The sequence below is a fragment of the Ambystoma mexicanum genome, chromosome 5q (genome assembly GCF_040938575.1).
Source record: "Ambystoma mexicanum isolate Mex_15411 chromosome 5q, UKY_AmexF1_1, whole genome shotgun sequence".
NCBI lineage: Eukaryota > Metazoa > Chordata > Amphibia > Caudata > Ambystomatidae > Ambystoma > Ambystoma mexicanum.
This window is the reverse complement of record NC_090933.1, coordinates 563591733-563663821: the sequence shown is the minus strand read 5'-3', so window position 1 is coordinate 563663821 and position 72089 is coordinate 563591733.

Genomic DNA, 72089 nt, shown 5'->3' with positions numbered 1-72089 from the left:
CTTCCGGAACCGGAGATGGTTCTCCTCAAGTTTTAGAGTGCCAGGGAGGCTGTTCCAGAGGGAGGCCCAAGCCGAAGACAGAGATCGACCCCCAGTTTGTTTCTTTGAAAAACGACTGACCCTGAGGGAGTTAGAGGTAGAGGAGTGAAGAGCTAGAGAGGGGAGGTATTTGCGGATGGACAGCTGAAGATATTTTGGACCCAGGCCCCAGAAAGCCTTGTGGATAATGCAGAGGGTTTTGAATGCAATCCTTGCATTCACTGGGAGCCAATGGAGAGATTTGAGGGCTGGAGAGATAAGATCCCAGGGCTTGAGGCCAAGGACATGTCTTGCAGCCCTTTTCTGGATTAGTTGCAGAGGGCAGAGAGTAGAGGCAGGTAGATTTAGAAAGAGGCTGTTACAATAGTTCAACCTAGAGAGAACCAGAGCTTGGGAGACAGTGAGTTTCTGGGGGAAGGAGAGGAAAGGCAGAGTACCTCTCAGGAGGTGCAGTAGGAAGTTTGACCTTTTAGAGACCTCAGAGATGTGGGCAGAGAAGGAAAGTGTGGAGTCAAAGATGATCCCGAGGTTCTTAGCCTTGCAGGTGGGGGTAGGAGGAGGGCCCAGGGAGGCCGGCCTGAGAGTGAGGGGAAAGGATGGTGAAGGTGTGCCGAGGATGAGGATCTCTGTCTTGCTGGCATTCAGACAAAGATCATTGGCGACCACCAGTCTCGAATGGCAGGCAATCAGAGATGAGAGTGGGAGAGGAGGTGGGCAAGGGCAGCCTGAAAATGAGTTGAGTGTCATCAGCATAGCACTGGAAATTCGAGCAGAAAATGGCAATACAGTGAGCAAGAGTTGCCAGGTATTGGTTGAAAAGCCGGGGCGAGAGGTTAGACCCCTGGGGGACACTGCATGTAGAGAAGAAGATAGATGATAGAAAGGACCCAAGTTGGACCTGGGAGGAAAGAGGTCAGCAGGGCCACAGCCTGATCAGTGATACCATGTATGCAGTACCCTTTGGGACCACTACACACAACTATGAATATAGGTGTAAGCAAAACCAACCTTTGGTATAAGTCTGTATTACACAGTTTATGGTAGCGTAGCTCATCAGCCAGGCTTATCTCAAGAGGGAATGTGAGCTGGAAGGATGTTACACAGAGGTCTTCAATCACATGTATTCAAATAAACTCTTACACTCAAGGTTTCTTGGTTAAACACTTAATAATGTATTCAACAGTCAGTTATAAAACATTCGCTAGAAGGAAGCAGTTAAATATCATACATCAATACACTTCAATACTATACTCGTTAAGTTTCTGAGGCATTCAAACTACTTTGAAGGAGGAGCAAAAAGGAATAGGTTCAGAACATAAAATAATTACAATTTCTTACACAGTGCAGATGCTTTAAGTTTACCAGAAGAGTCAATTCAATTCAATAGCATGGGCCAAAGTCAATGGGCTAAAGTCTTGGATAGGTAAAAACGGTTCTGGCAAGTAAACGGTAAAGTCTCTATAGAAGTTCTTAGAAGTAGTTTGTAAGCAGAAGAATTATATGTTGGGTGACAAGCTGATTAGGCCTGCTAGTTGCGAAAGTTTGAAGCACTTTCTCTGCAAGAGTTAAGTACTCTCAGTCTCGTTTCACAGTACCCTTCAAATGAAGAAAAAGATGCAGATGAAGACTTCTGTTTCGGGCAGTTCCTCAGTCGTGGGGACAAGAGGGAGGACGTCAGAGGACTCCTGCACTGCACGGGGACTGATCAAAAATCTGGTACTTGGCAAATCTTCAATTTCGGTAGCTGTAGTAAAGCACACAAACTGGTGTCCCTCTCCCTGGTTATTTGGTTTCCTGCAGCACTCTGAGGAAAATACAACCAGCTCCGAGAATGGTATCCAGCTGGCTTAGGCTTACGGGTCGAGTTGCTTGGTCCCACCAACTCAAAGGGAGAAGTCGTCCTTGCAGGGCTTCTCTGTTGAGATGAACTTAGCGATTTAGACGTGCAGAAGGGCTTCACCGGGCAAACCAATGATCCAGGAGTTGCAGCAGCCGTCCTTTTCAAGCTCATCTTCAGTTGTTTCTTTCCAGTGGTCGACTCTGCCTTCCAAGCCAAGAGACTCGCCTTTTGTCCAGTGTCCTCCCATTCATTCCACCCTAACTGCCACTCACCCAGCATGGTGGCTGTCGTTGCCGGCCAGTCAGCCAGCCAATCACACCAGAATGCATTTGGGTCTCCTAGGAGACTAAGCACAGGGAGTTTTAGGCACCTCCCTCGCTTGCTGCCCACCCCAGACACTCAGGCGCCAGAGGTGGTCTTCACTCCTGAAGCCCGCCAAAGGCGAATGAACAAAGGAACCAAACCTGGTTTGGTGTGCAGAGCAAAACTCTAGAAGGACCTTTCCACAAAGAAATGGCGAAAAAAGACCAGGACCTGTTTTTACAGAGGGGGCTCAGTGTTCGCGGTCGGGAAAAATCGTGGTAGTTCGTTGTAAAACCACTGCCACCATCCATTTCGATAGGAAAGGGTAGCATTTAACTGCTACATGAGTATCTAGACACAGAGGATACTAGGTAACCCCTCCAGCACTCTATTGTGAGATAGGGTGTGCTGGGTCTAGGAATTTAAAAATACTAGTAAAGGCAATTTCACTTTACTTACTCTGGGAAGCAGTAGTTTATCTCACAGAAGGTATTTAAACCTTGGGAAAGCCTGAAAAGGTTTCCGTGTGTTACTGCACTGAGGGTGCTATGTGACACACATGAAAAGATGATGCCTATGGAGTTGTCTAAAACTCCATAACCAAAGAAAATACAGACAGAAAACAAACAGAATTAAAATTTCAAAGTTCCAAAGTTTAGCAAAAGAGCTGGAGGGCTCTAAGGTTGGAGGAATTTGCACATTTATGAGACTTCTTCCTAACATGCTACTGTTGAAAAGGAATGTTTCAGTATAGTTTGGAGCCTTAGGTGTTTAAGGCCCTACCTTACGGGGTCTACCTTCAAGGTCCAAACTGACCATATACAGATGAAGGGTGAAAACCCTAAACTGCTCAGGTGGTCCATTAGCCTGCAATGTCTAGACTTCACTATTGAGCATAGACCAGGGAAGAGTCATGATAATGCAGATGGCTTTTGCAGAAGGTATGTTGACCGTCTGGATGAGGGTGTCGAACTCTAACCTCAGTTTGAAGGGTGGGGGGCGACTGTGATGCTCGAAATGCATTGGAGGGACAGAGCCTCAATGTTCTTGTCCTGTACTCCCTTATGTGTGTTCTGTGATGTTTATTGTACAGGAGTCCAGTTGGGACTCCTGGCAGTGCAGGTCCTCCGCTTTTTGGTCATGTGAACAGAAACCCCCGGGATACCATGGTTGGGGGTACACCCCTGTGCCCCTAGTGCATGTTTTTGGGGCCCTGTGTGTGGCCCACAGAGAAGGTTATGGGCTGGTGGCAGCCCCATGCTGAGTTTTGCTCTGAGTATTCTCCATTTTGGGATAGCCAGGCCCTGCTATAGGAATAAATGGATTGCTGACTTCTATTACCTGTTACCTTGGTTTCCCCAAAGTCCTGGGAAGTCCTGACTCTGTCCCTTCCCCTGACTGGCTTTTGGGTGGAAGTACCAAATATAGGGGTGTACCAAACTTCGGCTTCAAGTCTCTATTCTACCGAACTTCGGCTAAAATACAGCTATCCGGCTTCGGCAGAATAGTTTCAGCTTAGCGACTCGAAGCCGAAGTCCACTTTCTATGATTAGCTGCCTTCTCCCTGTTAGGGAGATGATAGCCAATCATAGAAAGTATTACAGTGTTCAGGCTGCAGAAGCCAAATAACTGTTTGCTTATTGGCTTCTGCAGCATGATCACAGAGGAAACAGCCTCAGCACGCGTTGAAATAGGAAGTGAGGGAAGGGAACAGTTCTTCCCTTCCCTCGCTACCTATGCCAATGGAGTGCACCATCAGATGCCAGCAGCACCCAGAGAGACCTCCATCTCCCCCAGGTAAGTGCAGAAATGTAATAAGCCCCCCCCTGCCCCTCCATCACAGTGAGGCCAATGGGGTGCCCTGCACCCCCGCAGCCTCACCGCAATCTCATTCATATTGGTCGGGCCACCTGTGCAAAGCCGGTGGCCCGACATCCTTGCCCGTTATCAGGGGCCGCTCCTCTGTGCCGGAGCGGTACCCAGACTCACGAGGCCGCCGGGGCACTTTGTCCACCCTGGCGGCCTCGACATTTGCTCAGGCCCACCCCGCCCCTTCAGCCAGGGGTGGACTTGCGTATAGGGAACTCTGGAGATTTCCTGGTAGGCCTCTGCACCATGGTCCTCTTTTGTGTGGTATTTCTCAATTTTCCCATGGGAAAAGGGTTGGGCTAGCTGAAAATGTGTAATATGGGGCCACTTTGAAAATGATTTCAAGGGCCTCTTTTGGTTCCCAGTCCACCCCTACCTTCAGCACGGTGAGGCTGCTGGGGTGCCCTGCACCCCTGTGGCCTCACCAAAATGTTAATAATGTCGGTCAGGCCACCGGTGCAAAGCTGTTGGCCAAACATCCTTGCCAGAAATCGGGGGCAGCTCTAAATTTGCTGATGCCCAAAACCCCTTCAGCACCCTTGAACCGTGATCATTTGTTTCTTGTAGCCACCAAACCTACCCTAGCCCCTCTCCCACTTTCCCTACCCCACCACCCCCATTCACCCACCAGGGCTAGGGAGGGTAGTGGTACTTCGGATGTTGGAGGTAGGGTGGGTGGGGGTATGTGTGGTGGTGGAGAGTGTGGGAGTAGGGTGGGTGGGGGTAGGTGGGTGCGGGTATAGAGTGTGGGAATAGGGTGGGGTTAGGTGGGTGCGGGTATAGAGTGTGGGGTAGGTGGGTAGGGGCTTAGAGTGTCAGGCTTTTTATACTTTTGGTTCAGGCATTTGCCCTAATGCCCACTCCCAAAAAGTGCCCCACTGATGTTGCAAATGGCTATTCATTCATGTTCTGACACTGTTTGACTAGTACTACCCAAGGGGTTTTTGAGTGAGAAAATGTGATGAGTAGAAACATGTTGCATTTTATTAATTCCGCCACACTTGTCAAAATGATTAGCTGCATAACGACGTAACTCATCAAACAGGTCCACCACATTGCCCCATTTTCTGACACTGGTCCATGCTAGCTTTTGGTTGTTTTGGTTCCAGACTTGGATTTGGGGCCACCTGCTTGGCCTCAATAATATTTAAGCAGCCAGGGCATGTTAGGAGGAGGTCCATGCCAGAAGGGGATTCATTTGCAAGGTGGGGTGTGACATGGACAGCATTGGCCTCTGGTCAGTGCTTGGGGTCTGGCATTGGAGTATAAGGGTGCACTCAGCCGCTCGCACATAAGTAAGATAATCCTTTTCTTTACTTTAGTTATACCACAGCCCAGAAAAGACACAGCACCAACCAAGGAAGCTCATCCCCGAGACCGACTTGCCATTCTACCACCTTGATGCAGTTCACTGCCTAGTGCCTACAATCCTGGTGAGTACTATGGGGGTTTTACTATTCAGGGGAAGCTTGAGGTGGAAGGTTACCACTCGGTGCATATGCCTGATTAAATGAAAGACTGCTATATTATGCTCGCCACAGTCAGTGGATGTACATAATGGCTCCTTCAACTCCTGGCAATTTCTAGCGCGGTTTTTGTCATTGTTCATATTTCCTTTTTTACATATTTTGACATGCCCTTTTAAAAAGATTTTTGAAGGAAACCCGAATACTGCTTCAGAGCCATCATTCGGTACTGCCCTGCCAAAACTTACTCTTAAGTTTGACTTTTGCTTTACATTTTTTTTGTCACCAGTGCGAGCTTCTGATTTACATAAAGGCCCACAAGCAACAGCTAGGAGATGTGCCCAGCAGAAACCCTATCCCTCACCCAGAGCAGCAGAACCCCCGTCATTGTCGGCATGAGTAGCACCAAGGAGAAAACCAGCCCTTTGTGGGATTACTTTACCATTAAAATGGATGATAACTCCAAGGCAGTGTGTCTGTGTGACTTGCGGTTTTGTCTCATGGTTCTGCAAACTTGAGACAGTGCAGCACATCAGCACTGACCAACCGTCTGCGGTCCAAACATCACAATGACTTTGTTCAATATGAAAGGAAAAAAGAGGCAGTTGTTGGGAGAATCAACAGCAATGCGACTCCAGCGAAGTGCAAGAGGGCATTGTCACAGCTGTCCATTCACGATTGTCTGGACAAAAAACAAGTGTGGCCTCTGGACAGCCCTTCCTCACATGCTGTGCATCACAGTATTGGTGAAATGATAGCGCTAGACTTGCAACCATTTTCTGTTGTTGAGGATGTAGGTTTTGTGCGTTTACTCCATAAGTTGGAGCCTAGGTACAAAGTACCATCATGTAAGTATTTTTCGACACGCATCATCCCTGACCTGTATGAGAAAGTGAGCCAGTTTATTGCTTCAGAGGTGCAGAGGGCTGAGAAAATTGCATTTACTGTAGACCTTTGGACCTCTGATAACACTGAAATCTTTTATGAGCTTAACAGGACATTGGCTGGCCAGCAACATGAAAAGGCATGGAGTTTTGTTGTAGTGCGAGGCTTTTGGCGGAAGCCATACTGGTGCCAAAATAGGATTAGCATTCCAAGAAATGCTTGAAAGGTGGCAAATTAGCCATTCCAAAGTGCAAGTCATTCTTCATGATAATGCAGCTAACATGTGCAAGACCTTCGGAGAAGCAGATATAGTTAGTGTGGGGTGTTTTGCACACACCCAAAAGCTTTGCATCCATGATGGCCTTTTTGTGTAAAGATCTGTGTCGGACATGATGGCACATGCAAGAAAACCTTTTGGCCACTTCAAACATTCTAGTTCCTCCACGTCCCGCCTGCACGCACTGGAAAAAGATCTTGAGTTCCCTGAATTGCAGTTGATTCAAGACGTGTCAACATTGTGGAACTCATTCTTTTTGATGCTGGGGCGACTGGTAGGGCAGAGGCAGCCAGTAAGTTTGTACTGGGCGGGGGACGATAAAGTGTCAAATCTTTCTGCCTGCCAGTGGCTTTTGGCAGAAAATGTTTTATCTTTGTTGGCACCCTTTTCAGAGCTGACAAAGGAGATTTGCTCCCATGCATCAAGCATCTCCTTGGTGGTTCCTACTGTGAAAGCTTTAAGGTCCTAACTGAGCTCTGGTGAGGTTAGGGACACTGGTGTGAAGCTAGTGAAAGCAGAGTTATTGAAGGCTGTAGGGGCAAGGTTCAAAGACATTGAGGCTATACCTATCTATTGTGAGGCGACAGGTATCGATCTGTGGTTCAAATTAACATTTTTCAGTAATGATGTTGTGGCCAACAATGTGAAATGTTCAATGCACTCTACTGCCTTATCCCTCTTTGAGCAGACCTCCCCTCCTGAGGGGCAACATGCAGACCCTGACCTGCAAGAGGACGAGCTGTGAAAGCAAAAAGAAGATATCGAGGTTATGATATGATTTATGATAGTTTATTTATATAGCGCCTATACACAATGTGTTTCAAAGCGCTTCAAGGCAAGGGAGGGAACAAGGGAAAATACAATGACATTCTTATAGGCCATGAACAGTAAGGATGTGAAATTAACTATCGTACACGGCTTGACAACATTTCAGATAGTGCAAGAGCTAAGGCATAGATAAGGAAGGGAGGGGGAGAGTGGGAAGGAAATGGAAACAGACAGTCGACTACCGTACTAGGCCTGATGACATTTCTGGTAGAGCTGTAGAAAAACAAAAGGTGAGGGAGAGGTGTGCAGAGAGGTAGGGGAGGAACAAAACAAGCGACTATCATTTTGAGTACCCCAAAAGGAAATACACCAAACGCGGGTTCAAAATATACACAGATCTTTATTCTACAACTGAACAGTTTCAAAGGACAAAGCAACAGATAGCTATCAGGCCCTCAGTACAACACAGAGAATACCAGCCCTGTTCGGTGTGTTCAGTGAGTGGGGCTGTACATCAGAATAGTCGCACCTTTTATACAATCCAAGACATGATGTCCAACCCACTTGTAAGTTAATGAATCTAGGATCTATGGTTTGTTCTGAGTTCATTCCTAATTTATGCATCTATACATTTAGGGGTTATCCTTAATACATTTTCCAACAAGTTACAATAGCAACAGTGTCTCTTTGGATTTGATATTGAGCATTCGTACACATTTATACAATATAGTTAAACAAGTGTTGACATTAGATGCTTGGACAGTATTGTGCACGATATATTTTCATGGATTAGCTTTGTTGGTACAGGTAATCCTCTATACATAGGTCAACGAAGGACAAGGTCTCAGTACATGACCCTAACATTTGGCCTGCGGGCAGTTTACACATTAACTTGCACACAGAGGTCAAGACGGCCATGTTACATTCAAAACGACACTGTCCACCATCTTAGAACACAGGGTGACTTTAGAGCAAGAATCTAAAATGGCGGATGAACCTAAAATGGCGGCTAACACAGATCTAAGGTCAGGACCTTGCAACGCGGATTTCCTCGCAGAGTGACTTGGCCTAGGCCAATATATATATGTGTATATATATATATATATATATATATATATATACACGATCTAGAGGGTATTATATGATTTCCCGTTTGACAGAGCTACCACCCAAGAAGAGTATTCCACCATGTGGCATATGGGCATTCTGGGACAGTGATGTTCAGCAGTCCACGGCTGGTGTGAGTCAATCAATACTTTCCCTGGACACTGAGCTCACTATCTTTTTGAGTGGAGTGGTGGGACATGAACAGTGTTCGGTTTCCAGGGTTGGCAAAAGTTGGGCGTGTATACTTGGCACCTCCTCCTACCAGTGTGGACAGAGAGAGAGTGTTCAGTACAGCTGGAGATATTTATTCTGAACACAGAAGTAGCCTCTTAGCCGAAAAAATGTTGAACAGCTTGTTTTCATAAAATATAACCTTCCCCTTACAGGTTACTCTTAGTAGGAGTGAGGGCTTTTCCCAGATCTGTTTTGTACTTATTTTTGTCTTTGTCATACGCTTAAAGAGATGTGTCCAATTAATAAAAATAAATACCCCTGCAATAGAATGCCTCCTTAGTTTATTCATTGAAATGCTGTTTATTATGTCCTAGAACAGGTTTCCCTAAAAAAACAACTATTCGGCTCACTATTCAGCTCCGGCCGAATAGTTAGACCAACTATTCGGTATTCCGCCGATTAGTAAATTAAGTATTCAGTACACTTCTAACCATATATGGTATTGTGGGGACATCCAGGCCAGACTGGCTGGAGCCTTCCCAGTGACTGTATGTTGTGGGTACACCCTTGGGGTGGGACCTGTGTGACTAGAGTGTGTGACCAATATGCATTCTATGTTATGGGTGTCTGGTTTCTGTGTGGATGACACAATGAATGAGACAGCCCTGCCTGAAACTGACATGAATGCAGTGTGGTGTGCTGAAAGGCTGGGTGCTAGCCCCAATCCTCATTCCTTGTTATTGGTGTCTGTCTGGACGAAAATAGCCTAAATGCCCTTGAGCCTGATTGGCTGTCTGCCTGCATGAATGCCAATTTTTCTGATTGGATGACTGTGCTTGGCTTAGCAGAGTGAATGAGGGACATATGTGTATGTCTGGGGACCTTTCACTTCCCAATTTGTTCAGAAGCTGAAGTTGAAACTTAAAGCTGCTTATCCTTGAAGCCCAGCTGGAAGAAGAAGAATTGTTGCTGCTTTCCTTCAACCCTGCATGAAAGCTGTCGAGCCTGTCGAGGACTGATCCAAGAGAGGACCTGGTTAGGAGACCTCTTCCCCTCTCTACGAGGGAATATCATGCAGAAGCTGATCTTCTTCGTGGCACCCTGGAAACCAGTCATGAGAGTCTGCTGACCGGTGACAGGGTCCGCTGAGAAATCTTGAAGTAAAGCACCCAGACATCGAAGTCCATCGCCGTCAACCGGGGTTCGGAAGATATCTGTAACTGCTGGAAGCCAGTCGAGTTGTGTTGCCCAGAAGCGGGGACGGCTTGACGCCTTGCTGCTCGATGACCAGAGCCACAAAACTCCACCTTTTGCCTAAGAACATTTTGAAAAAAAGGCTCCCTTTCCATCACCGTTGACCGCTTTGTCCCGCTGAAGAAAGTCAAGGTCGACGATGACTTAGAGTGAATTCCCTGCTGGATTTCCTGCCACCCGACGTCCACAAAGATGCTGACCAGTGAAGATCTGAAATCCAGCCGTGGTTGAGTCCCGATCATCAACGCCGACAACCAATGCCCACGTTCTTCACTGAGGCTTCTTTGCGACACCAAACTCTTTGCATCGAGGTGCACCGCATGCCTCATCTTCCCAGGATATCCTCGAACGATCGTTGACGAGCACCCCAAGATCGAATCTGCAGTCCCGATGCCAGTGTCCACATTTCTTTGAGGAATCTTGACGCCATGTGGCTCCTGCTTTATAGGGAGTTCACTTTCAAGGGATCCGTCGATGAACCGGTGAAGAACCTCTTCTAACTCAGGTACATTGGGGTAGTGGAACATTTTAACCAGGAAACAAGACTATTTAAACATTAATGGACTGGGCCTGTTAATGCTCTTTATTACAGGTTGCCCAGGTGGTGGGATCCTCACACAGAACTGTGTCTTAGTAGCTAAAGTACCATTTTGCCATTGTTTAACCCACCATGTCTTCCTTCCCATGATCTATGCTGATACACATTGTTATATGATTTGTATTCCATTTTAACTTTCAGCAGTGGATGCATTTTAAAGGAGTCAATAGCTAAGTGTGGTACCCCATAGACATTATATATATTTGCCATATTAGAATTGCCAGAGTACAAAGTGTGTTATGAATTGTTGTATATACCTTGAACTTAATTTATATATAAAGAACGATGATAGCACATAACATAGTGTATGGACATTCCTTGGTGGGGTGTTTGGGGACTACACTGTGCTTAAGAACCAGCCCGCATCATCTCATGAGAGCGTAAGCCTTGGTTTGTTTGTTTGTTTATTATTTATAATGCGCGCCAGACCCAGGGGTATCAGGGCGCAGCAGTTACAAGACAATGCGAAGCTTAGTTACAGGGAGTCAAAAGTATGAAACATTATCTACAAAGCGGGGTATAATATTATAGGCATTATGTGCAATGTTATAGTTATGTCCACGGGGTACCAAGTGGTCAGTCATGGAGTAAAATACATTTTTTACAATGGCGGAGTATACAAGTATTTACAGTGTTATAGACAAAGTACACCAAGTAAGGGTTACCATTCAGTTACGCAGGCAGGTGGTTATAAATCATGTGACTTGATGGTCATTGGATTTCAGTCACTGGATGGAGTTGGTTCTAAAGTTGACATAGGACTGGTCTATTCTCAGTGTAGGAGGCAAGGAGTTCCATAGTTTATCCGCTTTAACGGGGAAACTGTTACCTCCAACCGTGGATAGTTTAAATCTAGGGATGGACAAGCAGTCCCTGTTTGCTGATCTGGTGGGTCTTATGGATGTCTGTTTGTGGAATCTCTCAGAGAGGTAGATGGGGCAGTGTTATTAAGAGATTTATGGGTAAGCGACAGTGTTTTTCGGATGATTTTGTCATTAGTTCAGAGCCAGTTATTCTGTCGTCTACTCTCAGAGATGTGGTTTCTTTTGGAAATACCTAGAGCCGCTTTAAGGGCATTGTTTTGCAAGGTTTGGATTCTTCTAATAATGGATTTGTTGGAGCCTATATACAGGGCGTTGCAATAATCCTGGCACGAAAGGATAAGGGCTCTAGCTAGGATAGTACAGCTGTGATTAGAGTGAAATGGCTTACCTGTTCTTATTTACAAGTATAGGCCGTAGAGGACGCTAGCGTGTTGACCTGTTTGGAGAATGAGAGCGTAGAGTCGAGATAGAAACTTAATGTTTTTACCTCCTATGCTACCTTAATGCGGTTGCCGTCGATTATAAATGAAGAGTGGTCCCAGTTTTTTTAATTTAGTGGGGGTACCCAGGATGATGAGTTCTGTTTTATCATCATAGACCGTGCGTGGCCATCCATGCCTGGATGATGATGTACACTCTGTTCACCAAGGTCAAATCCTTGTCATAATCCCCTGAAAGTGGGAGGAGGATCTGGGTATCCTCCGCATAGTTAGTGTAGGTGATACTGAGATGGTCCAGATCATCGAAAAGGGGCTTGGTGAAGATATTGTACAGTGTGGGCGAAACGAAAGACACCTGTGGTACGCCGCAAGTGATGGGTATCAGGTCTGCAGCTGCAGAGGGCGAGAAGACCCTCATAGTTATGCCACTTAAGAAGGATCTAATCCAAGTTATGGTGTCCTTAGAGAAGTGTGCTGCTGTGTCGAGATGGTTACATAATATTGCATGATCCACCAGATCGAACGCAGCTGAGAGGTCCAGGAGGAGGAGCAAGGCTGATTTGCTGCTGTCTCTAAGCTCATCGATTTGGGTCTTGAGATCAATGAGGGCAGTCTCTGTTCCGTGTTGTGGGTGGATGCCTGATTGTCTAGCTCCTAGCAGGTGGTGGGATTCCAGAAATGTTTGTATTTGCGTGTAGGCCACCTTGTCTAATATTTTTAGAAGAAAAGGGACTGTTGTAATTGGCCTGTACTTGGTAGGTGTTAAGGGATCTAGCGTTGTTTTTTTTAAGAGTGGAAGTACCCATCATTGTTTGAGGTTAGTGGGGATAGTGCCGGTGGCAAAGGAAGCGTTGATAAGCTTGGATATGAAAGGTGATAAGTCTCGAGCCGCATCCTTAATAAGATGTGCAGTGCAAAGATCGCCCTGACAATTGGATGGTTTGAGGGACAGAATAATTCTTTCCACCTCAAGGATAGATACTTTGGAGAAGTTGAATCGGGTGGGTTGGGCTTCGGCTATGTTGCCAGTTATTTTGGGTGTTGGTGGGTTCCTTAAAGAATCTTTTTTTGGACTATTTTATTTTGTAAGGTAGATACTTCATTAGCAAGTGCATGTTGGATGCCTGAGCACCATTGTTTATCTTTGTTACAAGTGTCTGGTATAGCGATGGGGGTCTCTAATTCTTTCAGAAAAGTAAATAATTCTTTCATATTAGAGTTAGCTTGGGAGATACATGTGTCGTAGGATGCCTGCTTAGCTAGGCAGATTGCTTTTTTGTAGAGGGATGATAGTTTGTTGAGCTTTAATTTGTTAATTTGTTGGCTTCCGAGGGTAGTAGTTTCCAGGCAGCCTCGCAATTTCTTTTTTGTTGCCTTAGGTTTTATAGGAAAGGTGTGAACCATTTGTTCAGATGGTTTTTTGGCTTATTCGGTTTGAGTTTAAGGGTGGCAATCTGGTCCAAGGAGGAGGCCATAATTTTGTTATACTCCTCAACCAGACTCTCTGGGTCTGCGCTGTCAGGAAGTGAGTTAAGGGTAGGGAGTAAAGCAGGGATAAGCCTATCCACTGTGATACTCTTTTTGTTTCTGGTTAATGGAAGTACAGCCATGGGGGCAGGAGTCTATTGGTGGAGAGCGTAAATGAGAGTAGGTAATGGTCGGTCCAGGCTAGCCGTGAGATGGAAAGGATGTTGGCATGGCAGTTGTGGTCTGCCACCCAATCTAGTATTCTACCTTTATTGTGGGTGGGGGTTATGCTTCTTTGGGTGAAACCTAATTCTAGTAGAGTATTTGCCGTTGCCAGGGCAGGCTGATCTGAAGGGTCATTGAAACCCAGATTAAGGTCACCCAATAGTAGTACTTGCATTGAACTTTTGAGGTTATTGGCTAGGATCATATTAATGACTTCCTGAAATGTCCCAGTTGGGCCCGGGGGCGATATAATAAGTGAATATTAAGGGTTTGAGAGTTATTCAAAGGTACTTTGACTGACAATGCTTCACACGATTGAGTATCGTAAAGGGGGGCTAATCTCATAGAGAGGCTGCATTTACAGATAATGGCAATACCTCCTCCTCTAGTCCCTTGTCTGTCATGTCTCAAGATAGTGTAGTCATCGGGGACTGGTAGCATAAGCATAGGGCCTGATGCGGCATGTAGCCAAGTCTCTGTGATGGCGAGAAAGTCTAGGTTGTCCCTCAGAATCAGGTCAGCAATCTCCGTGGCATGAGCTACTAGTAATCTATAATTTATTAGTGCTCCTTTGATAGGCGGGCTAGTGAGAGCTATAGTTACTGGGTGGGAAGCTGACTGGTCTTTAGGATTCAAATGCTGGACTATGCATCTTTTTGTTTTAGGAGGGCGGTTATGTACTAACTCGGTACTTGTGGGCATTGGGCCGGGCAGAGTTTATGGTGTCCTTTTTCCTATAGAAATGGGTAGCGATTTTCTAGGGGACTCATATATTTTAGCTAGTCTAGCTCTAAAATGGGTATTCCTAGAGTCCATTGTACAAGGGTTACTCGGAGTTCGGTGTGGAGGGTCATCCATAGCTAGATGCTGTTTAGTTGTTGTGTTGTTAGGCTGGTCATGGGGTGTCATGGTAGATAAGTCCCCAAGGGCCTGTGTGTGGCATCTAGCAAGACAGAGTGTGAAACTCTATATGAGTAATGAAATGCAAATCATTTGGCTAGTAACTTTAGTGAACATGCTGAAGCTTAGTGAGAGAGACACGTTTTAAGAAGATTGGTTCATGTAAGGCAGTGGTGATCGAGTAATCAAGCCCTAGCGAAATGACTAAGTGCACATAGGCACAGTTCAACTTGGCTGGGCTATGGCACAATTCAGCACGGGCACAATGGGTGCATGGCTAAATGCAAGCAGGCACAGTTCAGCATGGCTAGGCTGTGGGCAGTGAGGCGCTGGCTGAATTTAGATTAGGTACGATGCGACCTGGCGCACAGTGGGTTACAGACAGTAATCAATTTGACATATGTGCATGCATCAATGACAGCAGCAGGGGCTTGATTGTGAATCAAGAAGCATATAAATACAGTAGCTGGCAGGTGTAGGCTATTGGAGATCAGCAGGGGTGGTAGTTAGGCAGCTGCAGTATAAGTTAGCCTTTACCAGCGTGCATAGACAGATTTAAAGCAGTAGACAGATACAGTGTCATCCTAAACAGGCAAGTAAGTGATGGGCAAATCAGACAGGGGCCTTTTTAAATCGGCAGGCAGATACAATGTAAACTGCTGCCAGCAGGTAAGTATTTAGGCAGTTCAGTCGGCATAGGCAAATTTGGAATCCGTAGGCCAATACGGAACTAACCGATTCATGCACATGAGAAGTGAGTAAAGGGCTAAACAGCAGGTTACACGTCATATAGCACAGGCACATACAATCCAAAGTCATTCAAGCATATAAGAAAGTCAGGCAAGTGCAGTGTAAAGCAGTACGGGCAAAGCCAGTGCAAGATACTAATAAAGTCAGCAGAATAATGCAAAAGTGGAGCAAAAGGTGTAGGACATATCTGGACCGCATAAGTGTAAGATGTACATAGCAACACTCATAGGTATAGTTCCTAACTTTAGAGGTTTACGTCGACTAAGTTGCATTCGCTGCGTATTTGGATAGATCTGGAGTTCTAAGAGTTGTACGTAGTCAGCCGGACATAAATGCTATAATGAGAAGCAGTTAGCTGATAGAGAGGTCGGGGGTCGGAAGACCGTATAGGAAGTTCGATAACTGATAAATGCTTAACATCGACTTTCTCGTGAAGCGAGATGGGAGGCACTGATTTAAAAGTTAAGGTTGGAAGTCTTTGTAATGTGATTAGTGCCGAGGGACCTTGTGCGCAATGCGGTGGTGCACTGTCGGTTGCAGAGTTGTGAAGTGAACGAAGGTGAAAGGGTTTTAGGTTAGCAGGTAGAGAGGTATGGGTGCAATCTGGACAATGGGGAGCAGTGGGTAGCACTCAAAGGGCTGTCTGAAGTGCACGGCTTACCAAGTGCTCAATTTTGCAGAAGAAGTGACGGAGGTCCGTGCTGTGTTGCAGCGCCGTAGAGGTGTGTAGCAGCAGGCTGTGGGGGTGAGAAGGGTCGAGGGTTCCGGCCCTGGCCTCAGGCAGATCTCAGGACAGGCCTGAGCCTTACACTCGTGTGCCTTCCAGGAGCAGGCCGGCTCTCACCTACCGGCGGAGGATTGGAGGAAATATTTTCAGAAGCAGCCAATCGGCTTTAAGCAACGCCGAAAAAATGAAAGAGGGCAGCAGATGTGGAACCAAAACATTGACGCGGCCATCTTTGATTATTTCCTGTCTCGTGGCTTGTGATGGCGTTGGGGAGCATGGAAGGCTTATGAATGTTGGAGATGCACAGAAAGCAGAGTGCAATTAAGTGACTTCATGCGGCGTGCAGTGCTTTATATTCCCACACGGATTTCTCGGTAAATGAACATAACTGCTAATCTGCATTAGGAGAGGTAGAGGCCCAGTGTCTTAATCTGCTAGAGATGCAGGGGGCTGCCGGATGCAGGACACTGCTTCCAGGGAAGCTCCTGCTTCTCCACTGGCTTCACGGTCTGGATGGTTGCTCGTCTGTTCTACCATATAGAGAATCTTGGCTGGGGTGCTCTGTGCTTCTACTTTCCGATATAGAGGGCAGGAGTACAGATACCCCACTCCAGTCTATAAACACACACATCACACTTTTCCAGGACCTGGTACCCTCTACCCTTCCCAAAGGAAAATTCTACAAGAAGATTATGCATGGTTATGGAAGAAGGGAGTGACATACCTTGTTATTTAGCTCACAGAAAAAATGACCAGAAATAGTAATTTGCAAATATGTAGGAGGCAAAATCGATGCTTGGTCCAGTGGATCATACTCCCCAGGACTCCTCCAGTGGAACAGATCCTAAGCCACATCAAAGAGGTTGGATGAAGGGGGGAAACACCAGAAGAATAGGAAGAATGGGAGGAGGGCTTGGCAAAGGAATCCACAAACCAACATTGCGAATAGTGCCTGCAAATTGGAACGTTGTTGGAGGGGTGGGGGTTGGTGATGTAACTATCTGCAATTATGTTTCAGGCTTCCAAGTTCTTTTGGAAGTGAACAGATTCACTCCATCTCCTGTGATGTGCTGAATTACTTTACAGTGGACTTGTTTGAGCGTTGAGATGCCTAGATGTTAAAGGGTGGGAAAAATATTTAGTTTTACTTCGGTGCAGGGCTGACACAGATGGAGAATTTCCAAAGGGAGATTTATTAAAGGGATTTATTAAAAGGAGTGCCTTGGATGTGTGCATGTTCTATGTCATGTGCATTGTTTATTGCTCCTTGCAGGGGAACCTGGGGCCCTGGGCTTAGTAGAATACGCCCAATTGGTACTTGTTTTCCAAAGGTTGACTGATTACGTTCTTTGTGAATAGAAGGCGGTTCAAAGTAATGATCATGAGTGTTAGATGACAGAAAATAATATTATGTTGGAGTGAGTTCTTAGCTTTATCAGTATGTTATACTAACTGGTTTTGGTAGAAAATATATTTCTGCTTTGTTGTTGATACTGTCATGATTGCCTATGCTAAGTGAAATGTATGAGAACAAGCAGATGACCCTGAATGTTCATGATCTCAACACCCATTTAAAGAGTATTGCTATCCTGAGATGCTTGCAAGATCATGGTGCAAGGTTTTTCACACTTCAGGAAACCCAGCAGTGTCTCTCAAATAAGATAATCCTGCGGCATAGGGGTTACCCACTGCACTATTTTGCCTCTAGTGGGGAGGACTAATATTGGACATCTATTTTAATATTTAAAGGAATCCCTTTTGTTAAACGGGCCATTCTCAGGGATCCATGGGGAAGGTTGCTCCTCTTGGAAGGCCTATTTCTTGTCCATTTGGTAACTCACTTCCATTCATTGTCCTAATGATAAACAAGACCAATTATATTTGATCTGATTACTGAGCTTGCATCCTTGAAGAGGGCGAATTGTTGATAGGAGACAATTTCAACTTGATCCCAGACCCCAGAATTGATAATAACACTTCTCGCATAAACTAAGCTTTCATAAAGTGAACAGATTTGGCATTGGCTAGGATATTATGAGAGAAGGGGTCGATCGAGCAGTCCGATTTCTGTACCCAGGGGTGAGGGACTACACCCATTATTGTTATGTGCAGAAGGGTTATTCTTATATGAACTTGCTACTGATTTCACCCACTTTCATCTTATATGCTTTTAAGATGGCCATCACCCCAGAGCTTGCCAGCAAATGCTGCAATAAATATAATTAAAACAGTACCTGCCTAAAAATCATAATGGGAACTGTATTATCTGGTCCTTAAGGATCCAGTGGTATAGTCTGTATGTTATCACTGTTTTTTTCCAGAACATTTTACTGAAGCAGTGTGAAAGACCATATGGGATATTTTTAAGGCCTTATTGGGGTGCATTTTCTGCTTGTGCAGCTGCTTTTTCTGTAGAGCTAGAGATGTTCAAATAGCCAAATTAGAAGTTGAGCATACATGGTGTGACAAAGAATATAGGAAAGCGTTCTTGTAAAAATCTTTTAATGATTAAATACAAGTAAAAAAAAAAAATATATAGGAAAAATGGGTCTGTAAAACAACAGCGTAGTCTGAGGGCAGCAACCTATCTTATACAACTGTCCATTCTCTTTACATGCCAGACAACAGTATTATGGACAAGGGAACAAAGCCAATAGATTAGGTCACAAATCTTGTCTTAAGAATTCTAAGACTGAAATCGCATACCAGATGGATAGTGAGGGTGTTCTCAATACACTGAAGCTGAGAAGGCCAACCTTCTCTTGAATCATTATTGGGCCCAACTAACCAGGACAGAGGCTGACCAGTTTTTGCAAGAAATTGATATAGCCGCGGCCATTCCATCACAACTATCTAATTTCACAGATGTCTCACAAACCTCTATGAGTCTCAAGGATGGTTAAAGGTGTTTGTTTTAATTTGTTGTGGCCCTATAATTTGTTGTGGCCCTAGGCCCTTCTCTCTCTCTCATCTCCTGTGGGATTCTTCTTTAACACAGACATGTATAATCTAGGTTAGTGCTCCCGAATGGTAATCCCTACTGTCTAACATCTATCTTTAGCTAGAAGTGTCTAACTAAGATGCTGGCAATCTAAAACTCCATTGGGGACTTCTTGCTGCCCCTATTCTAGCAATTTTCTTTTTTACACTTTCATTTATTGGCAGAAGCTTAGAACACAATTTTCCAGGTATGTTGTACATTGCATGGATATATATATGTGTCTGAAAGACACAGGGGACCCCACACTCTGGGTTAGGGTATTAATGTAACAGTTGATCAGGGAAGGAAAGTCCAGAGGGTAGAATTTAAAGGTTCAGCATCAAAGGATTTTATTAGACCTTATACATTTTCAGTATGAGTTGAATCATGATTTAATCTGCACTAACGGCAATTATTTACATAGCAGGAAAGTTAAGATCACATCAATTCAATAAAATTCATGCTGTTCAATCATTCAAACAATCAATCATCCACATGCATCCATCATACATCATACACTCATATCAAGCACCAATGGGTATAAGATAAAAACCTATAAAAGTCATAACATACAATAAATCAATTGGATTATTATGCAAAAAAATGTGTGCAATCAATATGCATGGCCACAATAGATTGTAAAAAGTGGTCAAAAGTTGAGATGGGTCCCAGAAGTCTCCAAAAACAACCTCATCACAAATTTCTCTCTACCGGTTTCGACATGTTTACATTATGCATGTAACGTCTTCATCAGGAGATAAAGATTATATTCATTGCATGGAAACATACAGTTTGCACTTGCATAACTGATGATCATGGGATGTGTATACTTACATTGGGTCACCGCTTTTGCCTATGTTTTGATTTAGGACAGAGTTCTGGTTAGGCACAAACCGGGTGAACCAGGGTTACTATCGGATTGATTAGCCAGGTAGGAATTGAATTCTGTCCATTCATTTTTCGGGCGAGAGCAACAAGGCAATGAGTTTATGTATTCCTCTTCACATGTTTGAGTCCAGGTAAGTGCATGCAAACGCATTGCAAATGTTGGCAGGGAGGAGAGTTTCCATCTTTGAAGAATACATTTCATACAACTGACATTCAGAAAATGTAGCAGTTTATTATTCCTGAAATCTCCCCAGATCCCAAATAAGACCCCGGATTGGGTCTGACCTGATAGTAGTACCCACAATCTCGGATAGCGTGTGTAGGAACTTCTCCCAAAAGTCATGAAGTTTGTTTCATGACCAAAACATGTGTATGATCGGCCCCATCAGAGTGGCACCTCAGACAAGTGTGAGTTGAGGATCGGGTGAACCTATTGAGTCTGTGGGGGTTGTAGTACAACCTGTTCAAAAGTTTGTATTGCATGCAGGTTAATCGGAAGTTGAGGGAGACCTTGCGAGTGTGAGAGCACATATGTTTCCAAGTGGTCTCTGAGATTTTGAAATCTAGTACCACTCGCCCATGTGTCAAAGTTTTTTGATGGTTGTTCCGGGGAGTTCTCTAGTAGGATCTTGTATAAGGAGGAGACTATTCCTCGAGTCCCACTGGAGTTGGCGATGTAGTGTTTTTCAGGCCTATCAGGGGGTTCAACCGGATAGCAAGGCCACATGGTATGGACAGAGGTGCAGAGCCTATAATATTGTAGCATTTCTAGTGCCAATCCCGTGTGTTCAGCCCGCTAAGGTGTGATGAATCTTCCCACTGGGACCAGATCAGTCAGTGCTCGGTACCCCAGCCACTGCCAATGCTGTGTCAGTGCAGGATCATGTGTGGGTTCGAGCCCAGGGAATCCCCAGATTGGGAGCCATTTATAGTAAGGCTGTGGTTCCATCAATGACTGTAGTAGCCGGTTCCATGCCTGTAGTGTGGCAGCCGTGGGGTCTAATGGGGAGTCGTCTTTATAGGTTTGATGTAGAATTAGTGTTCTGTGGTTAATTTCGCTAGCCGCCAAGCGTTCCAATTTGAAATGAGGTGGGTTTCCTGAATCAGCATACCAGTACGAGGCGTATTGAGCCTGTGCTGATATCCAATATGTTTTAAGCTTAGGGGCGGTGAAGCCTTCTCTTTCGTAGGGTAAGGTCCTATGCGTCCACTTCTTGCCTACTGCTCCGGCATGCCAAAGAAATTGTGCACAGATGCTATGTAGTCTATCAAAGTATTGTTTACCCGGCTAGATAGGGATATTCGCAAATACATACAGGAATTTTGGGACAAGGATCATTTTCACTAATGACAATCTACCCGCCATGGTGAGTGGGAGGGAACACCATCTAGTGATTTTAGTTTTGACATATTGATCTGCGCTAATATAGTTGTCGGCTAGTAGCGCTGGCCTGGTTCGGGATATTTGGACCCCTAGATATCAGATACCTTCTGGCGACCAGCGGAGAGGGGACTTGCATGTGGGACGTTAGGTTGGCATGGTTAGGGGGAATATTTCAGATTTACTGTAATTGATTGTAAACCCAGATAAGGTACCTATGCGGATCACCTCTCTCAGTATTGGATCTAAGTTTGTAGATGGGTCTCTGATGTACAGAAGCACGTTGTGTGCGCATAACGATATTATCTCAGGGTTGTCCTTAATCGTATTCCCTTCTGGGCGTGTCTTGCTCTTATGTAATCCGCCATTGGTTTGTTAACCAACGCGAAAAGGATGGGGGTGAAGGGGCAGCCTTGTCGGGTGCCTCTGCCCAGAGTGAAGGGGGTGGATCTTTGGGAGTTGACCAATAGACTTGCTGTGGGGCATGTATATAACAATTGAATATACCTAATCGCTTCTGCCCCAATACCCATTTTTTCCAGGACCTTCCACATGCATTGCCACAAGACCATGTCAAAGGCCTTTTGAGCATCATGTGTTACAGCTACTGCGTTCACCTTTTGGTCAATCCTGGACATTACATTAAAGAGTCTTCTAAAGCTTAAGGATGTCGACCTCCCAGGGACAAATCCACCTTGGTGTTCGTGTATTAGCTGGGGCATGAGCGGTATAAACCTATTCACTAAGATTTTTGCAAAGATTTTAGTGTCAATATTCATAAGTGATAGCGGTCTGTATGATCTGCAGTCGGTACCCGGTTTGCCGGGTTTCAAGAGGACAGTGATGGATGCTTCGCGCAGGGAAAGGGGGAGAATGGATTTACAGAGCGATTCAGTCCAGACCTCTAGTAGCCACGGGGCAAGGTGCGCCACGTATTCCTGGTAGAACTCTGGAGTGAGACCGTCCGCCCCGGGGGACTTGCCTTTCGGAAGTCCAGTTATAGCTTCCACTATTTCTTCCTGGGTGATCAGGCTTTTAAGCTGATATCTAGTCTGGGGTCTAACGGAGGTCATTGGGATCTGGTCGAGTAAGGCTCGAATAGTGTGTTTATCATGTGGTTGGCCCGATGTGTACAGGGTGCCGTAGAATTTGGTAAAAACCTCAAGAATTTGATCTGCCCATTGCAGGACCCCTTGTTCGTCAGTGATGCATTCTATCTGGGTTAGTCCTGCCTCCATTTTAGTCCGCCGAGCCGGTGTCCTACCCGGTTCTCTCACCCTCCCCGTATTTCTTAGCCACCTGATGGTGTGAAAAATAGCGTACCTCCCTAAGGGTGTGTGATTCGAAGGTCTCTAGGTCGGCCGTATCTGTTCCAGTTTAGCAGGGTCCACGGCAGTGGCACAGTCCCGTTCCTATTCACTGAGCGTGGCCTCCGAGTGACTTGAGATCACTCCTTATTGCTTTTAGTATGCCTGCTTCCCGAGATATGGACATGTCCCGTATGTACTCCTTGAAGGCCTCCCATCGCACCCCGACAGTCGTGTCGTGTTGTGTGTTACACTCAAAGAACGTCTCGATGTCAGATTGGATCTCTGCCTTGAATACTAAATCCGACAGTGCAGCCCATTTGAAGCACCTGGAAGTGTGGGTAGGTGGTGTCGATCCCAGCACTATGGATAAGGTCACCGGGGAGTGGCCCGATAACATGCGGGCAAGAATTTCAGTGTTTTCCACCCTGCCTATCAGTTTACCCGATGTTAAGAACATGTCGATTCGTGATGTGCTGTCATGCACCGATGAGTAAAACGAGAATAGTTTCTCCTGAGCATGTAACACCCGCCAGGCATTCTGCAGGCCTACCAATGTGATATGTGAATGCAATCTACGGGTAGCCTGTGAAAGGGACCTAGCGGCCTATCCCGTTCTATCCAGATTAGTGTCGAGTATTAGATTCATATCACCGCTGCAGATTATCTGAATCCCTATGTATCCCATTAGTATGGATGCAACTTTATCAAAATATTCTGGGGTGTCAACATTCGGGCAGTACGTGTTTACCAATAAGTATTCCCCTCCCACGATCATGCAGTGTAGGATCACATACCTGCCTTCAGGGTCAGTGTAATTCTTCTTCAATGTGAATTTGATCGATTTATGAATTAGTGTCTTTACCCCACTTGCATGTGTTGAATAGGTAGTATAGAATCGGTTCGGTCCCCAGAATGGTGCTAAACCAGCCGCTAGGCGCTTTGTGGCATATGTTTCTTGCAAGAGGAGTATCTTTACCCCATGTCTCTGTGCATATGCAGTGATTCTGTGTGCCTTAGTAAAATTACCAATTCCCCGGACATTCCATGACAGAAATTTAGTAGCCATAGCACGTTTCAGGGGACATCCCATATTTCCTGTATTTTTACAGAAAATTGTGTGACCGTAACAATCCTACATTCAATCCCAAACATGTGTGATGCCGCGCTGCTCCTGCCAGTTTTGTATTTACACACCCCAACTGGAATTCCCCCTCCCTCACTGCCCTCCCCAACCAAGCAGTGTGAATTCCCCACTCACTATTCTACCTCTGGTTGGCCCACCCCAACTCGGCCCACCTCCATTGGAGATCCAACAGGGACCTGTGAACAATTGAACCCTTAAAACAACCATTGCAACTGCAAGGGGGAATGCTGTTGCCGCACAATCACCTATATAGGATTCAGGATGGTGGACACATCTCTGTAGCATATGGGAGGCGGTCGGCGTTTACTTGCGCCACTATGGGCTCATGTCATTTAGGAGAATAGAAGCCTCATGATAAGAAGTTGAGTTGGGTATTTTCAATCAGCTTGGTTGTCTACCATGCGGTCTTCGTTGGGGTTGTTCAGCGGTATTTGCGCCTCAATAAATTTCACTGCCTCATCCGGAATGATGAAGAAGTAAAGTTTACCCCTAAAAGTGAGTTTGAGGTGTGCCGGAAATAGCAGGGCATATTGGATGTTTCTTTCCCTGAGCCTTTTCTTAACCCAGAGGAATTGTTGGCGCTCCTGTTGTACTCCCGTGGAAAAACCAGGGAAGATTCTGATGGTTTGAGAGCTCAGTCTCAAGTCTTTTTTTCTCGGGCGAGCCGAAGTAGGTGATCCCTGTTGCGGAAGCTAAGAATCTTAGCGATAATGGTCCTGGGAAAATCTCCAGGCTTGGGACGCAGGGCGAGGGCCCGATGAGCATGCTCAACAGCGAAGAAGGGTGAGAGGTCGGGGTTTCCCAGGAGGTCTTTGAGTAAGTTCTCGGTAGCCAGTCCAATTCTCCCAATAAATTCGTCCTCCGGCACCCTGATTATTCGAATTTTATTTACATGCGATCTGGACTTGGGATCATCGCACTTAGATTTAACAAATTTCATATCACGGGTGAGGATAGCTACCGTGTCCTGGAGTGCGTGTAGCCAGTCTTCATTGGCTCCAATCCTGGTCTCGGCTTCTGTAATTCTGGCACCCTTGTGAGAGAGCTGGGATCTAAGTGACACCACATTTGCATTGATATCGTCCAACTTTTCATGTATGGCCACAAAGTTTTTGCCCATGGCCTCCATCATGCTTGTGAGATCGGGTATAGGCACAGAGACAGGCAGAGAGGCGTCACTGTGGCTCGGTGCTGGTTGTCCCTGTTCAGGTCTAGGCATTGATTTTGCGAATTTATCCATGGCACTGTTTTTTTCCCCCCTCGGGCGCCCCTGTTCATGGCAGATGGGTAGAGTTCTGTCCCGTCCCCCAACCCAGAACCCAGCTCCGGCACCCCGGTCAGCATAGGTGCTTATTGTTCAATGCTGTGGCAGAGAGGTATGCCAGGTGGGGGCACCGCGAGGACTAGCTGACAATAGGTTAATGATGGGGGTCCCGGGGTAGTTTAAGCAGTCTCTAGAGGGTCCTGGGGCCCCAGGGCGCATCAAGGAGGGGCGAGAAATAGTAAAGCCCTACAGTCTGCTACGGTCAAGTAGCACTATTTATCTCCAGGTCAGGCCCGGAAGGTAACGAGGCATAGGGGGTTGTTGGCTGCCAACGACCCGGGTGATGCCCCTGCAGCTGGGGTTATGCTAAATTACGCTAAGTAAGCATATGTCCCAACGTGTTATTTAATAGGCACCAAATATACATAGGCTAGATGAGGGTCTCATCCAGCACGTAGGGAAAGCACCCTCAGGGTAGCTAGTAACACATTGGGATTGGAGGGACTCCGGATAGCAGATCAGCGGTGCTGTCCCTGTCGGGGGCTCTGCACCTCCCAGCACTTACTTGAATTGAAGGAGGTAGGGTGATGGCGCAGAATCAATAGTGGAGTGACATTGTCATTGTAGGTTGGTGCATGAGGGCGCACGTTGTGAAGAAGGAGTCCTGCAGCTATGTCCTGTGTTTCCCGTGTCTGTGCAGGGATGACAGCTGGTGTGGTTTTCAGTACGAGTAGGAACCTGCAGTTCGAGTAATGGCTCTAACCCTTTGAGGTCACGGAAGATCACCAGCTCTTGGCAAGGATTGTGAGTGAGCTGCAACTGGCTGCCCGAGCACCGGGCCTGGTGTGTGCCTCAGCACCGGAGCCCGCCCCCTGTACTTTGGGTACGGGGCAGAATACAGACATCCGCTGCGCAATGCGGGAGGAAGATAGCGCTCAGCGACCACCGCACCCAGGGTGTCCTCTGTCAGGGTACTGAGTCGGGTCGGGGATGTGAGGAGTGGGTGGAGCCAGCCCCTCTTGTGGTCAGCCAAGTATGGTAGGGAGCTGGACCATCGGCAGGCCGCAGCGCAGAAAACCCAGCCGGTGCCGGTAGAAATTGAGGTGGTCAGAGGGGTGCACCCCTCTATGTGGCTGATATGTCGGCCGGCGGGAGAATCAAGCATCACGCAACTGCAGGGGTGGCGGAGCCGCTCACCATCCAGCAGGTGGACTGCCTGTCGCTCCACAGCCCCGGGCGACCCCCCACCCTTCGGTGACCGACAGGGACCGACAGGAGATGTTCTTCAGCCGTGGGCCCAGTACGGCTCAGCACTGATCAGCTGATCCCTCTAGCTCAGCTCCGCTCCATCAGTCCTCAGCCATCCCCAGAAAGGCGGGTTGGCCCCGCCGCCAGTGCGCGGCCCTGAGCCAGCCACATGCCAGCCCTCCTTCCGCAGGGGCGAAATCTCTGCTCCAAAATGTCCAGGTTTTCTGAAATACAGGCAGGCGATGCTCTGCACTCACAGTGTACCGTGGCTATAATTTATGAGATGAAAGGATCACTGGAACCGCCGCCTCCTCAAGTATTGTACAGGTGTAGTGCGGAGCTAACCAGCTAGGCAGCCATTTTCCAGGCTGCTCAACAGCACCACCCCCAAACATTTGTTACTTTTCTAATAGGGAATTAAGAATGGTGCATTGCATTCACTCAGTTTAATACAGCTAAATTCACTCAGGACCACTTACCTACCCCTCATCTTACTCCTCACTCCAATCATCTCTCCCGCTGATGTTTCACTTCTTCCACCTCTCGCCCCACCCTTTGATGTTAGTTCTCCTCCCACACCAATTTACTATTCCTCAACTCCACTACTTATTTATTTATTTGTATATTTATATAGCGCACCTAAACCTGAGGCGTCTGGGTGCATTTCTTTACAGGTAAAATAGGGTTACAATAGCAGATGATTGGAGAATACAGTTACACAGAGAAGAATGCAGTAACCTAATTGATACAGGATACGGATGCAGGTGGGGTTGAAGAAGGCAGATTTTGCAGAGTAGTCTAGCTATGCAATAAACATTTCAATAGGTCAAATGTTAGAGGGAGGGGGTAGTTGCGGAAATCGTTAGTGTGCAAAGAGCCATGTTTTCAAGCTTTTTCTAAAGATCCAGAAGGAGGGTTTGGCTCTTAATGACAGAGTTAGAGTGTTCCAAAGTTTGGCAGTTACAACTGGGAAGCTGCTGCCTCCTGATTTCTTTCGTTTGAATCTAGGGATGGTTAGTAGATGTGCCTGGGTAGAATGCGCTGGTCTGTTAGTTTGGTGTTTGGTGAATTTGTTAGCAAGATATTTGGGTGCTGATTTGGATAGGGATTTATGCGTCAGTGAAAGCGTTTCGAAGGAGGCACTGGATCCTGCACTGGTAGCCAGTGGGCATTCTGTCTTACTGTGGTAATGTGATTTTCTTTAGGAATGTTGAGGGCCGCTCTCAGAGCATTATTTTGGATCAGCTGGAGTTTTTTTAGATTGCAACTGTTAGTGTCCACATACAAGGTGTTACAGTATCTTTTGTGGTTGGTGCTCTAATGTTGTGCGATCCCCAGAGAGAAATGCAGTCAATTTTTCAATTTGATTTGTTTATTTTACAAGTTGTCAGTTTCTTCTTTGTATTCAATTCATACATTCAGATATTGTTGTGTCCTTAATTCACATTTGCAATAAGTATTTACTTCATACATATGTATAAAATGTCTTCTTTTCAATGATTGGATAACACATATGTACAGTTTCTCATTGGTCACATAATCTCCCAACACGTGTTTCCCCACAGTTGTGGCTGTAATTCCTCAGGAGAGATTCTAAGCCCAAAAAGAAAATAAGAAAAAAACTACAAATTTAAATGGAGAACATTCTCTGAATAATGCCAGCCTTTTATTATTTATGAAAAATAGGACCTTAGATATAAGGTTAGTTAATATAAGTCCACTCACCCATGTTTCTGTTTTTTTGGATCTCAGTTTGACAAGGTTGCTTGAATTATTAATGTATTTCCATTCACCTTTTCTCGAGATTGTATTTATAATTTTCTCAGCAAATCTGTGAAAAGGTGCATATATTAACTATTCTTGTACGAGATCTTTACTGTAATTTGTTACCTAAAGATTATAGGTTTGAAAGTTTCCTATGGAGAGACAACTAGCAGAAGGATCAGTGAACATCATATATCTCCCTGGATAGTTTCATAGCAGAACAAAACATAGATCCCTTTCAAACAGCGGAAACAATATTGAAACCAAAATCCAAATTCATACCAACTTTGACGGAAAACAATGCAATAGACCTTTTTCACAAAGCAGTGAGCAATGAACTTCACAAAAAGTATTTAAACAAAAAATTGAACCTAAGACATAACTTGACAAAAGCAGAGAAAACAGCAATTGACCATCTATCAAGGAACAAAGACATTGTGGTGAAATCAGCAGATAAAGGTGGCAACATCGTACTCATACAGAAAGCAGATTACATTGCAGAAGGTACCAAACAACTCAGAGACACCAAATGCTACTCTGTGCTAAAAGAAAATCCGACTAAGACCCTACAAGTCCAATGGCACCAAATGGTGAAAAACTGGGAAGATGCAGGATTATTAATGGAAGAAGAAACAAATTACCTAGATATAGACAAACCAATTATGTCCACCATATACTTCCTTCCAAAAATACATAAAAAATACAAGACTTTTCCACCTTGCAGACCAATCATAAATGGGATAGGCTCCCTAACAGAAAGGATTTCACAGTACATTGATCTACACTTACAACCATTGACTACAGGATTATCTTCATATCTACGTGACACAAAACATGTCATTCAACAAATGCAACATATTCCATGGGAAACAGATTTTCTATTCGTAACCCTTGATGTAGTATCATTATATACTAGTATCCAACACATTAAGGGATTGGAAACAACGGAATTCTTTCTTAAAACAAGATCTATTTCATTCCTCAACCAAAACAATATGATTTTAGAAATGTTGAATTTTGTCCTACCAAATAACATCTTCTTCTTTAACAAAACAATCTATAAACAAGAACAAGGACCGGCCATGGGAGCCAAGTTTGCTCCCTCATATGCAAATCTATTTATGGGCCACTTTGAATTAAACCACGCATGGCACCACAAGGCATTCAGAGAGAACAAAATTGCCTATTGGGGCCACTATATCCATGATGTACTTATGATTTGGAACGAGAACAAACCAAGTCTCAACGAATACATTGCCCATCTCAACAACATCAAATTCACACAAAAAGTCAGCTCTGAATCTATAGAATTTCTAGATTTACAACTCTACACGGATGGGGTACAGATATTAACAGATCTTTATATTAAACCAACAGCTGTTAACAACAAATTACATGCACAAAGTAACCATGCAAGACACACTATAAGGAATATTCTATATGGAGAAATACTGAGAGTTAAATGAAGTTGCAGCCTGGAAACCAAGTACCAAATACATCTAACTGAATTGAAAGAACATTTCATACAAAGAGGATTCTCTAAATCATGCAATAAGAAAAGCAGAAAAAGTATCTAGACCCAGTCTCTTGACGGACAAACGAAAAATCAAGAATAAAAATGGAATTACACATTTCATTACTACATTCAGTAGTGAAATAAACAACACAAAGAAAATACTAAACAAGCATTGTAATATCTTACAAACAGATGAAACCCTGAAAAAATACATTGAAGATAAACCAACAATGGTATTCAGAAAAGCGCCGACTCTAAAACAAAAATTGAGTGCCAGCCATCTTAGCAATCAAACTAAAAACAACCTCAGTGACTTCTTGAAAGTGCCGGCACCAACAGGATCCTATAAATGCAGCAAATGCACCATTTGCAGTCAAATGCTCAATGGCACCAAACAAATTAAATTACCAACTGGAAAAATGCAAGAGATCAAACCATTTATAAATTGTAGAAGCAAATATGTTATCTACACAATACAATGTATATGTGGCAAACAATATGTTGGAAGCACAATCAGGGAATTGAAGACGTGAATCCTGGAACACCTTAGAGCAATCAAGAATAGAGATACCAGATACCCGATGGCTACGCATTTTACGCAAGAACATAGCCAATCAAACATTAAGGACATCAAATTTTATGGCATTGAAAAAGTTCATATACCAGAAAGAGGAGGTTATAGAGAACTGATATTGCGACGAAAAGAATCGAAATGGATTTGCCCCCTGGACACGTGCCATACTGGTTTAAACACAGAACCAGAAATGTCATATTGGCTCTGAAAACAGACTTAAAAAATGAACTTGTTGAAATTTTGCCAGATTATGTGTCATTCATTACTACTTGAATCTTGATTGTTGCCCAATTTTTTCTTTCTGATCGACATACATTCTGCATTAAATCTGTATCTACCTATCATGAACGTTTTAGTGTCTGGACATACACGTAAAAACTATTTATAGGTACCCAAGCATTTTTACGATTTTGGCAAATTAACAAATTAGGAGCCTGCAAAATATAAGATAGAATCATGGTACTTTATTTAAAATATTACAATGAATTTAGTATTGCCCAAAAAATCATGTATATTGAAATCTTTATCAAAAATAACAGTAAACAATCAGGTTAGATCCATCTCGGATCGTGACGACGCAAAGGCAATCGTACCTTATCGCTGGAGAAGAATACAAGAACTATGAAAGGTAACACTTGGAATTTTAAATCTCTAACCCTTTTTTCTATCCTAGTCACTATCCAGCACTCTTAATCAGAGTATTTATATACTTGTATCCTCAAAGTTGTTAAGTAATCCTAGACTGAAATTCTCCTAAAGTTATGATGACAAAATAAGATACAGGGAAACCAGTAACCATCCTCTCAACTCTGGGTCTCCCCATAGGAACCTTTCGAATTTATAATCTTTAGGTAACAAATTACAATAAAGATCTCGTACAAGAATAGCTAATATATGCACCTTTTCGCATATTTGCTGAGAAAATTATAAATGCAATCTCGAGAAAAGGTAAATGGAAATACGTTAATAATTCAGGCAACTTTGTCAAACCGAGAGCCAAAAAAACAGAAACAAGGGTGAGTGGACTTATATTAACTAACCTTATATCTAAGGTCCTCTTTTTCATAAATAATAAAAGTATGGCATTATTCAGAGAATGCTCTCCATTTAAATTTAAAAAAAGCTTTTTGTCTTTTTTCTTATTTTCTTTTTGGGTTTAGAATCTCTCCTGAGGAACCACAGCCACAACTGTGGGGAAACACGTGTTGGGAGATTATGCGACCAATGTGAAACTGTGCATATGTGTTATCCAATCATTGAAAAGAAGAAATTGTATACATATGTATGAAGTAAATACTTATTGCAAATATGAATTAAGGACACAACAATATCTGAATGTATGAATTGAATACAAAGAAGAAACTGACAACTTGTAAAATAAACAAATCAAATCAGAATGAAAAATTGACTGCATTTCTCTCTGTGGATCGCGCAACACTAGAGCACCAACCACAAAGATACTAATTTGACCTCATATCGTGTCAGCCACAATTTAGGTACTCTAAGTGCAGAACCTGGAACCATATCAAACAAACAGTACAGGGGATTCGCTCTAGGAGAGGACTAAGAGCTGACATAGGCTGAAAAATTAGATTTTACAATAAGGTGTTACAGTAGTCTAGTCTAGATAAAATGAGGGCTCTAGCCAAGGTAATACAGCTGTCTGGAGAGAGGAAGGGCCTGCAGGCATTAATGAGTCTGGAAGTATAAGCTGCCGCAGAGGCTGTAGCGTTGACTTGTCTAGTAAGCATAAGGGCAGAGTCAAGGTAGACGCCTAGAGTTTTCACTTCTTTGGATACTTTGATTGTGATGCTGTCAATGGCAAAAGATTCAAACTGGTCATCTTGTTTATTCAGTCGGTTTTGTGAGCCTATGAGGAGTAACTCAGTTTTGTCACCGTTAAGGCATGAACTGTGAATCGCCAGCCAAGCCTGGATAGTTTGCTAGATTTCATCTAGTACTTTTGCGTCAGTGTCGTTAGGTGCTTGTGATGGGTATGAGGTTTTGGGTGTCGCCAGAGTAGTTAGTATAGGTGACACCCAAATCTTCCAGATGGTCAAACAATGGTTTAGTAAAGATATTGTAGAGTGTGGGGGCAACAAATGATCCTTGTGGAACTCCTGGAGCTCTGCTGCTGCCGTCTGGGTGAATACCCTCATGGTTCTATTGGAAAGGAAGGACTGTATCCACTGTATAGCTTTAGTAGAGAAGTGTGCTGCTGAGGAAAGGTGTTTGCATAGTATTTTGTGGTTGACCAGGTCAAAGGCCGCTGAGCGGTCTAGTAAGAGGAGGAGTGCTAAGCTGCCATTGTCCTTAATTTCGTCCATTTGTATTTTTAGGTAAACGAGGGCTGATTCAGTGCTGTTACCAGGCCTAAGCCTGACTGGTGGAGAACGAGAAGGTTGTTGCATTCTAGGTCATTTTGAATTTGCAGGTGGGCTGCCTGGTCCGGTATTTTAAGAAGGAATTGTACTGTTGTTATAGGGTGATAGTTGGTTGGGTTGTTGGGACCTAGAGTAGGTTTCTTGAGTAGCGGAGGACCCAGGCATATTTGAGGTTAGTTGGGACAGTACTTGATTCAAAAGTGGCATTTATAAGTGAGGTGATGAATGGAGTAAGCTCAGCCACAGAGTATTTAATGACTGAGGCTGGACAGATATCACCTTGACATCTAGAGGGTTTGAGGCTTGCAATGATTTTGGATACTTCAGGTATGGAAACTGAAGCAAATTCGAATTGTGTGTTGGATTTCATAGAGGTATCGTGGGCATCTCAGTGTGTAGGTTAGGTGCTAGGTTATGATTTTCTTATTCAATTTTTGATTGTAGTAAGGCAATTTTGTCCAAAAGGGCTTTTTGAATATTTGTACACCAAGTCATGTCTTTAAGGCATGATTCTTGTGGTGGCACTGGGGATTATACTCTCCACTGCCCCAATACTACTCTTCTCCTCCCACTACTATTCACCTCCTTACACAACTGCTCTCCTCCCAGCATTTCTCCCATCATTACGAATCCTCTTCCTACTACTACTCCCCCTCCCACTCGTAATCTCTCTCTCCTTCCCACCACTACTACTCCTCTTTCCACCACCACTACTACTCCTCCTCTCACAACTACAACCCCTTCTCTCACCACTACTACTCAACCACTCTCCTTTCACCCAGTAACAGCCTTCTCACATTCACACCGTACTCTGCCCTCTATATACACTTGAATTACACAAACGCAAACTCGCACTGCAGAACCTCTCACTCCTAAAACAATACCTCACATGCCATACAAATATCCTCCAAAATTCATCTTTTCCTCCTTCCTCTTGCTGGTCTCTTGGTCCCCCTCCACTACTGACTTCACCCGGATAACCCACAATTCGTACTGCCTATTGCTTGCTAAAACTCTTCCTCTTTTCCATGGATGGAACATCTTCCCCTAGCCCCTCCTGTTCTGTCTTCCTCTCCCAGGACGTGTATGTGTTTGGGAAAATCTGCAAAAGGGGGCTAAGCACCACCCCTTTTTTCCATGTGGGCTCACAATGTAAGTAGCATGGTATTGTTGCAAGTACAATGGCTCAACTTGTGTTCCCCATTGACCTTCCTATTGGTGAGGGTTTTTCCCTCTTGTCCTGTTTTTGGGGTATAGTGCGGCTGGGATTCTGTGTGCAAGCCCTTTGGTGCGTGTTGTTTCTGCCGAGTGGGCCTTCTCACTGGGTCCGCGCTGGGCTACTGTGGGTCTCCCTCTCCCATTGTCATGCCTGGTCTTCACACTAGAATTGTGTGCGATTGCCATGGGTTTCTCTTTTTCCTCGGCAGGGCGGTGACCAGGTTTTCCCAGGGCTGTTGCAGCCGTGATCATTGCCATCTCGCCAAATGATGCATATAATGCCAGTGTTGATTTTCTTCTTTCGTTTTTACAACCATTCTATCCCCCTCTTTGGAGCTTCCTGGAAAAACACTGGCAATTATATAGCCCAGGCGGTAAGGCTGGAGAATAAGGGTCAGAAAACTAGCATACTGGCACAGGGGTAAGGGGATTGTAGGACTCCGACCCTTGTACCTGACCCTGCCCTCATGACCAGGGCTGATTCTGGTTTCCTCCCTTCTTCCCTTGCTAAGGCCAGGTCACAGACCTGGTCACACTAACCAAGACCCTCAGGATAACAGGGGGAGTTGGAGCTGGAAATTCAATCCCTACAAAGCAATAAGGCACTGGCATAGACAAATGCACCGCCCTTGTTTTTTAAAGCATTCAAATCATTATTTTTGTTTTGGCTACACTAGTATCATTTATTCAACTCCATTATTCTCTCTGGCTCAATAACCCAGAATATGCAGGATTCTACCGGAACCCTAATATTAACATCAGGGAAAACAGCCTTTGAATATATTGTCTATCAGCCAATCTCACTGCTTAATATGGATGCCAAAATATACTCCATACTTTAAGTGCTATGTTTGGAGATGGTACCCCCCAATTTGATTGATTTTGATCAACAGGATTTATTATTTATTTTAAATGTTTTTATTGGCATTTGTAATCATACACATAGCAGTTGAGCACAGGTTGTGCTTTATATTATCAATCATGTGTCATGTCCGCCAGAAGGACAACGGATAACAACAAACTAACAAAAATAACAATAATAACAACTTTGACTGTCCACTCCCATGGTATCATAATGCGGTCCTTATTCTGCATGTTGGCTCGGAACCGTGGCCACCCCTCTTTGTGGCCATTTCGGGTCACATCGCTTGGAACGTGCTCGGGCTCGTTGGTCTGATCGTAACGATTCGCTTAGGATTTGTGTCCTGTTGGGCTGCTCAGGGGGGTTTGAAGTCTGTCGAGAAGATCATGTCCCTCATGAGGGCTTTCCATGACTCTAGTGTTGTGCTCACATCGTCCCCACCTCTGTTGTTTCCTTCCTCCCAGGCCCTGGTTTCGGCCGTGGTCCACCTTTCCATTTCCCTGATCCAGGGCCGGTATCTGGGGCCTGCGGGCGACTTCCAGGCCATCGCTATTGTTCTCTTCACAAGAATGGATGCCATGTCCATAAGCTTCACTAGGAGCTTGATTTTACTAAGTCTCGGATGGGTGCCCAGGAGACACTCCTTAGGTGTCCATTCGTACCTTTCCAGTCCAGCTCTCCTGCAGGTTTGCTTGGCAGCAAGCCAGAGCTTCTGGGATCTGGGGCAAGCCCAGAACATGTGGATCAAATCGGCTTGTTCGGAGGAGCACCATGGGCATGTCGAAAGGATTTTGTCATTGAAGGTGGCTATCCTGTGCGGGGTCATGTAGGTCCTATAGAGGACATTCAACTGGATCATCCTGAACCTGGCGTTCCGTGACACCTCCTTCGGATATAGCAGGGCTCTTGCCCATTCTTCCTCTGTGATTTCTGTCCCAATGTCAGTCTCCCACCTCTCTTTCAGGCGCGCTCCTCTGGGGTTAACTTGGTCGTTCATCTGGGCGTATAGCCTCGATGTCGGCTTCCAGCCGTCGCTCAAATTATACATCTCCTGTACAAGGGGGTGGGTCTCTGGCTCCTCAGGCCATGTGTTCCATTTGGTCTTGGCTACGTGTCTCACCCTCTGGTAAAATAGGAATTGGCCCGAAGAGAGTCCGTCCTTCAGAACAGGATTTATAATAGAGCATAGTTTTCAAGATAATTTTAGGAGGACATCTATACAGTAGGTATAATAGTTTGGACTCCAATAAGTGGAAACCATGGATTGCAACGGTCTGCATCTGGTCCTAAGAGCATTCGGATTTGGCCCACAGTTTGCTGTACTTTTATTGGCCACTGAGTGTGTCTGTTATATTTTAATAACAGGGCTTTAAATGGGCCAGTCCTACCCGGTCCTCAGTGCCTGCACTTCTTATTTTTGTGCACTTGAGTACTTGCACTTCTCAAGGCCTGAAAGAGATTACTGTACTCAACTATGTTGCAAGGTATTTGTATTTGTATTTTATTGATTTATAAAGCGCCTTACGCCAAAGCGCTGTACAAAGAACAACATGATACATAAAAACATGAACGATAAACTCTGGAAGCATAACAATATGAATCAATCAAACAACAAAACAATGGAAAGAGCAATTAACTGAAAGGGGAGGGGGGAAAGGGAGAAGGGACAGGTTGGGGGTAGAGTGAAGGAGGAGGAGGGCAAGAGGGAGGAAAAGGGGGTAGAGGAGGGGAGGGAGAGAGTCAGGGAAAGAGAGAAGAAGGGGGAAGTAGAAGGGGGTAGGGGATTCAAGGAGGAGGATGGAGAAGAAGAGATTTCAGGGAAGTGCGGAATGAAGGGAAGGTGGGGGAAGAACGGATGGCAAGAGGAAGGGAGTGCCAGTGTAAAGGAGCTAAGAGCTGGAAGGAGCAAAAACGGGAGGAGGCACAGGGAGGAGGAGGAGGTGAAGTGAGAAGGAAATGGTCAGCTGATCGGAGGGAACGGGAGGGAAAGTAGAAGGAGAGATAGGGGGGGGCAAGACCATGAAGAGATTTGAAGACAAGACAGAGAAATTGAAATGTAAGTTGTGAGTGAAAAGGAAGCCAGCCAAGGTAGGAGAGAGAGGAAGAGAGGGAATCACGGGAGGTAAGGAGACAAAGGGTGCGTACAGCAGAGTGGTAGATAGATTTAAGAGGGGCAAGCTGAGAATTAGGGAGTCCAAAGAGTATGGAAGAGCAGGAGAAGAGGCGGGAGAAGATAAGGGAGGAGATTAAGAGTTTAGTAGCGTGGAAAGTGAGAGAGGGCGGATTTTGCGAATATTGAAGAGGTGGAAGCGACAGGAGCGAGAAGTGAGGGAGATGTGTTGGGAGAAGGAAAGAGAGGAGTCGAAGAGAACACCTAGGTTGCGAGCCTGAGAAGAGATAGGGAGATTGGATGGAGGGTAGTGAATGAAAGGGGGAGGAGAGGGAGGAGGAAGAGAGTTAGAGGGAAAGAATGATACTTCTGTTTTGTCGGTGTTAAGAGAGAGAAATCGGGAAGACATCCAGTTCTTGATGGCAGTGAGGCAGGACGAGAGCTGTAGGTGGAGGTCAGTTGAGGAGAAGGAGAGAAAGAGTTGAGTGTCGTCGGCATAGAAGTGGTGAGAGATGCCAAACGAGGAGATAACAGGGGCAATGAGGGATGTGTATAGAGAGAAGAGAAAAGGGCCAAGAACAGAGCCTTCGGGTAAGCCATACTCAAGAGGGTAGTTAGGAGAGGACCGACCACCCCAGGAGACTGTAAAGGAGCGGGAGGAGAGGTAAGAGGATAACCAGTTGAGGACGGAGCCTTTGAAGCCAAAGGAGGAGAGAGTGTGAAGTAGAGTGTCAATGGCTGCAGAGAGATCAAGGAGAATAAGGATAGAGGATTGTTTAGCATGACGGGCAGTAAGAACGGAGTTCAGAATAGAGGTGAGAGCAGTTTCAGTGGAGCGTTTAGGACGAAAGCCTGATTGGGAGGGTGGTAGGATAGAGAAATTAGTGGTGAAGGATGAAAGTTGAGAGTATGCAAGGCGTTCGAGAAGCTTGGAAAGGAAAGGGAGAAGAGAGATAGGTCTGAAATTCGAGGTGAGGCATGGGTCAGCAGAAGGTTTCTTTAGTATGGGGATGAACGTGGCATGTTTAAAGGCAGAGGGAAAGGTAGCGGAGGAGAGACAAATGTTGAAGAAGGAGGTGAGGTAGGGGACAAGAAGAGGGTAAATCTTAGGGATGGGAAGGGAGAGGGTCAGTAGGGGCAGACGTGGGATGGGCTTTGGATGGGAGGGAGGAGACTTCAGAGGGGGAGACAGGTGAGAAGGAGGACATACAGGAAGGTGGAGGGGGGGGCGAAGAAGCAGGGCAGTCAGAGGTGGAGGTGAGAATTTTTTGCCGAAGGGAGACAATCTTAGAAGAGAAGAAGTTAGCAAAGTCAGAAGGAGAGAGTGAGGAATTAGAGGAGGGATCAGGAGTGGGGGGGAGAGGAGTCGAGAGAGAGTTTGGAAGATGCGGCGAGGGTGAGTCGCTTGAGATTGGAGTAGGTTAGAGAAATAAGAGGATTTAGCTGAGGCCAGACAAGAGTCGTAGATGGAGTGATAAGAGAAGTAAGAGGTTTGGTTAGATAGCGAGGGGGTTTTGAGCCAGAGTCTCTCGAGACGTCTGAGAAGGCGCCTCATAGAGAGGAGGTGAGGGGTGAGCCAAGGTTGAGAGGGTTTCCGGATTGGGCGGAAGGACGAAAGAGGATAGAGATAATCAAGGGAGGATGAAATAGCAGATGAAAGGGAGGAAAGAGCATCATTCGCTGATAATAAGGAGTAGTTATGGATAGGTGGGAGAAGAGAAGTGCAGGTGTCGGCGAAGAGAGAGGGGTCAAAGTTGCGGAAGTCGCGTCGTGAGTAGACTGGAGCGGAAGGGTAAGGTGAGGAGGAGTGAGGGAGAGGAGAAAGGGAAAATGAGAGTAGTGCATGGTCAGAGAGATAGACAGGAAGGGTAGAGACAGGTGAAGAAGGGTAGTAAGAATTAAAGATGAGGTCAAGGGTGAAGCCGGAGGAGTGTGTGGGGGAGGAGGGGAGAGGGGAAAGGAGGTAGGAATCAAGGATAGAGAGGAGGGGAGAGGATTGAGGGGGGGGTGGGGAGATGAATATTAAAGTCTCCAAGTACAGACAGACGAGAGGGGAGGGAGAAATTAGCGAGAGGAGGTGAACCAGGTCTTCATAGAAGGAAGAAAGTGGGCCTGGGGGTCGATAGATAATCAGGAGAGAAATAGGGTGGGGAGAGGAAAAGGATTTGTAAAGGAATTCAAAGGAAGGGAAGGAAGGGAGGGCTGGAGAGGTGGGAGAGGAGATAAACTTAGGGTGGTAGAGGAGGCCAACACCTCCACCACGGCCGGTAGCACGAGGGGTATGAGAGAAGGAGGAGGAGGAGGTGGTTAAGGAAGCTGGGACAGAAGTGTTATGGGGGAGGATCCAGGTTTCAGTTAAGCAAAGAAAGTGGACGTTGAGGCGAAAGAATAAGTCAAGAGTTGCTGCGGTTTTATTGCAGATGGACCTGGCGTTCCAGAGTGCTAGTTTCATGTGACAGGAATGGTGGGCGGGAGGGGGGTAAAGAAGATTAGGGCGGTGAGTGAGAGAAGGTGAGGTTCGGGAGGGGCAATGGGGGGGATAGGGGAGAGGACGGGGCATAGGGAGGAGGGAAAAGGAGAAAAGGAGGGAGAAGAGAAAGTGAGAGTGGAGGAAGGAGGGGCGAGGGGAGAAAGGAGGGCGAGGAGAAGATTTGGAGTATTGCATAACAAGGGCTCAAAAATAATGCAAGTCAGGAGGGCCATAGCAGTAGGCACTAGTGAAGGCGAGGATAGGAAGCAGTGTGGAAGTATCGAGATGGGCCAGAACCGGGGATTGGGTAGAGGAATCAGGGGCAGTGTAGGGGCCGCAGAGGAGGGACTAGGGTAGTAAATGGGGGGGAGTGGGCAGGTACTGGGATCTTGACCAGTTGCTCTTTCTACTGAGAGGGAAAAATGTAAGGAGGTGAAGGCCGAAGTGGTGTGGAGGCACCAGTAGTATACACACAGTACAGGTTGTAGTTGGGACCTTGACCCCTACGTAGGTGCAGCCCTACGGCAAGACAGAGGAGGAGACTGGTAGACTCAGGTGGGCGATGTCAGCTGGGGGTGACTGAAGGCGGCTGATTCCAGGGTGGTAGACCCTCACATAGGTGCAGCACACGGCATAATAGGTGCAAGGCGATGTTCAGGTGCCAGGACAATCCCAACAAGTCAATGGAGCACAAGAGGGATCAGGCAGGTGCCAGCGGGTGGGAACAGCACAGTCCCCCACTGGTTCGCAGAGTGTCGGAGGGACCTGACAGGTATCGACGGGTGGAAGCAGGACAGACAACAGAGGTCCAAAGAGTGCTGGAGGGACAAGGCAAGTTCTGGCGGGGGAAGCAGTACAATCACTTACAAGTCTGTTGAGCGCTTGATGAAAACAAAAAGCTGCCAGCGGGAGGGAACAGCACAAATCCCACAGGACCACAGTGCGCCAGAGGGACCAGACAGGCGTCGGCGGGCGGAGGCAGGACAGTCCGCCAAAGGTCCAAAAAGCGCTGGAGGAACCAGCCAAGCACTGGCGAGGGAAGCAGTACAACCACCCACTGGTCCGCAGAGCGCCGGACGAGACAGGCAGCCGCCGGCGGGAGGGAGCAGCACAAATCTCCACTGGATCAGAGCGCCGGAGGAACCAGACGGTGCCGTCGGGAGGAAGTTAAAGCGAAAATTAAAGGTTAAAGTTAAAGGTGAAAATTAAAGCTTTTCATTTCACTTTATGGCATATTATAGGACTATGCTTCTGCAGCCTTTGATGGGGAAAGCAGCACCCTCTCCCTTCTCCTCTCTCCACCACCCTCAGTGTCCATAGTCTCCTTCAGGGCCCACCCAGCAGAATAAAGGAGAGACAAAAATGCATCTGCTGTGCTCTCAGCACACTAGGCATGGAACACTATTTCACTAAGTGGGCTTCACCTGTTGGTGTCCTTTGAGGGAGCAGGGATTGATTTGGGAATCCTGGGAAATTACGTTTTGAAGATTTTTCTTTGTTATTAGCAGTGCCTATTCTAATTTGTAAATGTTTAAGTAATTGGAGCTGTGATGGAATGTTTTCGACTGAAAACGCGCACACGGCTCCAGTTACCTACCGAATTGCTCATTAGGCAACGAAAGAGAGCTATAATAAAACTCCCCTTCTAAAGCTTAGTTTACAGCTATATCTGCTAGTTTGATAAGCAAAAAAGAAAGTCTGATTTAATATAGAAATTCGGACTTTCCTAATACCTCGCATAACAGTCAACTGGAAGTTTGTGTGAACGGATCTCAGATACACTGTTTTACCAAAGTGTGTGCTCCTCGGCACATAATCTTACTGGGCATTGCCAGCAAACCAAAGGGTGTGCTTAAAAGGGACCTATGCCCAACGAAAAGGCCTGCGCCGAAAGCGTTGCGCCGGAATGTCTGGCTTCGTAGCTTGTTCAGTACTTGCACTTCTTTTGTTGAACCATTTTCCATTTTAAACCACTGTTTAATACTAATCAAGAAACAAATAAAAGAATCTTGCTTGAACATTTTCCCGTGTAATTTGCAATCGGTGCATGATGTCATATGTTCGTAATATGAAATTAAGTTTGTCTTCTTTTAGATTTCCAAATGGGGCATTAAAAAAGTAACGGCACTTCCAATGTTTTGCTTTCAACACAACACGCGAGAGGTGACATTCAACCATAAATCTGTTTTAGGGGCTGTGAAATCATTGATTTAGGCGGGTCGGACCCGATGACTCCGAGCATGTGGTCAAGCAAAGTGCCATGCAGCTTTACACATGGCGCAATGTATGCATGAAAGCCGCAGATGTGCGATATCTCGCAATCTCCATGTTGCGTTTAAAGACATTTGCGTAAAAGTGAAGCAAAGTGAGTATATAAAAATGGGTTTGCCAGTTTACATAAACAAAAAAAAAAGGTAGGTGTGCATGCTGCCGTTTCCCCCCATAGGCCTCTTTATTGTGATACTCTACTTTGCACATTTTGTTTCAATGTGGCTCTATGCTGCACAGCGAGGAGCCCGGTGTGCAGATCCCGTGTGGGAGACTGGTAGAGATGGGTGCTACCCTCGGGAAGAGTCTTCCTGCCTCCCTGCGAGGCAGGAGGGGACTTAGGCTGTTCTGAACTGTGGCTCTGCTTTTACGATGCAATTTGCTAAAATACTCCTCTTCTGGTGCTGACTAGTCGCTTTGGCGGCCAGAGACAGTTGATCTTATCTGTCCCTCATAGACAGGGGTATCCAGTTGGTCACACTGCACACTCTAACATAGGGGCCTGCAGCCTGTGGCTCTCCAGATGCTTTGGACTGAGAATCCCATGATCCATCCCCTTTGACTAAGATGGAGTGCATTGAAAGATACGATTTCTTTTCAGTCAATGTATTTGATATGTGAAGGATTGGATTATTCTATTATGCAAATTTGTGTGGTATCTTTTTTCATGGTATTTTAATATGTAAAGAAGAATGTTTTTGTAAATAATGTATTTGTAAAGGTTTTAAACCAAACACAATAAAAAAATAAAAAAATAAGCTGGGTAGGGCTTCTACTTTCACAATACAAACATAGGAGAATCTCCCTGCAACATATAGTCGTGCTCAAATGGAAAATAAACATGAAAGACCTGCAGATGGGGTGATATTTTGACTCACCTGAGAGATCTAAAGAAAAGGAGATAGTGATGGCAGCACAGGTGCACATACATCTCAAGCAAGAAACGAACGAGAGACCCCTGTCACCTACAATGACTTGCATAATCTTTCAGGTGAGATCGGAGAAGAAAATCCAAAGTAGTATTCCCGAACTGGCCTCCAAGAGATGAACCGTTGATAAGCAGGTGACAGAAGCAGAACAGGACACCGGGGACATTGAAATTACTGCCTGTGACCAGGGTTTTGAACTGGCTGAACTGTCCAGTATAGCGGAGATACTGAAATTGCAAAACGAATCACCTCATTTGGGACAGGAGGATGCCAAAAATTGCTCAGGGCGCAACAATGTCTGCATCATGGGAGTTCCTACAGTGAGAGTGTAGGAATAAGACTGGGACACAGGGCTGATGTGTTGATTGGAAAAGACTTTTATTAATAACAGAAATGGGGTGGGGGGTTTGGAGGAAATCAAAAATAGCCCTTCCGCTAAGAGGGGCTTCCCTGCCTCAACAGAACGAGTTAATGAAACTGTCTGTGTCAGAATGCCCAAAATAAAGTTTGCCGTCCTGTGTCCAAATCCTAACCTATCCCTCACAGGCTAAACTCAACATAAGTTTAAAGGGAAAAATCTCTTGGATGACCGCCTGCAGCCCAGCTTTGTAGTTCAAAACAAAAGTTCGAAAAAGGTGTAGAAAAGCAAGTAGAAGTTCCACAAGACTTAAGGGGTTGATTCCCTTTCCCTGGAATCTTTCCAACTTTAACCAATATTATCTCTGTGTCTTCAATGGTCAAGATAGGCCCTTATCGGTACTGGGTAGGCCTTGACTGTGACAAGGAAGGATGGCCTGGACACCCTTTGCAAACTGTCTGCAGGGTTCCGGGTCCCTTTGTGAGTAGACCCCGCTCCCAGGTACTGCGACGATGAAGAATAGCCTGGTTCTCTCTCCCAAGCTGTGCCGAAGGTCCCTGTCCCCTTTTCTCAGTAGCCCTCCTTGATCCACTCTCCTGCCAAGTAGGGTACTCAATGTTATTGTTCTTACTGTTCTCTATCCCTCCATCTTCACTTTCACCCACAGCCTTGGTTTTCTCTCCTGCCAAGGTCTCATACTTGTAATCTTCGTATTCCTCTTTATTACGGCCGGGGTGTATTTACCTAACATGGGTCCCAGACCCCCTTTATTTCATTGCTCTCACAGTTCTTTTGATCTGGTCTCTCTGCACGCCGCAGCCTTGGTTTACTCCCCTGCCAAGGTCTGTGAGTATCACCTGTATATTCAAAGTTTGTATCTTTATTTTGCCTCTCTTTAAGCCACAGCCTTGGCTTACTACCCTGACATGGTCTGTCAGCACTATTTTTACATACAAAGTTTGTTTTCCTTCTTATTACTGTTTGGGATAGGTTTTCCCAATATGGGTCCCAGACCCCCTTCCCTTGGTTACTCTGCCCCCATGATGTTTCCTTCACTGATTCATTTCAGGCCTCATGCTCATTATGTGTCTCCCCAACCCTTGGATTAGCCAACTTAGTACTTGCAGGGTCTTGGCCGCCACCCTCCAGTTGTTCACAGCGCTCCCCAGAGCTGCAGTGGTTTCTTCAGCTCAGTGGGACCTCTTCTGCACATCTCCTCGGCAGTACGGCAGTGGTTTCTTTGCACTCCAGCGGCCTCGGTCACTTGCGGGTATGTTTCCTCTCTTCCGTCTGCATTGCAGGCCTTCTGTGAGTGATTCTCTCCCTTGGACAACGTCTACTTCTCGATTCTGTTGATCTGCCTGCACCTGGCCATTGTCTCAGCCTGTGCCAAAAACAAAGACGCCATCGTGCTCTTCCCACTCTGCCTTTAAATGACAGCCGACCAATAGGATAATTTGAAAGAGTCGAGTGGGTGCGTTCGTTCTGGTCAGTGATCTTCATTCTTTGTGGCGTCTTCCTCGCCCCAGTAGTTCTTGTCTGAGATATGCTGCAGAAACACACGGGGGGTTTAGAGAGTGTGGAATTGGACGATTTTTGAGGGAAGTTCGGAGGGTCAAAGGGATACTACGTTCTCCCAAAATGGTCACTACTCTCAATGGGTTTCTCCCTCCCCATGAGATCCTCCCGTTGAGTACAACCCCCAAGGGGACTATCGGGTGGCGGCCTCACCTCCTTGGCCTCTTGGAAAGGGGCTCCCCCATCTAAAAGCAGTGACAACACCTCAGGATTCGTCACACTACTCACGTGACTGATGCTGGCTTAAAGGATTTTGTACAGGACCTCTTTCATCACCTATTGATGCTACCGGGTTCTACAAAGAAAAAACTGGATGGAACTACACAATTTGCTCCACAGTTCAACAGCAAAAGATTACTCCCTGATATGCTCACTCTGGTGCAAATTTTATAAGATGAAGAAAATATAATGATCACTGCAATGCAGACAACGGATTTTCAATTCAGAGATTCACGCATCACACCTTTCCAGGACCTGGCACCCTCAACCCTTCCCAAAAGCAAAATCCTACAAGAAGATTCTGCATGGTTGTATAACAAGGGAGTGAAATACCTTGTTATTCGAGCTCCCAGAAATAGTGCATCACAAATATGAAGGAGGCAACATTGATGTTGTGTCTAGTGAATCACACTCCCCAGGACTCCTCCAGTGGAACAGATACAAAGCCACATCAAAGAGGTTGGATCAAGGTGGGAAACACCAGAAGAATAGGAAGAATGGGAGGAGGGCTTGTGAAAGTAATGAAATGGCAAAGGAATCCACAAACGATCTTTGCGAATAGCACCTGAAAACAGGGACTTGAGTGGAGGGGTGGGGGTTGGTGATGAAACTATCTGCAATTAATGGTTCAGATTTCCAGTTTGTTTTGAAGTGAACAGATTCATTACATCTCCTGTGATGTGGTGAATTACTTTACAGTGGACTTGTTTGAGCATTGAGGTGCCTGGATGTTAAAGGGTGGGAACTAGATTTTGGTTTTACTTCGGTGCAGGGCTGACACAGATGGAGAATTTCCAAAAGGATATTTATTAAAGGGATTTATTAAAGGGTTTGCCTTTGATATGTGCAATTTCTATGCCATGTGCATTGTTTATTGATCCTTGCAGGGGAACCTTGGGCCCTGGGCTTATTAGGATACGCCCAGTTGGTACTTATTTTCCACAGGTTGACTGATTACGCTCTTTGTGAATAGAAGGTGGTTCAAAGTAATGATCATAAGCGTTAGATTACAGAAAATAATATTAAGTTGGAGTGAGTTCTTAGCTTTATCAGTATGTTATAATAACTGTTTTTGGCAGAAATTATATTTCTGCTTTTTTGTTGATGCTGTCATGATTGTCTATGCTAAGTCTAATGGATGAGAACAAACAGATGACCCTGAATGTTTATGGCCTCAACTCCCAGTTAAAGAGTATTGCTATCCTGAGATGCTTGCAAGATCTTGGTGCGAGGGTTGTCACACTTCAGGAAACCCAGCTGTGTCTCCGGGATAAGATAATCCTGCGGCATAGGGGGTACCTACTGCACTATTTTGCCTCTAGTGTGGATGACTAATTTTCGACATCTATTTTAACCCCTTTTGTTAAACAGGCCATTCTCAGGGATCCATGGGGAAGGTTCCTCCTCTTGAAAGGCCTATTGCTTGGCCATTTGGTAAGTCACTTCCATGCATTGTCCTGATGATAAACAAGACCAATTATATTTGATCTGATTACTGAGCTTGCATCCTTGAAGTGTGTGAATTGTTAATAGGAGACAATTTCAACTTGTTCCCAGACCCCAGAATTGATAATAACACTATCCCCATAAACTAAGACAGACTTCAAGAAGTGAACAGATTTGGTATTGGCTAAGATGTTATGAGAGATTGGGTTGATCGAAGCATTGTGATTTCTGTACCCCGCGGAGAGGGAGTACACCCATTATTCTTTTTAAAAAAATATATGTTTGATTTAAACCAAGGCAAGGTAACAAAGCTTATGATAGATGAACATGTAACACGGCATACTCATTCCCCTTAATATTCCCCCACCCATTACCCTCCGCTGCCCTTGATACAGGTATGCTTTCCACTAGTTTGTGCTTCACTGTGTCCACTTTGATTATGCTTCCCCTTTCAGGTGGCGCTGTGGTCCCCCAAGACTCACCGGGCGTTAATGGGCTTGTAGGTCAGAGCGGGAATCTCTGGTCATATTCCAGCATGGGAGCCCAGATGTTCTGGAAGCGGTGGAGGATTCCGGCTTTTGCCGCTGTCACTTTTTCCGCGATCAAAATGTCCCATAGTTTCCCCCACCATTGGATCATCGAGGAGCCGTCCGGGGCTTTCCAGAGGCGGGCGGTCACTATTTTCCCCGCCAGGACGCATTGGGTTAGTAGTTTGGCTTTGTTTCCAGAGCGTGGGTAAATCACTGGTATCGGGGTCCCCAAGAGAACAGGCCCGGGCTCAAGGGGGAGCGGAGTCCGGGTGATCTGTTCGATGGCCGCTGAGCATAGTTTCCAGAACTGTTGGACCTTCGGGCACGGCCACCACATGTGGAAGAAGGAGCCTGGACGGCCACATCCTCTCCAGCAAAGGGGGTCGAGGGAGTGGTTCATGTGATGAAGCCTGAGGAGGGAGTAATACCAGCACAGTAGAATTTTATACGCGCATTCTCTATTGGTGACGCAAGCGGATGCTGCGTGAGTTTGTGTCCAAATGTCCACCCAAGCTTGGTCTTCCAGCGAGTGTCCCAAGTCCGCTTTCCTTTGGGCCATAGCCCGGGTCCTTGTGGCCAGAAAGTCCCCCAAAAATCATCTATATAGAGTAGATATTCTGCCTCGGGTTGGAAGGTCCTTGAGGGTTAGTTTGAGGGGGCGTGTAGCTGCTTGGAGAGTTTGCGGATGTGAGCTCCAGTGGCGTAGCTGAAAGTGTGTGAACCTGTCTCTTTCCTGAAGTTGGAATCGCTCCTTACATTGATCAAAAGTGCGGGGGAGGGCACCCTCATATAGATGGTCCAGAGTTTCGAGGCCTCCCGCTATCCAGTTCTGGAAGTTTCACGGATGTGTCCCGGGTGAGAAGGTTGGGTTGTGGAAAATTGGAGATAGTGGGCTCAGTCCCCTCGGGATTCCCCTATGCCTCAGCGCCCAGTCCCAGGAGGGACTTTTTAGGGACTTTTTTTAGTTGCCAGCTGGAGACCCTCGCGTATTCTTTAAGGGAGGGCGGGATGTGCAGAAGAAATCTGAGGAGGAGCGGGAGCAGTGATTGCTCAAGTTCCACCCATCTTGGGCGGTCAGAGGTTATTTGCCCGGCGTGGATGTGTGCTAGTTGTACTGCCACCCTGTAGGCCTGCAGGTCGGGGACCCCCAGTCCCCTGAGTCTTGCGTCCCCTAGTAGTGTCCTTTGGGGGATTCTAGCTTTTTTACCCTTCCAGATAAACTGGAGTATCTTCTTCTGTAAGTTGTTGAGGTCGGGCGTTGGGATTGCTACCGGGAGGGATGAGCGGGCATAGAGGAATCTTGGTAGAAGGTTCATTTTACAGGCCGTTATGTGACCCATCAGAGAAATTTCCTGGGATGCCCAGCGTTTCAAGTCATCCTCCAGTTCCCTGAAGAGCTTGGGAAAGTTAGCTTGAAATGTGTCCCTCTGGTTTGCAGGAATCTGGACCCCCTAGGTAGGGGATGGACTTTCTCTTCCATACTATTGGACACATTGGGATCAGGGCCTCCCGCTCCTCCGGGGAGAGACCTATGCTCAGAGCCACCGATTTGGTAAAGTTATTGGCGAAGCCCGTGACCTCGCCATACCTGGCTATTTCGGATAGGGCATGCTGTAATGAGGAGCGGGGTTCCGAGATCGTGAGCAGCACGTCATCTGCGTATAGGCAATTTTATGCTGGGACAGATTGGTCTGAGGGCCCTTGATGTAGCTGTTCTGTCTGATCCTTTGGGCGAACGGTTCCATGATGAGCGCGAATAGCAATGGAGATAGGAGGCAGCCTTGTCTGGTCCCGCAGGTCATAGAGATCGGGGCGGAGAATGACCCATTAATTCTGAGGAGTGTTTTTGGCGCTTTATAGTTAGCCAGGACCATTGCCTGGAATGCCAGGCCAAACTCAAAGGCCTCCATGGTAGGATGCATGAAGGACCAGTCCACCCATTTCAAATACTTTTGTAGCGTCAAGAGCCATCAACACCAGCCCCTGGGAGTTTCGCGTGGCTAAGTCAACTAGGTTCAAGGTTCTGCATCCATTATCGCCTGCAGATCTGTTTAGAATAAAGCCTGTCTGGTCAGAGTGAATTATGTCATGTAGAAAGCGCGCCAGTCGGTTAGCCAGGATCTTGGTGTATAGATTGTCATCAATATTCAGGAGGGCTATCGGCCTATAAGAGGCTGGGTCTCTCGGGTCTTTCCCTGGCTTAGGAAGGAGGATCATGGTGGATTCTTGCATTGAGGGGGTCACCGTCCCGTCTCCCTAAAGGAATTGAAGAGTTGTGCAGTTGGGGGAGGGCCGCCTCCCGTAGGTACTCTCTTTGTCTGTTCTGGTTCCGTGAGGGTGCCGCCATTACCTGGGACAGATGGTCCACCCCCAGTTGTAATTTCTTTGGTTCCGCGTATTGAATCACCCCCTGTGGGTCTCGGAGGCCGATGATAGTACTGTTGTGTTTCGCTTTAGCTAATTTGGCTACCAGCAGCTTGTTTGCCTTATTGTTCTTGACATAATAAAATTGTTTGGCTTTGGCCATGAGTTGGGCCGTGTGTTTGGCGTAGTGAGCCACTAGCTTTTTCCGGGCAATGCGGATGGCTCGCTGCGTCCAGGTAGACCAACCTTTTTTCTTATGAGTCTCTTCTGCTGCTTTAAGTTCCTCTTCCAGGACTAGGCGGGCCTGGCGTCTATTGCGATGGAATGCCACCCCTTGTGCGATTAGCTCTCCCCTGATCACCGCTTTTAGGGTGTCACACGTGTTTGCGGAGGAGGTGTCTTCTACCAGGTTTTCTCTGAAGAAGTTTTTGATCGCCTTTGCGGTCTTGTCCCGGAGCGGCATTTCATTAAGAATTGGATCATATAATGACCATCTGGGAGGAGAGTTGGGCTTTTGTATGTGTGCTCGGATTTCCATGATTACTGGGGCGTGGTCTGGCAGAATCCGAGGGCGATGGATACCTCTTCGGTGTAGGTGAGCAGCTGGGCGGACGTCAGAAGGAGGTCTATCCTTGAGAAGGTTCGGTGGACATAGGAGTAGAAGGAGTAGTCTTTTTCAGAGGGGTGGAGGACTCACCACGAGTCTACTACTTCGAGCGTTCTGAACAGGCGAAGGAGGCAGGCTGAGCACTTGAGTAAAGTCTCCGGGAGTGGGGGGTGGGATTTATCCATCATAGGGTCCGGCTCTCGTTAAAGTCTCCCCCAATTATAACTTGGCCTTCTATAAAGTGGGATAAAGCGGCACCCACTGAGTCGTAGAAAGCTGATTGCCCGGTGTTGGGGGCGTATGTTGAAGCAAACGTGTATATATCTCCCAGCAATCGACATTTGACTGCCGTGAATCGGCATGATTTGGTATCCAGGATGTGGGGGTTCAGGCCCTTTCTGAAAAGGATTGCTGTGCCGTTTTTCTTAGAGCCCCTTGAGGCAAAAAGCTGAAGCAGGAAAAATCTAGAGCAGAGCCGTCCCCAATCCTCCGATAGCAATTGGGTCTCCTGTATCAGAGCTACTGCTGTGTCTTCATCCTGGAGCTTTTTCAAGATCGACTTCCGTTTGGCGGGAGAGTTCAATCCGTTGACATTCAGGGTCAGGAATTTCAGGGTATGATGTTCCTGTGCTTGATCCGCCCCTGCTGTAATGTTGGGGGTGGTGGAGTCAGAAAGGTGTGAGTTAACTGACATCTCAGAGGTATGTTAGCCATGGGTCACCCTGCTCTTGGGGTTTTAACATACGCCCCCATCGGGGGAGCGTAACTTTAACTGGTGGGGGGCCAACTTCGTGAGTGTAGCCATCCCCCTGGGCAACAGGGCCAATCGTAGAAATACGAGTGTAACAGAATTCCAAGGACTCATAAATGGAATGTACCTTGGAATTGGGCATAGGCAGTGGGTAGGGCCCGTTGCGTAGGATGTGGTCCTTCGTGGCTGGGTCAGGGTTGGTGAGGTTCCTCTGCAGTGGTGTTTGGAAGATGGCCCTGAGTAGGGCAAATCACTGCAGAGTATGTTCTGCGCTTTATTTTCTTCTGCTACTTTGTGGGACCTTTGACCATGAGGATCGTCTCGGCTTTGGAAGAGCAGCCATTTCTCGGCCTATAGGGTGTCCTCCGACCTTGGTGAAGTATCCTTGTTAGATGCGGAAGGTTGCATGATTTGGCGTCTTCAAGGTGGCTAATTCTGCGTAGCGTGCCGTTATATGAAAATTGTAAGGCAGTCGGGAATAGCCATCTGTACCGAATCTGTTGCTCCTGCAGAAAAAGCGTCAGAGACCGGAGGGATTTCCTCTTCTGGAGGGTGAGTAGGGAGAGGTCTTGATAAATCGGGAGTGGTGACCCCTGAAAGGAAAGTTTGTCTCGGGCGTGGCTGATTGCTGAGATTGCTTCCTTAGTAGTGAAGAAGTGTACTCTTGTTATAACATCCGAAGGGAGGTCCGAGTCCACCCCTCGTCGTGGGCGTAATCTATGGGTACGGTCCAAAAGGAGTTTTGGTTTGTCCAGATGTGGAAGCAGGGATTGGAAAAAGTCTCCCACATATTCCGCCAGGTCTGGCACAGAGGATGGAATCCCATGGATTGCTAGGCTGTTTCGCCGGGCCCTGTTTCTCTTGTTTGAATTTGAGGATTTCGCACTTGTCCTGTAGGGTTCTTATAGAGCGTTGACTTCCCCCAGTGCGGCCGCCTGATCCTGGGAGCGGTCGTCGATCTCCCCCAGTCTTTGTTCCATTTCATTCACCCTTTGATCCTTGTGTTCTAGCTTGGTGGTAAGCTCTGTCATGCAGGATCTGAATTTGGACTTAAAGGCATGGTCTAGTAAAAAATGTTATTGTCCCTACGGGTCGGCCATGTTTTTTTAAGCCTAAGTGGCTCGATTTTAGAAAACTTTCCTATCGACCTTACCCGAGTTTTCGTCCATTAAACGCACACGAAAACAAGCACCAGGGAGCCGCATTTTCTGATAATCCTATCTTTTCCCCGATCGCCCTGGCTGACCTGCTTTTGCGGCACTAAATCAATTCCCCCGCCCCTGAGCCTGTCATCAGCAGACTCGTACTGCCCATTTCCCAACGCCAAAGCACGTCTCGTGTCAACATTCGCTGCGCTTCAGCTAATGACGTGTCGCCATGGAAATGGCAGGACGCCTCTTTTCTCAATAAGTATAAACAGACCGTTTCACAACACACAGCAGCAGATTTTCGATTCCATTCCTCTCTCTGTGTTACTTTGAGTATTCTGTGACTCGTTTCTGTGCTCTGAGCTACCTTCACCGCTTGTAGCCCGTGTGAACAGATACCAGTACCACCGCTATAAATTATTTTAGTTTGTTTAACACACAATGGCTACAATAATGCCCTACATGTACGAGCCCGAGTATACCGAGGAGGAACTACTGGAAAGGGAAGCACGCGAAAACGATGGGGATTCGGACGGCAGTTGGCAGGACGAATCAACAGATGAAGAGCCTGGGCCTAGTCGAATGGACGGCGTCTCCACCTGGTGCACATGCAATCGGTGCGAGCTAATGCCAACTGAGGACGAGAACTGCTGCTGCCGAGAAAACTCGGATGCCTGGCCTACATTTCGGAAGGCGAGCCACGACCGCAATGCATCACCGAGCTGCCAGACTTCAGGGCAGCCTGCCTCACACGGGCCGTGTTGAGAATAATGATGGTGCTTTCGCCAACTGTTCGTCCTCGTAATCCGAGTAACGAGTAAGTATACTCTGCTTGTCATGCCACTCCTATTTCATGTTCTTCTACTATATCCAAAATTAGATCTACATATCTTTGTAACGCATGTAAGTCGTTCAATAGTGTGCATTGTCTAGATAGCATTTGTCCGTGCAGAATGCCATTAGTTACAAGAATTGTCATTGACAACAAACGTTTATTAAACTTATCTTGGTCATTTAAAAACAGTTTGTTTCATTCCTTTTCACAGGTGGTACAGGCTGGTGGCCTATCGTTCCTTTACATGGTGGCTCCACGGGAAGCTTGGACACCTCGTTCGAAGAGTGATACCCGCCTGTGCCGTTCGTGCCATTAGAGAAACGTTCCCGAGTGACAGCGGTCAGTACAGGGGATTTTCTCTCGCTGTGCTGCAACCTGACCTGTACAATCTTTAAAGTCTTGTATTTTTGTGTCATGAAAATAAGATACAAAATAAAACACCACATATATTTCAACAATGGTTGTTTCGATTTTTTTAATGAATCAAGTGTGTCTCCATTCAAGGATGGACGTCAGACATCTGTGCTCCGAATGGGTGAAGGTCTGGTCGCTGTAAAGCAGGGTGGTCACTATCTATCTAAGCTAACATAACATATTCTCGATAATGCATACACTAAATAACACTTGTTCAAGGTCTTTCAGTAGGTCATGTCTCTATAAAAGTCACACATATATTTATACTAACAATTACCATTGGATTATACAGGCCTTAGGGTCTTGACCACTATAATACACCGGTTGAAGTGTGGGTCTGTGCTCACAAGAATCTCCGGTATGTGGCATTTGTTATTGATAAGCAACGATATACTGATATAAAGGCGGTTCGCGCCAGTGGATGCGCGCAGGCATGGGGGGCTGTCAGGGGCGCGAAAGGCCAAGGTGCCAAACTACATGTACACTTCAAAAGGTATCCCACGCCAAGGGGCCATCGGTCACATGGCCTCCTCAGACCCCGTGTCTCCAGCCAGGCCTCCCCTTGAAGCAGGCCGCCCCCCTGCAATCCACATAAGTGTGTCTCCATTCAGCAGTCTTCCTGTGCCTTATCTGCACGCCCCAGACCCATCCATCCCAGCCCCCTCTATCAAAGGCGGTTCGCGCCAGTGGATGCGTGCTGGCATGGGGGGCTGTCAGGGGCGCGAAAGGCCAAGGTGCCAAACTACATGTACACTTCAAAAGGTATCCCACGCCAAGGGGCCATCGGTCACATGGCCTCCTCAGACCCCGTGTCTCCAGCCAGGCCTTCCCTTGAAGCAGGCCGCCCCCCTGCAATCCACATAAGTGTGTCTCCATTCAGCAGTCTTCCTGTGCCTTATCTGCACGCCCCAGGCCCATCCATCCCAGCCCCCTCTATCAAAGGCGGTTCGCGCCAGTGGATGCGCGCTGGCATGGGGGCTGTCAGGGGCGCGTAAGGCCAAGGTGCCAAACTACATGTACACTTCAAAAGGTATCCCACGCCAAGGGGCCATCGGTCACATGGCCTCCTCAGACCCCGTGTCTCCAGCCAGGCCTCCCCTGGAAGCAGGCCGCCCCCCTAAAACCACGACATACATACGTCATTCATTCACAAACACACCCTGTTTCTAATACTTTATAAACCACTTGATATGTCTCATGAGAACATCTTTGTGCTTTGCAAGTCAACTCCTGAACGTGTTACCTGGCAACCAGTGAGATCTACGCTAATCTGCTCGTCGTCGTGCTATCCGTGAACTTCTGTGACCGCTTAGAGCAAACCCATCAGTGTGCTACCTGTGGCCACCCACCTATTCTCCTGCAACATACTGCTCTGCTTGCTGAATCCAACTGTTTGTTGGTCAAGGTAAGGCCATGTATCCTAGTCATATTTCGCAGATTTTTACATTTCTATCTATTTGCGAGTTGAGTACACAATAGTGCTAGGTTCATTGGTCTCATTGCTATTGACTTGAGTTTCCATTGCTATGCTATCAATAGATCTATTTATTTTCATCTGTGTCTATTGTCATCGAATTGCACCCTTCGGGGTTCCAGTCTATAATGTAAGCATGTTTCCTTCTCGTGCAATACAGAACATCCAAGGGATGAGTCACATGTTCAGTTTTTAGTCACATCATTTATACATTTCTGCAATTTATGCAAATACTAAGCCGCACATAATGAACTGGTATAGTTCCTGCGACCAAAACAAACCTTGCATTGATCATTGTATGATTCATTTACTTTTGTATCAAATCTTTATTCTTGTAGATTGTATAATAATGTTGAAATGTACTTTTCAGATTTATCAACAATGCCTGCCTGTTCGATTAGCGGTTGCCCTTCGAAGACCCATGCGAAATCTGAAGGCACTAAAATGCATGTATTCCCGAAAACTGTTGATCGAATAAGAGAATGGGTCAGACATTGCGGATATCCACTGGATGAGCTGGAAAGTAGAGTCCAACAAGTCTTACAGGACAAGAGGGGTGATCGATACCGCATCTGCAGCCGGCACTTTTCCTTGGACATGTACACAACATCTTGGGTAACAAAGAAGAATAAGCGGCGAACGACACAGAAATTGCTCGAAAACGTTATTCCCACTCTATTCGTCCACATTCCGCCACTGGTGAGTCAAGTGTCCGGATTTAGCTTTAGGCCTTGCGGTAGTGTGTAGGTATCCGAACGGATTAATTGATATTGTAGGTGTTCTATCCCTTGTAATAATTTCGGTATTGATATGAGTGTATAGTTTTTTGAATAATGACATTTACCAATACATTCATTTTCGATTTCATAACCCACAAACGCAATGTATATATATGGGAACAGGGAACTGTGCTGTATTGAGCATTTTACAAGTATTCTGTCGCCTTACATGGCTATTTCTAATATTGGCATTTCATTATCAATCATTAATTTACCTTTACAACTTCTTGACTATCCCTTGAATCTGAAGCAAGAACATTCTACATCCTTGACTTGGTCGCAGTTATCAACCACTTCTAGCGCGTATCAGGTAATCTTACTAGGCTAATCCGCTACAGACTTGCATGTCAAGTAATATTTTTATTTTATCGTGTAATCATTTTACCGAATGTTTGGTTAGTGCTTTCCAATTTATATACACCTTAGTTATCGTCCACTGGTGTTTGTTTTCAGTTATAATTAGTGTTATCCATACTAATGCAAGTACTGTCTTTCAGGGAGATGCTGAAGCGTCCGCCACATCTACAACATTTCTAGATGTTCTTCAACAGCAGGAGGTATGGATACTGACAGCTCCATCGAGCGTCATCATCAGAGCTTGAATTCTTGTTGTTTGATTGTTCTACACAATGTTTCATTCGTGGTTAGACGTTGATATGTACCTGTGCTGTCGACCCCAGGTGTGTGTTATGTTTTCACTATTGTAATCCTCACTAATGCAAGTACTATGTTTCAGGCAGTTGATGGAGCGTCAACCCCTGCACTTGATGCAGAGCCTGACATTCAAGTAATTCCAGGGGAAGTGGAAGCGGGACCATGCGTATACGAATCGGCGCAACAGCTTTCGGAAGCGCGCACTACATTTGCAACATCCATAGATATTCTTCAACAGCACGAGGTATGGATAATGACAGCTCCATCATGCGTGATCATATAACGTGATTCCATTTGCTATACTTTCTTCCCTATTAACGCAAGTGCTGTGTTTCAGGGAGACGACAAAGCTTCCACTACAATCACAACATCCAATTTAGATGATGCAGATGTAAATAAATCGGAGAAAAAAGTCGATGAAATGTGATCATATTTAGATTTTCCTTGATTCTTTTGGACAATGCATCATTTCCGGTTATCTCTTTATATGTACCTGTGCGTTCGACCCCAAGTGTGTGTTATGTTTCCAATATTGAAAACCATACTAATCCAAGTACTGTGTTTCAGTGAGACGACGGAGCTTCCACCACAATCACAACATCTCATTTAGATGATGCAGATGTAAAGGAATCGTTGAAATAAGTCGATGAAATGTGATCATATTTGGATTTTCCTTGATTCTTTTGGACAATGCATCATTTGTGGTTATCTCTTTATATGTACTTGTGCCGTCGACCCCAAGTGTGTGTTGTGTTTCCAATATTGAAAAGCATACTAATGCAAGTACTGTGTTTCAGGGAGATGCGGATGCCTCCTCTCCAATACAACCATTCATGGCAGTCCATGCAGAGCCAGAGGTATGGATACTGACAGTTCCATCAAAATAGATCATCACTGGTCGAATACTTGTCTTTTGATGGTTGCACACAATGTTTAAATCGTGTTTGGCTATTGAGATGTACCTGTGTGTTCGTCCTCATGTGTGTTTTATGCTAACAATATTTTGATACATAGTAATGAAAGTACTATGTTTCAGGGAGACGATGGAGCCTCATTCCGTGCTGTCTATGCGGATACAGAAAATATAGTCATTGCAGCGCAAGAGGAAGGGAGGACATGCGAAAACGAATCGGAGCTACAACGTGCAGATGTTGAAGGTCGAGTCAAAAAAGTTGCAAAGAAAAAAAAACAAAAAAAGGTTAGTTACAAACAGTTCATAACCTTAAAAAAATTGTTTGTGCTGGGGACTATTTTATGTTTTTTTTCAGTCAATTCTACTACACTCCATATTGTGTTTAAACTGAACATCCCTTTTCCAATCTCTCCTCCAGTTACCCGTGGGTGTCAGAACTATACACACACAGACAGTGAAGCGAATGAGAGATGTGGCTTGCCAGACCGTGTACACTATGGAGGAACTATTAATTGAGGTGAGGCGTGTTCAGGCTCGAGATGCTCATGTCCAATGGCCAGAACATGAATTAACTGTGCTTGGAGACTACAGCAAAGTTGCATTGGACCATAGCTACAGTGTGACCGCACCACCACAAGAAGATGTTATTGAATGTATTGAAGATAGCTCTGAAGTAGTTGCAGATCAATTTACACAATCTACACCCGCCAAAAATTTGCCACCAAAAAACCTGTCGACATTGTTGTGTTCTCCCATCAATGTTGAAGTAATAGATGTCGAAACGACAGAGAATGAACGAGCCGCAGCATCCATAGACGCATCAGAACTTGATATCAGCGATATTACTTTCCAATGTGTTGAAATCTCCACAACGTCACAGGCCGAAACAACATTGACGCAGGATGACAGTCTAATGAAAGGGAGCAAATACATTGTATTCGACAGTTGTTTGATGGAAATTATAAGTATGCTGAAATGTGTGCATTCCATTAGAGGGAAAGTATGTGGGAAGCCATTGATTAATGTGACTCGTCAAATAAAAGGCAGTAACGTCAAAATAAATGCCGCCTGTAGATTAAATCATAGGTTCTCATGGTCTGCACAACCGATGCTGGGGAAACTGCCAGCAGGAAATCTACTGTGTGCAGCTGCATCACTTTTTAGTGGCTCCAGTTTTAGAAAGTTAGAGGCTTTCTTCCAGTTTGTGGGACTCCATTTCATTTCTAAAGCGCTGTACTACATATACCAACGTGATTATCTGTTTCCGGCCATTAGTGATGCTTGGAAAATTGAACAATTGTCTCTAGCAAGTACATTCGAAGGCAAACGATTCAGGCTAGCCGGCGATGGACAGTGCGACAGCCCTGGATTTTCTGCCAAGTACTGCACTTACCACTTTCAGGACATGGATAGTAAGAAAATTGTGAGTTCGGTGGTCGTGCAGGTAACACAATGTACATCCTCAGTGGCCATGGAGAAACTGGGATTTATAAAATCAGTGGAATATCTTCAATCAAGGGGAATGCACATCGACCTCATAGCCACGGATAGACATGTTTCAATTGCCAAGACAATGAGAGAGCAGTTCCCACATATTAAACATCAATTTGACGTATGGCATCTTGCTAAATCAATCAACAAGAAAATCTCGGCTGCAGGGAAAAAAAAGGTTTTGAAAGTATTTTGCAGTGGTCACATTCTATCACCAACCATCTTTGGTGGAGCTCAAAAACTTGTGAGGGGTCAGTGGAAATACTACTTGAAAAATGGCAGTCACTGATGCACCACTGTACCAACGTTCACCGCTGGACAGCAAATGAACATTTCCACCAATGTGAACATGGCTCTTTGTCCCCAGAGGAGGCACGGAAGAAGAAGTGGTTGATTCCATCTTCACCGACACACAAAGCCATTGAGAAGATTGTTTTTGACAAAACTCTATCAAGAGATTTGAGAGGACTGACAGAATTCTGTCACACAGGAGATTTGGAGGTGTTCCACAATATGTGCCTAAAGTACAGGCCAAAGCGCTTGCATTTTAGCTTTCGGGGCATGAAACATCGCACTCTACTAGCGGTCTTGGCCCATAACAGCAATGTCGGACGTGAACAATCTAGGACTAGGGGTAAAGTAAGGATGCCTCGCTACACTAAGGTGTTTTCAAAACGAAGTAAGCAATGGGTGATCAAACCAGTCTATGATGAAATGCAGTTCGACTTTGTGAAAGGCCTTATTGTTGCTGTGTTAGAGAAGCACAGATATGGAATTTTGGACGTTTCTGTGCAGAGCAGTGATCCATTGCCACCGAACATTGCGACTGTGCCATGCCCACCCGAAGCACAGCTGATTGTGAAGTACAAATCCCGGTTTAAATAATTGCAATACGATTGTATTTTTGTAAATAAATGTTATTGTACAGTGTACCTGTAAACCTAACCCCTACCTTCACCATCATGGGTGGCGAACAAGCTGGGTGTCATCTTTGAATTCTCTCTATTCACCTCACATATGTGTATGTATATATTTTTCTTGTGTCTCATCTCATGTAAATGTAAATGCTGCGCACTGTTAACGGAGGGGAGGCTTGCGTATTGCAAATAATAAAACAAACAAACAAACAATAAATCTCACTTTTAACTCAACTCCTGTGGTACTTTCCCTGACCGTCCGCCAAAAATTAAATGTCTCAATTTGGGCTGCAAAGCTCGCAGACAACAGGGACAAAATTGGGGCACTTAGAACGCGCCAGCCAAGCGGGCCGTGGCATTTGGGAGAGAAGCCAGTTCGCATTTGCACATTGAGGCGCACTACATAGACGGATTCTAAACTTCAAGTTCTCACAGATGCCTATACTACGTGATGTTGCAAATAAAGAATGCGAAGGACAGCGCCCAGATGAGGCCCACAAGTCGCACTGGAAGTATAAGGGTCTATTGTTTTTTTACCTTGAGACAGGGACCATGCCGAAAGAACTACATTTGAAGGGAGTGCGCAATAACGTAAGAGATGATAAGGCAGAAACTTCAGAAACTAGACCGAGTTTCATTTTACGAAAAAGCGTTGTCAAGAGCACGGTCCGTTTTACAGACTGCATTACGAAGAGACACAATGGAAATTTCAAATATAATGTAAGTAAATCTTTACACGCTTTTATACCGGAATGAAGATTTAATGAATGGATGCATGAATAAATGAATTAATGAAGAGCTAGGAAAAGCAAATAAAACGTGTTCGTAGTGGGCACATGGGCATGCAGGTCCACTGGTCTCACCGATCTCGGTCCTTGGCCCAGCCACTTTTCCCTGCACTGCCTACCTGCACTACGGGACTGTCTCTGTATCCTTCAGCCCCTTCTCCCGGCATTTACCTTGCACTTGCCACCAGCTGGCCCTATTATTTAATTTGTATTCAACTAACCATGTACAGCCCTTCCCCATGCGCGATCAGAAAGACACCTGGCCTAGTAGGATCGTTGTCTGTCTGCCCTTGTTCTCCACCTGCCTCGTCACGCCTAGAAACACTTGAGTATAGGCGCGTTACAAATGCCATATCATATATCATATCATTCCTCACGCATGTAGACTAACTGTCGTTTATCATTGTGTGTTGGCCTCGATTTATCTTGTTACTTTTCGCATTGATTTTAGAGACGAACATACTGCATTGAACTATCCTTGCAAGCAAATAGTTTCTGATCGGCCGTAATAAATAAAATGAGTAATATTAATGAAGTTCGGCTAGCGAGACTAATTATAATTTTTTTTGTTTTCATAACAGGTATTTCATCCCATTCTGCCACTGCCATCTGTTTGAGACACCGGCGGATGGATTCTTCAGCAGACACCTGCAGCTTCGTGTCAACAACTGGAGCACGATCACCATATTATGGGACGATCGCCAAGGGCCCACATGCCCTTACGCTGTACTAGTGGCTAGAAGCAACATATCAACCTTTAGGCTGGACTAGTGCCTAGTTGATGGAACAGCCTTGCGGTTCACCGTGCTTCCAAAGTGATTCTTTTTACGAAAATGAACACCCTGTGTACCATAAAGGAACAGCGCGTGACTCAAGATGAAATGGAACAGTTATTGCGGATACAGATAAAAGAAAATAAATGGCTTTCTGAGTTCATATGGCAATTGCTGAATATTCTCTAAACATTTAATGCCAAATAAATGTACTTTACCAAATGTACCGTCTTGCTGTTTCATTTTAAAGTACAGTTTCATATTCTGAATTGTGGCGCGCTGTGTTGTGAGTTGATCTGTGTTGGTTTCCGGGTTCTGTGTGGAGTCACGCAGAAGACGACTGGGCGCGTTTGCCTACGCAGCACAGTAACGTCACGGAGAGAGGCGGGGAATATGAATGTTTTGATAATGTCAGGCTCAGGGGCGGGGGAATTGATTTAGTGCCGCAAAAGCAGGTCAGCCAGGGCGATCGGGGAAAAGATAGGATTATCAGAAAATGGCGGCTCCCTGGTGCTTATTTTCGCGTGCGTTTAATGGACGAAAACTCGGGTAAGGTCCATAGGAAAGTTTTCTAAAATCGAGCCACTTAGGCTTAAAAAAACATGGCCGACCCGTAGGGACAATAAACATTTTTACTAGACCATGCCTTTAATATCGGCCATGAAAGCCTGTATGTCCTCTTTGGTGGCCAGGGTGTCCCTGTCTTCTGGAGCTTTTTGTGGGGTGGATTTAAGGGAGTCGAGTTTTTTCCCCTTGTCCGTCGCCGAGAACATGGAGGCGATATCTGAGTTCTTGCCCGCTTTCGATTGCTTTGCCGTTGTTCTGGTTCTGGTGTCTGAGAGGTGGACTCGGGGTCCCTCCGGGGAGTAGGTGGGGGAACGCTGGTAAATATGTTTTTAGTGCATGGAGGATATTGAAGTAGGAGTCACAATTCTGTAGATGGTGTTCGCTGGGCTAGGAGTTTCCGTAGATTGCAGTCACCTACCGTTGTATTGTGGCAGTGGGGGGGGGCAGAGTGGGTGGGTGCAACCCAGGAAGTAGGGGCAGCAAAAAGGGAAGAGCAGGGTCACTTCTAATGTCTCTCAGCACCCAGCGGGGGTACCCAGGCAGGGCCGGCCGAGGGCTGGTTCGTATTAGAGGACATGGGCTCCTTGGTGTTAGTAAGTACGCTTTGTGCGTGAACGGTATTGAGGTAGGAGTCACAATTCTGTAGATGGTATTCGCTGGATGGGAGTTTCCGTGCATTCGAGTCACCCACCGTTGTACCGTGGCAGTGGGGGGAGCAGAGAGGGGCCAGGGCGCCCCTGGAAGGAAGAGCTGCAAAAAGGGAAGATCATAGTCGCTTCTAATGTCTCTTAGCACCCAACGGGGGTGCCCAGGCAGGGCCAGCCGAGCCGGTTTGTGTTAGAGGAGGTGAGGTCCCTGATGCTAAAGTGGGGCCACTCCGAAGGCTGTACCTCTGTCTCACCCTGGCGTGGGGCCATAGGACCCGGGGAGGCTGTGAATGCCAAATTTTCTGTTGGCAGCGGTGGGTCTCCTGGGCCAGCTGACCGCTCACCTTGTTCTGGAGCCAAGGTGTTCCGAAGCCGGGGTAGTGCTGGTTGGGGGGCCCCACTCGTGTTGTGGGGCCCCTCCTGTCAGGTCCATGCTGGCCGCTCTGGGGTCTTGTCCCCTATATAGGGGAATGGCTTGGTGGGCTCAGTGCCCAGTCTTGGGAGATGGTGGATTCTCCCCCTAGAGCGATGTATTGTGCCCAGGGGGCCTGCACCTGCGTCTGCACACAAGGGCTTCTAAGGAGCAGAGTGAAGTTGCCGGCACGGCTGAAGAGCGTGTGCGCCGTGTTGTGTTTGGGAGGCCCCGGGGTGGCAGGCTTCTGCTGGGCTCTACGTGCGGCAGCGGGTGGGGACCCCCAGGCAAGGCTTACGGCCGGTGGTCAAGGCTGTTTCCGATCTCATCTGGGAGCATAGTTCGGGCTCCTCACGCCTGGGGGGCACCTCCTCGAGGTTTCGTTCCACTGAGTCGCGGGACTCACGAGCTCCACCCGCCATTTTGGAAGGAGGCGGTGGAGGGGCTGCTGTTTTCGGAACTTAAAGTGAAGGCTTCGTGGTCACGTTTGGCCCCGCATTTCAGACCACAGTGTACAGCAGAGGTTATGACGCACCTAGACGAATTTGGATGTTTTTACGGTGCTGGGTATCACATCCAATTTGGAGCCGCAGCAGGCTCGTCACGGAGGGCTCTTAAAGGAGCATACGAGTCGCCGGAGCTCCAGGCCACGCCTCCCCTACACCATTATTCTTATGTGCATGTGGGTTATTCTCATATGAACTTGCTCCTGATTTCAGCCACTTTCATCTCATATGCTTCTTAGATGGCCATCACCCCAGAGCTTACCAGCAATTGCTGCAATAAATATAATTAAAATAGTACCTGCCAGAAATCATAACGGGGACGGTATTATCCGATCCTTAACGATCCAATGGTATGGTTTGAAAGTCATCAATATTTTTTTCCAAGTGAACATTTTTAAAGAAGCAGTGTGGGAGACCATATGGGATGGTTTTAAGGCCTTATTATGGGTGCATTTTCTGCGTGTGAAGCTGCTTTTTCTGTAGGACTAGAGATGTTCAAATAGCAAAATTACAAGTTGCAGAGACATGGTGTGACAAAGAATATTGGAAAAACGGATCTGTAAAATAACAGCATATTCTGAGGGCAGTAACCTGGTTTATACAACTGTCCATTTGCCAGACAACATTATTATGCTCAAGGGAACAAAGCCAATAGATTAGCTCGCAAATGATGTTTTAAGAATTCTGAGACTGAAATCGCAAACTTGATGCGTAGTGAGGGTGTTGTAACAGCTAAAGCTGAGAAGGCCAAGCTTCTCTTGAATCATTATGGCGCCCAACTAACCAGGACAGAGGCTGACCAGTTTTTGCAAGAAATTGATATAGGTGTGGCCATTCCGTCATAACTATCTAATTCCACAGATGGGTCACAAACTGCTCTAAGTTTCAGGGATGGTTCAAGTTGTTTGTTTTAATTTTTTGTGGCTCTAGGCCCTTCCATCTCTCTCTCATCTCCTGTGGGATTCCTTCCTAACACAGACATGTAATATCTAGGTTAGTGCTACCGAGCGGTAATCCCTACTGTCTAACGTCTATCTACAGCTAGAAGTGTCTTACTAAGATGCTGGCAATCTAAAACTCCATCAATGACTTCCTTGCTGCCCCTACTCTAACCATTTGTTACTTTTCTAATAGGGAACTAAGAGTAGTGCATTGCATTCACTCAGTTGGATACAGCTAAATTCACTCGCCACCACTTACCTAACCCTCATCTTACTCCTCATTCCAATCATCTGTCCCGCTGATGTTTCACTTCCTCTACTTCTTGCCCCACCCTTTGATGTTAGTTATTTTCCCACACCACTTTACTTTCCTCAACTCCCCTACTTATACTCTCCACCGACCCATTGCTACTGTTCTCCTCCCACTACTATTCTCCTCCTTACACAACTGCTCTCCTCCTTCCCTACCACTATTCTCCTCCCAGCATTTCTCTCATCCTCCCATCATTACTAGTCCTCCTCCCATTAGTACTCCCCCTTCCACTCTCTCCCTCCCACCACTACTACTCCTCCTCCCACCATTACTTCTCCTTTTCCCACCACTACTACTCAGCCACACTCTTTTCACCCAGTAACAGCCTTCTCACATTCACACCTTACTCTGCCTTCTACATACACTTGAATTACACAAACGTAATCTCACACTGCAGAACTTCTTTCACTCCTAAAACAATACCTTACGTGCCGTAGAAATATCCTCCACAAATCACCTTTTCCTCCTTCCTCTTGCTGGTCTCTTGGTCCACCGCCACTACTGACTTCACCTGGATAACCCACAATTCTTAGTGCCTGTTGTTTGCTAAAACTCTTCCTCTTTTCCATGGATGGGACATCTTCCCCTAGCCCCTCCTGTTCTGTCTTCCTCTCCCAGGACGTGTATGTGTTTTGGAAAATCTGCAAAAGGGAGCTAAGCACCACCCCTTTTCTCCATGCGGGCCCACAATGTGAGTAGTATAGTATTTTTGCAAGTACAATGGCTCCACTCGTGTTCCCCATTGACCTTCCTATTGGTGAGGTATTTCACTCTTGCCCTGTTTCTGGGGTTTAGTGTGACTGGGATTCTGTGTGCAAGCCCTTTGGTGCGTGTTGTTTCTGCCGAGCGGGCCTTCTCACTTGGTCCATGCTGGGCTACTGTGTGTCTCCCTCTCCCATTTTCATGCCGTGTTTTCACACTAGAATTGTGCGCGATTGCCATGGGTTTCTCTTTTTCCTCGGCAGGGCGGTGACCAGGTTTTCCCAGGGCTGTTGCAGCCGTGATCATTGCCATCTAACTAAATCATGCATGAAATGCCAGTGTTGATCTTCTTTGGTTTCTACATTCATTGTATCCCCCGCTTTGGAGTTTCCTGGAAAAACACTGGCAATTATATAGCCGAGGAGGTAAGGCCGGAAATAAGGGTCAGAAAACTAGCATACTGGCACAGGGGAATGGGGATTTGAGGACTCTGACCCTTGTACTTGACCCTGCCCTCATGACCAGGGCTGGTTCTGGTTTCCTCCCATCTTCTCTTGCTAAGGCCAGGTCACAGACCTGGTCACTCTAACCAAGAGCCTCAGGATAACAACAGGGGGAGTTGGAGCTGGAAATTCAATCCCTAAAAACCAATAAGGCACTGGCATAGACAAATGTATCCCCCTTATTTTTTAAAGCATTCAAATAATTATTTTCGGATCCACTAGAATCATTTATTCAACTCCATTATTCTCTCTGGCTCAATAACCCAGAATATGCAGGATTCTACCCGAGCCCTAACATTAAAACCAAGGAAAACAGCTTTGACTTTATTGCCTATCAGCCAATCTCTCAGCTTAATATGGATGCCAAAATATACTCCATACTTTGAGTGATATGTTTGGGGATGCTCCTCCCCACTTTTATCGATCTTGATCAACAGAGTTTATAATAGAAAATAGTTTTCAAGATATTTTTAGGAGGACACCTATACAGTATGTATAATAGTTGGATTCCAATAAGTGAAAACAGTGGATTGGAACTGTCTGCATCTCGTGCTGAGAGTATTCGGATTTGGCTCACACTTTTCTGTACTTTATTTGGCCAACTTTCAAAAACCATTCATGAGTATTTTTCTAAACAGAACCTTGATGAACCCATTAGCCATCATTAAGGGGACTTTCCAGGAGAACTGCTTGCGCCCCCTTTTATAAGTGCTATCAATGGAGACACTGGAGCAGAGGATCCAAGCCAACATAGCGATAAGAGGTATTGATTGGGAGCGGACACACCAGTTGTCCCTCTTTCAGATGACATCCTATGCTATATGTCTGAAATAGAGTTTACAATTCCGGAGCTATTGGGCAAACTAGGAGAATACAAATTGGTCCACTACCAGAAGGCCTGGTAGTAATGGGGGAGCCTCCATTTTTCCAGAACTGGCTTAGATTTTTTCATTCAGATGGTTTGGCGTTCTCCTTGACTATGTAGGAATTAAATTGGCCTCTAATCACAAGAGCCTCCTACAATGTAATTATCGGGCTCTCCCAAAGGATTGGCTAGCGATATTTTGTGATGGGGGATCTGAGAAATTCCTTGCATAGGGCAAACCTTATCTATGGAAATGAATCTAATCCCTACGCTTTTGTATACCTCAATGGCCCTCCCCATTCTGGCATCAGTGTTACATATAAATACCATTGGACAAAAATGGTTAGGTTTATTTGAGCAGATAAGAAATCCTGAATCTCCAGGTGAGTGATGTTGAGACTTTCCTTACTGGTGATATGGAGGAAAATACATATGAAGAACTAAATATTCACAGCACGGTTACTCCACTTCGCTTGGTTTCCTTCAGGGAGCAATTCAAAATAGATAGCTCTTGAGGAAGGAGTCACCAAAATGTCTCTGGCTCACGTTCCCTTTCTTGACTCTAGACATTGCTACAGTGGGGAGGGGGTGATGCTTCTTGACCTCCACAACTGCAGCACTCCATTACTCGGATGCATTATTATTGCAGCGAGTAGTGTATAAAGGCTTGGGCCCCCTTTCACCTATACTCAGTAGCCCAGATTTCACCCTGGGCTTAACATGGGAAGCATTAAAAAGTGGGAGCAGTGAGGTCTTAGAACTCTCTCACAGCTTTATGACCAGGATTGCCCTGCATTAGAGGAATTTAAAACTGGGGTTGGAGAGGCTTAGATGGAGCAAATGAGATACCTTTAATAGCTCTACTTGGCCACTAACAGTGGAGTGCAGCCAGCGGCCACACACTGTTTGACATCTTTGGAGCTAACACACCGAAACAGTGCATGGAAGGGTAAGATTTCAAAATGTTATTGACTGATGGATAGCTCTGATAGGGCCAATACATTTCCCTATATGGGGAAATGGGAGTAGAGCTAGTGGTGTGAATCAATCTCGAATCATGGGCCTGAATTACAAGCAAGAGAACCAGATGCATCGCAAACAGAGAGACTATTCACAAAAAATGCTTTTGGTGATATTTGACATGAGAACCTATTAACAAAGCAAACTCATCATTTTCCCCATTATGCTGAAGAAATGTGGGGCTAAGGAAGCCTAGCACAAGCTATGGTTGCATTGCATAAAAGCACAAATATTCTAAAAGGAGGTCTTGGCACAAATAAAACACATTTGTGGGACCTAGCTACCAATGGAACTGGTAGTAAGGTTTCAGGGAGATGTAGTAGAAGGAATTTGTGATGTCATCTTTGATGTCCTGGGTGTTAGTGTTAGCAGTGCACGGTGGCGCGAGTTATGGTTGCTTATTTTACCATAACTGCCGAATTTCAGGGGTTTTTCGGTTTTACTTTGAACCATAACGTCCCTTTAACAAAGTTTTTTTACTGAATTTGATAGGTTTTTAGTAGCGCAACTTAACCATAACATCCCTTTTAACAAAGTTTTTTCACTGAATTTCATAGGTTTTTAGTAGCGCAACTTAACCATAACGTCCCTGACTTTATATACATATAACATAGAACATACTGAACCCCTAGCTAGTGCTTTTGATGTCCGCGGACTACCGCCATGTCCGCGGACATATCAAAAATCTGAGCGTGGTGAATGTAAATTTAAATAGTGTGCCCCATTTCCCCATTGAGGTTGGCTCTGAAAAGAGCCGTTTTTTTTGTTTTTTTTTGCAGATGCTTGACAGACATCTGTTATTTTGTTTTGTTTTTTTATTTTTCTTACTTTTTTAATCTTCACATAACCTTCTCCAAAGCAACCCTTACATTCGAAAACAGAATGGCATTTCCCATAAAAGATATGGAAATGCCATCTTCTTTAAAATAAAAAGCATTACTTGAATCAATATTCTCATTATTACAGAAGAACATACCAGCTCTAAGCATGAAGGCACACCTGCCTCGGTTGATTACACACCTAGCATTGTTTTGCTGAGGAAAAAAAACTGAACTATTGTCCCATATTGCCCTAGGTACTAATCCAGAAAAAATTACTTTGGCATTTGGAAGGATGTTCATTACTGCTTGAACCAAGTGTTCCAAATCTGCCAACAAAGTAGGGGCACTGACATAGCCCAAATGGAAAGCACCATAGTGCAAAACTATCAAATGGGGACTGTTGATCCTGCCCATATCTTCACAAACTTGTACAATTCCCTGTACATTGCAATCAGGCACAGTGCTCCACACCACCTCCACTCCTTTAACATCAAAATTCTTTGCAACATGCCTGCATTGAGCATACTGTTGTAAACCATGCACAAACATATCTCCAAGCACCAACATCCTGACTTTCTCCACTTCTGCCATCTTCACTACACACAGTCTCTTTGAACACAAATCCACAACCTCAACATCTGATTGGCTGATCCCTACAGTGTTCTTTCCATGCTGGATTTGCTGGAAAACCCTGGATGTAGCACGCCCTGTCCGCAGACCGCATAACTTTTAGACAGCCCTTCTACCATTTCCACTTCATTCTCTGTGCCATTCCCTCATTGGATACAGCTAAGCAGGCACACAATACGGAGAACATCCTCAGACCACCCCCATTTTGTTTATTTTCGAACATTTCAGGACACCACAAGTGTTCTTAGAACACATTCAACTTGCCAGCAAACAATACGGACAACATCCTCAGAACAACCCCATTTTCTTTATGTACGAACATTTCAGGACACCGCAAGTGTTCTTAGAACACTTTCAGCTTGACAACGAAAAATACAGACAAGGTCTTCAGGACACCCCCTGAGAACATTCCAGGACCCCACGAGGCTTCTTAGAACACTTTCAACTTGACACCGAATCCAATCTGTTTATTTACGAACATTTCAGAACAGCCGTGTTGTCCGCAGAAAAATCGAACACAACAAAAGTGTCTAGCACATAAAAAAAACAAAACATTGAACCTATCTCATACTCCCCCTCCCTCCCCAAACACTCTTACAATCCAACACACTCCTCTAAATCCAATTTTAATCCAAGTTTTTTCTCCGCGCTGTCCGCAGTCGTCCGCGAATGCAAGATGGCGGGCGCCACATAAAATCTGGCGCGCTTCATGCACCACGCCATCCAATCAGCGAACACGTTGCATGTCCGTGGACATCACGCAAGCCGCTCGGCCAATCAGGGCACTGTCCACGGAGCGAACCGGGAGGTCCGTCCACGGAGCGAACAGAGATATCACTAATTTTATTGCCTTACATTTTGGTCATTTTCAAAAAAACTACTGGACGGATTTACACCAAATTTGCAAAAGCACGCTTTCGGGACCAAGCCCCCGCTCCTGCCACAAATTTGGTGTAAATCCGTCCAGCGGTTTGGGCTGTAGGCGTGCGCAAAGTTTTTTCCCATTATATCTATGGGAAAAAACAAAGGTTTTGGGACCCCCCTATAACTTTGACCCCCCTGGACCAAACCTCTCCAAACTTTGCAAAAAAATTCAGAGTGGCCATATACTTTTTTTGCAAAGTTTGGTGAGGATTCGTCCAGAGGGAAAGAAGTTATAAGCCACCCAAAAAATGCTCTTCCTATGGAAACACCAACTTAACCATAACTACATGGACGATACCGCGTCCATGTAATATGTAGAAGATATTTAATTTTGTTTTTTTTATTTATTGGTAATTTATAAGGCGTTTTATACAACAAAATTGTGTTTCAAAGCGCCGCAAGGCGAATGGGAAGGGATCAGAGGAAAAAATAACAGTGGAAGAAAACAAAAAAGCAACAGTAATATATATATATATACAGTTGAGGTGCTCCTAGGCCTTGTGGCATTCGGCCGTGCAAGTGCATTGAAGAGAAGTGCAGGGGAGGGGGAAGAAAGGGGAGCAGTGGAGTGGACACGTGCTGTAGGAGGGCCCAAGGGTGAAGTGCTAAGGGGAGCCAGGAGGAGCACCTCACTCTAAGTGCTGGTAAAGGCAGCTCCCAAGGGGGGTAAGTGGAGCCACCAGGCAGGGGCCCGCCTGGCAATGCACTGTGGGGGGGGGTTGCTGGTAATGACTGGGAGGAAGAGCCTGAGATCCTGTGAGACTCATGAGAATCAGGCCACCGGTCAGAGCGGCAGTGGGGTGATGAGCAGGGAAACAAAAGAGGAAGAAAAGATCAGTGTTTTGAGCAGTTTTCAGAACTTAAGGAGGTCCGGTTTAAATCTGAGAGGGGCAGGGAGGCTGTTCAAAAGGGAGGCACCTGCCATGGAGAGAGATCTGCCCCCCACTCTCTGCTTAGAGAAGCGTTTAACAGTCCGACAGTTGGAATTAGAGGAGCATAGGGCTCTAGCAGGGGAGTATTTAGGGATGGAAAGTTGGAGATAGCATGGTCCCAGGCCCCAGAAGGCCTTGTGGATGATGCAAAGGGTCTTGAATTTGATCCTTGCAGCCACCAGGAGCCAGTTGAGAGATTTTAAGGCTGGAGAGATATGGTCCTTGGGCTTGAGGCCTAGGATACATCTTTCAGCCCTATTCTGGATTAGCTGGAGGGGGCGAAGAGAGGAGAGAGAGAGATTGAGAAAGAGGTTGTTGCAGTAGTCCAGTCTGGAAAGGACAAGAGCTCTGGAGACATTGAGCTTCTGAGGGAAGGTGAGAAAAGGAAGAATGCCTCTTTGGAGGTGGAGCTGGAAATGAGACTTTTTGGTAAGGTCTATTATGTGAGGGGTGAAGGAGAGAGCGTAGTCAAAGATGACCCCAAGGTTTTTGGCCTCACAAGAAGGTGGGGGTAGAGGGCCCAAAGAGGGTGGCCAAAGGGTAGGAGGAAAAGAGGAAACAGGTGCCCCAGTGAGGAGGATCTCCGTCTTACTGGCATTGAGACACAGATTGTTCACAGTACACCATGCATGAATGGCAGACAATGTGAGAAACTCATGGTGACAACAACTAAGACAGACACAGGTGATCATAGTTCAAGGGTGTTTATTGAACAATGAAATCTGTATGCACGGTGGAAAAATGCCTGTTCTAAACCTCAATCTAAGATGGGAGCAAGCGTCGACCATCAAATGAAAAATAAGGCAGTCCTAGTGTCAAAATAAGAAGGGCCTATACTTAGAAACCTATTGCCAACCTCACAACTAGTTAAAAAATGGGTGTGGGATATTTATCAAGAAAAAAAAGAAGTGTTCTCAAAATAATATGTCAGGATGTGGTAGCCTGGGTCTCCCTTCCCCACGGTTGAACCATGGGGTAAGATGGGAGCTTGGAGCACAGTACAGTCTCGGGGCCTCTGCAGCAGAGGACGAAAGTTCCAATGGCAGCTGGCAGGACCGTCGATGGCTAAGTCTCTTCTCACTTGCAAGTCTCTGGCCTTCGAGGGCCTGGTGTGTTCAGCTAACAAAACAAAAGTTCCTTTAACAAATGAAACTTTGTTTCCAATATTCGCTGGGTGATAGGTTCACCCCTAGGTCTCCCTCTTCTGGGCACGGACCCTTCTTGACTTCCTATTCACTTTACTCTCAAATGTTACGGAATGCGCTTCCCTTGCTTTCTCTGGATGCAGGATTCACATTTCTTGCTTCTCTCAATGTGGGATTCACATCCCTTGCTTCTCTCAATGTGGGATTTGCGTCCCTTGCTTTCTCTCTTTGTGGGATTCAAAGTTTGTTAAACTTGGTTCAAACTTGCCACTTTATGCTTCTCATTCAACACAGCCCAGTTCTTATCAATTCTCCCCTCGATTCATCTGGCTGGGATGAACCGCGTGGCTCTTGCCTGTCAAGGGCGGTACCACGGGCGCGGGAGCTTCCCTCGCTCCTGCTTATTGCCATAGGTTTGCCCCTGTACCACTGACATCCGCTGCAGGACACTTGTGCTATGGTTCACGTCCCAGGCTCTCTTCCATGAAGGCTCTGTGAGTCTGGGACAAAAGGGCAAGGTCACTTCACTCCTTGCCACCCTCTCGATTCCTGCCGCCTTTCTCCTTCTCTTGAATTGCTGCGTGTTAGCTGTCTCGTCGTGCTCTCTGTCGTGCTCACCTTGCTCAAACTGTGATCTCTGGCTCCACCTTTTATCCCTTTTGGGAAGGTAAAGGGCCGTCAGACATGTGTGATTCTGATCAATTGTCTGACTTTGCCTGACCCTTGTATAGCAACATGTCAGGTAAAAGGCTCTGGTGTTAGTCTGTTGTCCTTTGTGTTGTGTGAAAGTACTCGTGTCGGAAAGGGGGGCAGTGGTTTGAAACGTCCTATGAAAAAGGATGGGGAAAAGGTGTTAAAGGAAGGGATAAACCGTGTCTCAATCGTTGGTGTCACACTCC